Source organism: Humulus lupulus, chromosome 1, assembly GCF_963169125.1.
Source record: "Humulus lupulus chromosome 1, drHumLupu1.1, whole genome shotgun sequence".
In the NCBI taxonomy this organism is placed as follows: Eukaryota; Viridiplantae; Streptophyta; class Magnoliopsida; order Rosales; family Cannabaceae; genus Humulus; species Humulus lupulus.
Genome location: NC_084793.1, coordinates 30,723,315 through 30,795,403, shown reverse-complemented (window position 1 = coordinate 30,795,403; position 72,089 = coordinate 30,723,315). Strand labels below are relative to the sequence as shown.

Sequence of the window (72,089 nt, the reverse complement as noted above, 5' to 3'; positions counted from 1 at the left end):
CTCGAGTTGTCGGCTGTCATACTTCATCTCAGGTATGGAAAATTCTGGAAGAATACTTTGTTGTTCATACTAATGCCAAAGTTGATCAATTTCATACTCAACTCAAGAACTTCAAGAAAGGCTCCCTCAGTATTCATGATTATCATTTGAAGCTAAAAATGATTGTTGATAAGCTTGGATCTGTGGGTCATACAATAACACTAAAGGAACATGTTGCAGTTATCTTCAATGGTTTGCCTCTGGATTATGATGTGTTTATCATCTCTGTGAATTCACGATCCCAACTGTACACTGTAGTTGAGATTGAATCCCTTCTTCTTTCTCAAGAATCAAGACTGGAAAAGCATCATACAGAATTGGACTCCACCATACCAATGGCTAATTTGGCGCACTCTTCTAGTATGCGTGGAAAAAGTGGTCCCCAGACTTACATGCGCAACACCACCACCCATGTTGCTGTTAGACCTCCTTGAAATCCGTATGCCACTACATCAAAAGGAAGAGGTGCAAAACCGTATAATGCCAGTCCCAGAGGTCCTTCTCCTACTTGGTCCCCCACTACCAATTCCACTCAGACTGATGGTAGGCCCCAATGCCAACTTTGTCTATGCACTGGTCATGTTGCTTCAAAGTGTTACTAGCGCTTCAACCAAGAATTTCCAGGGTATGGAGCCACTGCTCTGGATACAAATCCCACTCCAATGCATGTAATGGTTGCTACAGCATCATCAGTAAATGATAATTCTTGGTACCCGGATACAAGAGCAACACACCATTGTACAAATGATAGTGGCAACCTATCCCATAAGCAAGAATATTGTGGCATTGATCAACTTCATGTTGGAGATGGCTCAGGACTCCCTAATTCTAATATTGGTAAGTCTTTATTTTACAATTCCTTGTCCCAAAATCTGTTTGTTCTCAATAATGTCCTCCATGTTCCATCTATTACCGAGAATCTCCTCAGTGTGTCTCATTTTACAAAAGATAATAATGTCTCATTTGAGTTTTTTCCTACTCACTGTCTTGTTAAGCATCAGGTCACTAAGGAGGTGTTGATGCGCGGTCATCTCATTAATGGTCTATATGCTCTACCCTCTAAAGATGTCAATCTCATCAAGTCTCCTACCTCTTCTTGTATGTCTTCCTCAACTCAATCATCAAGTTCAAAGTCTGTGAATATTGTAGTTTCAGATTCATCATGTAATTTTACTCCATGTAACAATAACACCAATGCTGGTTGTAATCCACCTTTCTTTCATTTGTGGCATAGCAGATCGAGCCACCCATCTGCCAAAGTTGTAAAAGATGTGTTGAAAACCTGTAATCTTCCTTTAGTGAATAAAAATGTCACTGATTTTTGTAATGCCTGTTGCCAAGGAAAAATACATAAAGTTCCTTTTCCATCATCTACTACTGAGTATTCATATCCCCTCCAATGAATTCACTCTGATTTGTGGGGTCCAGCCCCTTGTACCTCTTCAAATGGATACAAATATTACATTCATTTCATAGATGCCTATTCTAGACAAACTTGGGTATATCTTTTAAGAGCAAAATTTGAAGCCTTACCAACATTTCTTAATTTTAAAACTCAAGTGGAGAATGAGTTTAATTGCAAAATAAAGGCTTTACAATCTGATTGGGGGGGGGGGGGGTGAGTTTAGAGCCTTCTCTCAATTTCTTTTGTCTAATGGCATATCACGCAGGTTGTCATGTCCCGCAACCCATGAACAGAATGGTGTTGCCCAAAGGAAACACCGTCACATCATTGAGATTGTCTTAACCTTACTTTCTACTGCTTCTATGCCTTTTCAATACTGGGATGAGGCTGTTCGTACAGCAGTGTATCTAATTAATAGACTGCCTTCTGTAGTTCTCTCTAGCCAAACTCCATTTCAGGTTTTGTTTCAAAAACCTCCTGATTACAACATGCTTAAGGTCTTTGGGTGCTCCTGTTTTCCAAACTCAAGACCATACAATGCTCATAAACTAGATTTTCGTTCTATGGAATGTCTCTTTCTCGGCTACAGCTTAAAGCCCAAAAGTTATAAATGCCTTGCTCCAAGTGGCTGAATCTACATCTCAAGAGATGTTATTTTCAATGAGATAAGTTTTCCTTATGTCACTAAATTCTCTTCTATGTCTTCTTCTACTTTTTCCACCATTGGTCAGTCTTCCAACACTTCAAATCGTATTCCTACACTAGTTCAGTCAACCCTAAGTCTCACTTATGTTTCTCCACCTCAACAAGAGTCCATTCCATCTTCTTTGTCTCCTACTGTGTGTACTCACCAACAAGATTCTGTCTCTCTCAACACATCACCTATTATCTCTTCTCCAGGTCCATCTGCTTCTATTCTACTTGCATCTTCTTTTCCTGAGTTACCATCAGTACCACCACCAGCTCCTGTTAATACACACTCCATGACTACTCGGTCAAAAGTGGGCACATATAAACCCAAAGTCTTTATTGCTTTAAAGGAACCTTTACACTAACTGATGCTATGCAGGATGTTAACTGGAAAAATGCTATGTATGAAGAGATCACTGCTCTTTTAAGGAATAGTACGTGGACTTTGGTTGATCCTCCTCCTGACCGAAAGCCTATTGGCTGTAGATGGTTGTACAAAATTGTTGACGCCATTTTTCGTCAACTTAAATCGTAGAGAAATAAAATAATATAAACTACGATGCGAACGAATAGTAAAGAGGAACAAGAAGGTTTTTTCGTGGTTCAACAGTACCTAGTCCACGAGTCTGTGTTATTAAGACTTAGAGTTTTCTGGAAATTCTTCAAGGATGAATTACCCAAAGCTTTCTCTCAAGATCTCAGATTCTCGATCCCTTACAAATGGTCATTCCTTCTCTATTTATAGGGAAGGTTATAGAGTTCGTTCCCACATATTTCGGGAAGATATTCTGTATATCAATTTAAAATAATGACATTAAATTCTATATCTTCTATATACAAGGAAACGTCCCTTGAAGACCCGGGAATAAATAACAAACTAAATAATATCCCCTTAATGTTGGGATTTTACAACAATAAATACATTCACACATACTCAACGGGCTATCTTAGGTGACTCATTGAATCTTCGAGGTCAGTGATCGGCATCGTGACTGTCAAGACTTACGGACTTGTTACGAACTTGCCATCTTACTCCTAGACCTGCTCGGAGCAGATAAATACTATCGAGGCTATCACACTCGAGCTTGCACTTCTTAAGATCGGGCTGCTCAATCCGAAGGCACTCGATAATGGATCTATCCCAATGTCATGCCATTTCGAGCCTAGAAAGAATCCTGAGGTTACGTCTTCGAGATTTCCATTTTACTTTGGAGGTTTTACAACTGGACCATGCAATGTGTTTCATATATTTCGAGCTTATACTTGATGAATCTAGTTTTTCGAGGTCATAATCTCTGGTCTCGAAATTTGGGTGTAATAGTTTGCCCCATCAAAAGTATTAGTTCGAATCCCATGAGAAGAAAACTTTTGAACTACTCCCATTGGGAACCGTACCATCAAATACACTCGAGTGTAAACACGCGTCAGTTGGGTATTAGCCAATCAAAGTACTCGAGTGCCTTGAAACTCTGCCCACGTTCGTTCGCCTGCCAACTTTATGGTACTATCATTTCATTTGTCCCTAGTCGTCAGATCTGATACGGAATCTGGCCAATGGCCCAGATTAGTTTGACTTTTAACATTCCTGGGGGTCTATAAATATATCCCCATTCGTCTTCCCCATTTTTCTTTCACGTTCAAATTCTCAAAGAGAAAAGACCAGAAACTTCTTTGCCCAGTTCTTGCATGTTCTCCAAGCCGAGAAGACAAAGCAACGTTGGCCTCTTTGATTATGTGAGATCGTATTTGCAGCTGCTCATACAATCATCAATTTCTCTGTTTCCGCCGATCACATTGTGTAAGTTTTCTATTCATGGCTTCGTATGACAGTGTATATGCATTGTTTTTATGCGCGCTTATATTGTTGCACTGTTGGTCCACTCGTTAGTTTAACGTACTAGAATGTTTCTGCTGAAAAATATTAGATTTAAGTTCTAACATCATGGGTTCCAAACCCAGATCATGTGTAAAAGACCCAAATATGGTTCTTCTACTAAGTTTTTGAACTTCAGATGACATATCTTGTACACCAAGATATTGGGTACAAAATTAGGGCTTCATAAATTGCACGTTTTGTTGCGATATTTTTGCTATGCAAGTGCACACAGTCGCAATTTGTAATAAAATGGTAAAAACCAAGTATCTTCCTCAAGGACCGATTTATCAATTACCAATCAATCAATCTTTTTAATTCTATTTGATTAAACAATTTTCAGAGATTTTAAACTAAGAAAAATACTAACGAAGCACAATGAAAATTTGAACAAAATAATAGAGAAAATGAAATTAGGACAATTATGATCCTCTATTTTCCACCCTTTTATTTCCTAATGCAAGAATTATATCCCCCTTCTCCCTATTCAAGAACAAGTTGCAAAAACAATTCGTAATCTGGTTAAGATTTACAAAATTCAATCTCAATGACAACTTCCTATATTTCTATGGTAAGTTGAATCATGAAGAAGGCATTAAACACGCAACTCAGAAAAATAGGCAAACAATTTAGATACTTTCGTTCTAAATTAAATTTGCATCCAAACAATCAAAGCATATCAAATTTCACTTTTCAGATTTCAATTTGATTCATGAAATAGCAATTAGAGGTGATCAATCAATAATCGCACAAATAACACAGATTGTAAAGAATTGAAAGAAATGAAGAAGAACATCAATTTTGCATTAAACCATAAAAAGGGTTTCCAAAAGATTCACATAAAAGCCCTAAAAAAGAATTTAGCCCATGATATTCATTCTAGCAATAAGATAATTCAATTACAAACATAAAAATTTAAAGAAAAAGATAAAAAAAACTCAGGGATGAATCCTCCAAGATCGTTTCTCACACTACCAGCCGTCGTAACCTCTTCAGACCTCCTTCAGTCGCACACTATGTTTCTCCAAAAAAATCCCTACCAAATTCCAAGTGAAAGGACCAAATTGCCCATCAAAAAATGATCATATCTGTGAAAATCGCGTCTCTAGCGCTGTAGTGCTACTTCTGGAGCATTGTAGCGCTATTAACAGTGGCAAAATACTTCAAAATCTGGTACACTAGCACTGTAGCGCTCTTATTATGGCGCTGTAGCGCTAAAGTCAGAATCGACAAAACTCGGTTCGAACAACCTGCAGCGTCAGCTCATCGTATTTTGATCATAACTCCTTCGATATAACTCCGAATTGAATGATTCAAAAATATGGAAAGCTGAGAGAAATATCTACAACTTCTATTTCTAGACATGTTTCCAGAAAGTGAATAAATCATGGTCAAAATGCGGCTTGAAGTTTCAGACATGCGTTATAGAGCATAAATGACGTGTGTTGAGCATCTTCAGTGTAGTATTTTCCACACATAATGTCTTGAAACTCCACAATCAACACGAAATCCATCTTATTAATCATATTTAACATGTTTCTTCTCATTTCACTCCATATTATGCAATTGACCATTAAAACCTGAAACAAAAAGAAAACAAGCATAAATCTGCACTAAACAATCCTAAATAACTAAAAACACAACCTAAAACGATCTCTAAAACAAACCTAAAATGAACCTAACACGTTTCCCAAAAATACCATTTTTTTGACATATCTTGTCCTTTGGATCGAGTTTGCCTTGTAGCCTCGATCATTCGAGCTTAGGTCTTATAGTTTTTTCATTATTTCCTGTTCGCTTGGCTCTCACCCTTTTGATTTCTTGTTAGATGCCGCAGAACTCAGGAAAGTGGTGGGGGTCAAAGCTTGCGATTATTTATTCACTAGTAACTCCGAGCTCGGAGCCTCCTTTCATTCGGAACTAGTGCTTGATCCGGGAGCATGAACTGAGGTGTGAACAAGAGGACATTTGAGATCACTTTCGACGTCAGATAGACGAGGTCGAAGAAGAAAAAGGAAAAAACTAAGAGTCGCCCTCTATCCAGATCCAGACCCCGAGCCTAGACCGATCCCCCTCGACCCTACGCTTAGAGTGACAGTTGCTTTCAAGCCAGGTGATCTTCAATTCTCGCTAATGGGGGAACCTTCTGCCTCGCAGCCAACCTCCATACCTACACTGAGAAGGAAATTTTTTGAGGTTGACCACTATTGGAGCTCGATCTCATCATTAGGGTAGATCTCTGACATCCTGGCCCTTCACAACATTAGACTGTCGGGCTCACTGAGGTGTCGAGCTCCGGCCTCTCAGGAGCGAAGTTGCCGCGCCCCGGGAGATGGGAATCCTAACGGCAAGCTGAGGTATGCAGCTTGGAGCCAGGAGCACATGAAGGCGGGGGTTGTACTTCCTTTGAAGTCCTTTTTTAAAAGGCTTCTTGGATTTCATTGGGCTAGCTCCATTCTAGCTCAACACCAATTCTTATAGGGTTTTGTCCGCCCTGAGGTTGCTTTACCACGAGCTGAAGTGGGAAGGACCTTCGCCTGAAGAGATCTTATATCTCTTTTGTCTGAAAAGCAATCCCTCCCGGGCTCGGGGAGGAGACGGCTTCTAATATCTCTCAAGCCATCCCAAGGAGAATAAGATCTTCGAGGATCTCCCCAACCATCCTCCGGACTTCAAGAAGGCCTTCTTCTGGACAGATGGCCTAGCTCCATCCCGATACTATTTGTTCAAGCGAATTCGTAAGTATCTAAAAATTCTTTCTTTTTTGTGCTCGAGTTTTTGTTTAAGCTCGCGCTTAGTTATAATGTGTTTATTCTTCTAGCCAACTTCTACTGCCCTACTCCCACCAAGGAAATGAAAGAGCACAAGGAGGCTCTGCTCCAACTCCCCTATGGTAGGAGGTCCCTCTCCTATCTCCTGCATGAAGATAAACTCCGAGCCTATGAACTCTTGGAGAAGGATCAGTCCACATTTGACTGGTCCAATAAAAAGTATCCCCAGTGGGAACTTGTGCCTCTCCCAACCGGCAACCTCCCCCTAGGCGAAATACAAAGCCTCTATCTCCAGCTCGGCGTCATGGGAGCTCGCAATCGGGGAACGAGGCCAATGATGAAGCCTCCAGCTCGAGCTCGAGTGATAGAGGTATAGTCATCCTTAGCTCGGATTTGTGGTCTCCCTCACTACTAAAGCATAAACTCGATAGATTAATATTATGCAAGGACGATAGGGACCATTTCTATGTATGGACTTGGGTACATGAGAGGGTACATAGATTCGATAGTTGGCTCGGGAAGTATGACACCATATATAGTCTGAACGAAGTATGGGACGGAATAACCGTTCAATACGGGACGAATGACTATAGATACCTTTCGAGGTTGACTTCCACTTATAGGGAAGGTACTCCCCCTGCCTCTTCTGAAGATGGGGGAATTACGTGGTCGCCGAGCACGAGCTCGGGGGAGAGTTCCAGTTAGGTTTCTCTCCGCTTATCTTTTCATTCACAAAAGCCTGTCTGCATCATGCTAACTTATTTTGTTTTGGAATATCTCATAATGTGATGTGAATGTGCAAGTGATATGGATTCTGACCTCGACAACGTACTTGCTAGCGGCGGAACCCAAAGGAGTAAGCGCCCGAGGGGGTCGCGGAGGTTAGACTGACCTGCTAAGGTCCTTAAGAGGACTGAGAAGACACCTCCTCTCCCAGCTCCAGTTGCTCCGAGCCCATCTGTGAATCCAACTCCTTAGGTCGAGGCATCCTCTACGACCTTGCCTCCCGCTCCTCCTTCGATCCAGGTCGAATCCACGCTTGGCCCACCTCCGAAAAACCCTCAGCCTCCAAAACACACCAGCTTTCGATTTCTACTCATGTCGATGAGTATGTAATCGATAACGCAGCTGGACCCCACAGGGCTACGCTTGGCTCAGACGTTCTATCTCGGGTGGGCCAGAGTTTTGGCAGCTTTGACGCTCCTCATTGGCTGTTCTTAAATAATGCTCGAGACTGCAACACTCTTTATGAGAAGAGCATTGAGCTAATTGATGCGGTAATCTTTCTCATCTTGCTGTTAGCTATTTTTATACTTAGTTCATATTCTAATTTGATTTCTTTGTATGTCAGACCCTTGCTGTCTCGGCTCAACTAAACTATAAGTTGAATAATGAGGTCCACTCGAGCATGCCTTACGCTCAGGAGTCGAAGGATCTCCAACTCAAGCTCAGTGACAAGATTAGGGCCACAAAGGCAAAGATGGAGGCCGAAGCTAAATAGCTAAAGGCCAAGACAGTCGAGCTCGAGAAGCTGAATGCCCAGATCGCGGAGCTTGAGAAGGTGAATGCTCGGGTTGCGGAGCTTGAGAAGATCAATGCCAAGCTTGAGGAAGAGAAGGCCGCCACTTTTGAGATCATGGAGGGCGAAAAAGCTCATCTCCTTGCAGAGTTTAAGGAAAAGAAGGATCGGGCGGTCGACCTGGCCATGTATAGAATCTGGGCCAATAATGTCGACCTCGACACCAGCTTCTTAGGCTCTTTTGAGGCAGATCTCATGGCTAAATGGAAAGCTTGACTTGATGAGGAGGAGGCTGCTCGGGGTGAGGCAGAGAGAGCCAAGGAGGATGCTGAGAAGGACAAGGAAAATGCTGAGAAGGCCAAGGAAAATGCTCATTCTTCCTAGATCTTGCTTCAGGGCTGCGTCCCTCTGAATACCTTGTAATAGTTTTTGCTTTTTATGCCCCTGGGGCTAAGACAATGTTACAGCTAGTGAAAGAGCTGCCTTCTTATGAGCTATTTTCGAGCTCATACTAATGATATTTGTGATACCATTTTTTACTTTGCTTTATTATACTTGCTTTACCTTTCTTAGGTCGAAATATTTTACACTTTTTATATGAAAGTGTCTTATATGTCTGTTTATTCATACAAACATATGGCGTATTTAAGCTCGAGGTTCAATGCATTCATGCACAGTTTACTCGAAATATCCGCATCCGATCTCGTTATTTTGTCAAGGTCGGAGATTACTTTTACCATGCACCTGAAGGTACTTATATGGCGCGTAACACTAGTGGTTTAGTTATATCTTACCTTTTGTTTTTAGTTACTTTTCCTCGTCCTCGGGTAGCTCCCTGAGGTTTTGATGTCGAAACTATCATTTTGTAAGATACTTCAGCCTCAATCTCGACTTAACGCGAAGTGGGTTTACGCCAACTTACTGTCGATTAGTTTTAGCTTGTTTGTTCCAAACCTATTAAGGTCGTGTTTGGTTTGTAGTCCACACACTTATGTTTTTTATCTGGTATGCATATTTGGTTACATCCAAACACTTTTACCTTTTGATAATTTTGTTATTTCCAGACTTACTTAGCTCGCGTGTTTGGTTATATCCAAACACTTATATGTTTTTGATAGTTTGGTTATGTCCAAACTATCTTAGCTCACGCATTTGGTTATGTCCAAACACTTATATGTTTTTTGTATATGCTATTTCATTATTTCAAGCTGATGGTATATATACCACTAATGCCCCCTTAATATCCTATGAGTGTGACCATAGGTTATTTAATTAAGAGAGATTGCAAACAATACATCATATTAAAACGAAGTCAAACTTTATTTGAATAATTTGTTAACCGGAATATAGTAAAGTTTAACAGGCATGGTTACAGGTGACATCATTCCTACACTATTGATAGTAAGGTCGTAGATGTTCGCCATTCCATGCTCGTGGTACCAAACTCCCATTCAATCTTGCCAACTTGTATACGCTGGGTCGGATAACTGATTCTATTTGATAAGGTCCTTCCCAATTAGGCCCGAGCACGCCAGCCGCTAGATCCCGTGTCGCCAAGAATACACGCCTCAACACCAAATCCCCCACACCGAATTTTCTATCTTGGACCCTTTTATTGAAATACCGGGTAGCTCGCTGTTGGTATGCAGCATTTTTTAGCTGAGCTTCGTTCCTTTTTTCTTCAATCAAGTCCAGACTTACTTCGAGCTGGGATTGGTTCGAAGCTTGGTCATAAGCGAGGGCACGAATTGTGGGAATTTTGACCTCGATTGGAATCATAGCCTCGCAACCATATGCTAGAGAAAAAGGGGTATGTCCTGTTGAAGTACGGCCGTGGTTCGATATGCCCACAAAACTTGGGGCAACTCTTCAAGCCATTTCCCTTTAGCTTCTTCCAACTTTTTCTCCAGCAAACTCTTTAGGGTTTTATTCACAGCTTCAACCTAGCGATTCACCTGGGGATGGGCCATAGAGGAGAAGCTTTTTACTATCCCATTTTTTTCGCAAAAGTTGGTAAACAGGTCGCTGTCGAATTGAGTACTGTTATCGGACAAAATCTTCCTTGGCACCCCATATCGGCATATGATGTTCTTTACCACGAAGTCCAAGACTTTCTTTGAGGTGATTGTTGCCAGAGGTTCTGCTTTGGTCCACTTCGTGAAGTAATCTACGGCGACTACTGCGTATTTCACTCTACCTTTGCCAGTTGGCAATGAGCCTATGAGGTCGATTCCCCAGACCGCAAATGGCCACAGGGAGGTCATCATAGTTAGCTCGGAGGGTGGAGCTTGAGGGATTGTTGCGAACCATTGGAAATTGTTGCATCTCTTGACGTAATCGAATGAATATGCCTTGATGGTAGGCCAGAAGTACCCCTGGCGTATGATTTTCTTGGATAGGCTATGCCCCCCAGTGTGGTCCCCACATAATTCTTCATGAATTTCTTCTATGATCTTCTTAGCCTCGGGTGGAGTCACACATCGGAGTAGCGGCATGGAATATCCTCTTCTATATAGCCTTCCATTTATAATGGTGTACCTGGGGATCTGATACATTAGTATTCGAGCCTTGGTCTGTTCTTCTGGGAGAATGCCGGCCACAAGGTATTCAACTATCGGGGTCATCCAGGTTGGCTCAGAATTTATCATGCAAGCATCTTCCTGCTCAGGCTCGGTTATACTGGGTGTCGTTAGACGTTCAATCGGCATGACATTCAACTCGTCAACCTCGGTGGATGTAGCGAGCCTGGCTAGAGCATCTGCGTTTGAGTTTTGTTCTCGGGGGACCTGTTCTATCGCGTAGAATTTGAAATGTTCGCATGCTGCTTTTTCCTTTTCTAAATACGCAGCCATTCTCATCCCACGAGCCTGATACTCCCCTAAAATTTGATTAACCACCAACTAGGAGTTACTGTAGCAATGTATCGCTTTGGCCTTGAGTTCCTTGGCTATACGAAGTCCTGCCAGTAGAGCTTCGTATTCAGCTTCGTTATTCGACGTTTCGAAGTCAAATCTCAAAGCAGAGTGAAATCGACTTCCTGTTGGGGTGATCATAATTACACCAGCCCCCGATCCATTTTCATTGGAAGACCCGTCAACATAAAGTTTCCACAGCTTGCGGGCCGGGGTTATAACTTCATCATTAGTCACTCCAGTGCATTCCACTATGAAGTCTACTAGGGCCTGTCCTCTTATAGTCGTCCTCGGATGATAAGTGATCTCGAATTGTCTGAGTTCAACGACCCATTTTAGCAGCCGACCCGAGGCTTCTGGCTTGGATAAGACTTGTCTTAGTGGTTGATCGGTCAATACATGGATGTGGTGCACCTGGAAGAAAGGTCGGAGCTTTCGAGATGAGTGGATTAGGCTGAGAGCAACTTCTCCATCAAGGGGTATCTCGATTCTGCCCCCAGCAACCTTTTGCTGACATAGTACACATGCCTTTGCACTTTCTGTTCTTCTCGGACGAGTACGACGCTGATGGCGTGCTCGGTTGTAGCAAGGTACAGGTACAGAACTTCTCCCATGATGGGTTTTGACAAGATGGGGGGTTCCGCGACGTGCTTCTTGAGCTCCTAAAAAGCTAACTCGCATTCTTCTGTCCATTCAAACTTCTTGCCCCCCCCCCCCCCCCCCTCAAAAGGTTGAAAAATGGAAGACAACGGTCTGTAGATTTCGAGATAAACCTACTCAGTGCCGCCATCCTTCCAGTCAAACATTGGACATCCTTATGCTTTTGAGGTGAGGGCATATCAATCAAAGCCTAGATCTTGTCTGGATTTGCTTCTATTCCTTGGGCATTTACAATGAATCCTAGGAATTTTCCCGAAGATACTCCGAAAGAGCACTTCTGAGGGTTGAGCTTCATGTTATACCTCCGTAGCACCACGAAGCATTCTTCGAGGTCGTCCACATGGTTATTGTTATGTTGAGATTTAACTAACATATCTTCAACATAAACTTCCATGTTATTACCTATTTGTTCAAAGAACATCTTGTTTACGAGTCGCTAGTAAGTAGCTCCAGCATTCTTGAGTCCGAACGACATGACATTGTAGCAATACAACCCTTTCTTCATCACGAAACTCGTATGCTCTTGGTCAGGGGCATGCATGGCAATCTGGTTATATCCAGAATAGGCATCCATGAATGACATAAGCCCATGTCCTGCCGTGGCATCTACGAGCTGGTCGATCCGAGGTAAGGGGAAGCAGTCCTTAGGACAGGCCTTATTGAAGTCTGAGTAATCGATACAGGTATGCCATGTCCCGTTAGGCTTCGGAACTAGTACCAGGTTGGCTACCCAATCGGGGTAGAAAGCATCTCGGTATGAATCAGTTTGTTTTCAACTTATCGACTTCCTCTTTTAGGGCCTTCTTCCTATCGTCATTCAGTAGTCTTCGCTTTTGCTGCTTCGGGGGGAAGCTTTTGGCAATATTCAAAGCGTGGCTCACTACATTCGGACTTATCCCTACCATGTCCGAATGCGACCATGCGAAAACATCCTGATTCTTTTTCAAAAAGCAAATTAATTGCTATTTCATCTCTTCGGGAAGGTTTTTCCCTACCTTTACTGTCTTCGGGGGGTTTGCTTCCTCGAGTCTGACCTCTTCAACCTCTTCCAATGGTTCGAGGTCAGCTCTTTCCTCTATTCTTGGATCAATTTCTTCGTCTACTTCGAAGACTGTCCCATCCTTATTCTGAATTGCGGCGAACGTTTGTGCACTCGTCTGCTTCTTTCCTCTAATGGAAATGCTATAGCATTCCCTCCCAGCTAGCTGGTCTCCCTTCAGTGTCTTGATGCCACTAGAAGTCGAGAACTTGATGGCCAAATGCCTCACAGACGAAACTGCCCCCAGCCCTACTAGGGCGGGTCTCCCGAGCAGCACGTTGTAGGCTGATGGTAGGTCCACTACTACGAATTCCATCATCTTGGTTGTTGAGACTGGGAAGTCTCCCAAGGTCACAGGGTGCTCGATGGACCCCATACAGGCAATCCCCTCTCCTGAAAAGTCGTACAACGTCGTTGCACAGGACTTTAGGTCACGAAGCGCGAGTCCCATCTTTTCTAAGGTGGCTTTATAGAGGATGTTCACCGAGCTCCCGTTATCAATCAGGACTCGGTGAACCCTCTTTTTCGTGAGCTGAAGGGTGATGACTAGTGGGTCGTTGTGAGGAAATTGGACATGGGATGCGTCGTCCTCTGTAAAGGTTATAGGTTGAGATTCAACCTTTTGGTATTTCGAAGCTCTAGGTTCGGGTTCATAAGGGGAACCGTCGCTAGTTTTTATCTCATTTACGTATCGCTTTTGGGCATTCCTTCCCGATCCTGCGAGATGGGCCCTGCCTGAGATGGTTACAACGTCTTCTTCATCAATCGGAGGGGGTCTCTCATCTTCCCTTGCTTGGGAGTTACTATTTTGGGCAGGCGGTGGTGCAGCTGTCTTCTGGCTGGTAGAAGCCTGGTTATTATTCGGGTTCCTTACATACTGCCTGAAGTATCCTCTCGAGATCAGACATTCGATCTCGTCCTTCAGCTGCCTACATTCATCTGTTGTGTGTCCGGTATCTCTATGAAATCTGCAATATTTATTGGAGTCTCTTTTGGATTTTTGGTTTCTCATGGGGTCTGGATGTCTAAAAGGGACCTGGTTTTCATTAGCCAGGTAAATATTTTCCCGAGACTCATTGAGCTCGGTGTACACTTTGTACATGGAGAAATACCTTTCATTCGAGGCTACTCCCTTCATTTTTCATTCTTTTGGAAGGATTTTCTGCAGGGGGTTTCGAGGCTGATGGGTTCGCCGAGGTCGAGGCAGAGTTCAAGTTTGTCATTGTAGTTATGGGCTGAGAGGCCATATTCAGCGTTGACCTCGTCTCCTCTACATTGACAAACCTCTGAGCTCATCGATTAAATTCGGTTATGGACCTCACAGGTTTCCTCTGTATATCTTCCCAGAGGGGACTTCCTGGCATTACCCTGGCTTGGACAGCCATTAAATGGCCACTGTCGTCTACATCACGAGCTCGGGCGACTTCCAGATTGAACCTTGTAAGGTAACTTTTTAGTGTTTCATTCGGTTGTTGCTGGACATTGGTCAAGGCGGACGCCTCAGGCCTTATTCCGATCATGGCTCTAAACTACTTCTTGAAATCTCTAAGCAACTGATCCTAAGAAGTAATTGAATGCCTCTTATATTTTTCGAACCAATTTTTTGCTGGTCCCGTAAGCGAAGCTGGAAACAGCATGCATCTGAGCTCGTAGCCCACATTACTTGCTCTCATAATAGTGTTAAACGTACTTAAGTAACTGTACGGGTCAGACTTCCCCTCAAATGGTGGGGCATGAGGAATCTGAAACCCTTGAGGAAATGGAGTGCTGGAAATATGGGGGGCAAAGGGTTCGAGTTCCTCGTCAGACTCTTCGTCCCGATCCCGACCTCGTTCATTCTTTAAGAGCCTGAATGCTTTTTCCAGTTGATCAATCCTCTCCTAGATTGGATCCACGGGGGGTCTAACCTAAAATTGGTTATCATTGATCACAATTCTAGGTTCATGCCTTCGCATGGGATCCTTGCGTCCATTTAGGCGATCTCTCAGGTCTAGGTTTGAGGGGTTACCATTACCCCGATTTTGATTCAGGTGTTCCCGCAAGTCAGGGTGGTCCCTTTGATTCTCAGTATTTCTGCATCCTCAGTCATACATACTGACCGATCTTGTGTTTTCTGAGCCTTCAATGGCAAGGCTCGCCGCATAATTGTTTCGAGATGGGTTCCTTTCAGGTTGTCTCATCTCTATAGTGTGAGACTGAGACATTTGGCTTCTTGTAGGCCGGGCGCCTCTACGTTCTCTAGCAGTTTCCCCATTCCCATGTTTCCATCCAGCCTGCCTTTCCCTATCACTCTGAGTCGGTTGTGTGTTTCTCCGAGGCGATGAGGGATATCTTATCGGTGACGGTGGGTGCCGTATGAGTGATGGTGACTGCCATCCATTTCGGGGCCTGGAAGGTCCCAAGTTCGTCTGTGCTGGTTCGGGAGCAATCTACGCGTTACCAGGAGTCTGGGTTCGAGCCACTTGGGGGGGGGGGGGGCTTGGTTATTCCCAGTTTCGGCTGGTAACTCAACAGTTGAGTTGACAGGAGCTCTGGCCCGGGTGTTTCTCCGGGGCCTCGAGGGAGCAGGCTGCTTTACCGGCAGCGGAGGTTGCTCAGTTCTTCGCGTGGCAGCGTTTTTGCAAGGTCGCCCATGGGGCCTACATGGAGGAACATGAACATCTCGTGGAGGTGGGGACTGAGCCGCTTGCCCCTCAGTAGCCAATCTGGCCAGCTCCTCATTATGTTTCCTGGCCTCCGCCAACTACTTTCGCAATTGACAGTTTTCAAGCTCCATAATAGGGACATATCACTCAGGGTTATAGTACATGTCCTCGTTGTCCCTGGGGGCCGGTGGTGCAGGTGGTCCTCAAGAGTCAGAGGATCCACTCCTCTCATCTGGGTCTGGATTCATCATCGACTGTTTCCCAGGGCGCCGTGGATAGCTAACTTCATCTTTGGGAATATTAAGATCATTCACGGCCATAGTTGATTCAGGGAGGCTTCTTCGACTGACTAGACTCAGATTCGTATTGCTTAATGCTCTCAATGAAAGCACCAAACTGTTGACACCTTTTTTCATCAACTTAAATCATAGAGAAATTAAACAATATAAACTACGGTGCGGACGAATAGTAAAGAGGAACAAGAAGGTTTTTACGTGGTTCAACAGTTAAATCTGCCTAGTCCACGAGTCTATGTTATTAAGAATTAGAGTTTTCTGGAAATTCTTCAATGATGAATTACCCAGAGCTTTCTCTCAAGATCTCCGATTCTCGATCCCTTACAAATGGTCATTCCTTCTCTATTTATAGGGAAGGTTACAGAATCAGTTCCCACATATTTCGGAAAGATATTATGTATATCAATTTAAAATAATGACATTAAATGCTATATCTTATATATACAAGGAAACATCCCCTGAAGACCCGGGAATGAATAACAAACTAAATAATATCCCATTAATGTTAGGATTTTACAACAATAAATATGTTCACACATACTCAACGGGCTATCTTAAATGACTCATTGAATCTTCGAGGTCAGCGATCAGCATCATGACTGTCAAGACTTACGGACTTGTTATGAACTTGCCATCTTACTCCTAGACCTGCTTGAAGCAGATAAATACTATCGAGGCTATCACACTCGAGCTTGCACTTCTTAAGATTGAGCTGCTCAATCCGAAGACACTCAATAATGGATCTATCCCGATGTCATGCCATTTCAAGCCTAGAAAGAATCCAGAGGTTATGTCTTCGAGATTTCCATTTTACTTCCGAGGTTTTACAACTGGACCATGCAATGTGTTTCATATATTTCGAGCTTATACTTGATGAATCCAGTTTTTCGAGGCCATAATCTCTGGTCTCGAAATCTGGGTGTAACAAAAATAAAGGAGAAACCAGATGGTAGCATACTCAAATACAAGGCTAGACTTGTTGCTCAAGGTTTTAGTCAAAGATCTGGTTTGGATTACACAGAGACTTTTAGTCCTATTATTAAGTCATCTACAATTAGGGTCATCATCTCCATAGCTATCTCTAAAGGTTGGTTGCTTAAACATTTAGATGTTAATAATGCTTTCTTAAATGGCCTTCTTGAGGAAGAAGTTTATATGAGGCAACCACCTGGTTATCATGATTCGTCTCATCCTCAGAAAGTGTGTAAATTGAACAAGACCCTTTATGGTCTTAAGCAATCCCCCAGGGCTTGGTTTCAAAGACTTAAAGACACTCTAATTGGACTTGGCTTTGTTGGGGCACGATCTGACCACTCTCTGTTTGTTAGAATAAACTCATTTCATATTACTTTCATACTCATATATGTAGATGACATTTTATTAATAGGCAGTAGCAATTTGGCAATCCAAGAGTTAATAGTGCAGCTCAATAACTCTTTTTCCTTAAAGGACCTTGGTGATGCCACCTACTTCCTTGGAGTTGAACTGACTTATACGGATGCTGGGGTGCATTTATCACAGCGCAAGTATATCATTGATCTTCTGTGTCGTGCAAAACTACAGTTTGCAAACTCTTTTCCTACTCTAATGATAGGTGGTGAAAAATTGTCTGCCTATGGCAGTGACCCGGTGGAAGACCAAACTCTATATCGGAGTTTAGTTGGGGCATTGCAATATGCAACAATAACAAGGCCAAAAATCTCTTTTGTTGTGAATAAAGTGTCTCAATATATGCATAATCCTCTTTAGTCTCATTGGAAAACTGTGAAGAGGCTGCTGCGATACTTGAAGGGGACATTAGACTTTGGCTTACAAATTTAAAAGTCTGTTGAGTTCAATCTTGTTGGCTTCTGCGATGTGGACTGGGCATCTGATCCAGATGATAGACGCTCTACATTTGGTTATTGTGCCTATCTTGGACCTAACCTTGTTTCATGGTCTTCTAAAAAGCAACAAACAGTTTCAAGGTCGAGTACAGAAGTTGAATATCGAAGCTTGGCAAACCTCACAGCTGAGATCACTTGGCTTCAATCTCTGCTCTCTAAGTTAGCTGTGTCACTTCATCGGCCTCCCACATTATGGTGTGATAATCTCAGCATAGTCCTTATATCTGCCAACCCAATTCAACATGCTAGGACTAAACATGTTGAATTAGACTTGCACTTTGTTCGAGAAAAAGTGGTAAACAAGCTTCTGCAAGTTAAACATGTCCCTTCACTGGATCAAACAGCAGATATATTCACCAAGGCTCTCTCACCAGCTCGTTTTCTCTTCCTCAAAAGCAAACTTATAGTGGCTGCTTCACCCACTTTAGTTTGAGGGGGGATGTTAGGCTAGCTCTCTTAACTATTTTCAGTTGTAATTAGTTGTGAGTTTTGTTGGTTCTGTTGAGCCTGTTATATTTTTTTCTGTTGTTCGTTTCTTCTGCTTCTTGATATATAACTCTTTATCTCATTCTCTTCATTAATGAGAATCACTTCTTCATCATTCTTTTCATTTCAGAGTATATTCTTTCAGTTTTACTAATAGGTGTCAATTTTTTTTGGTGTACTTTAGCTTTTCGACACTTTCATCAGCCTAATATGTCACAAAGCCCAAGCCAAATTTGACCAACCCAATACTCAATACATCTAGCTTGCAATTCCATCTCCAACTCGACTGCCCAAGACACCCACCAGGGGTAAAATTCAATCAATTTTAATGAAAAAAATTTGATCATGTGCTTATGAGTAAACTGTAACTGATCGCCAAACCTACAAAAATCGACCTAAACCGACTGCATTTATGATCGATATTTTAATGAAAAAAATTTGATCATGTGCTTATGAGTAAACTGTAACTGATCGCCAATCCTACAAAAATCGACCTAAACCGACTGCATTTATGATCGATATTTTTTTTGACAATTTGAATGTAAGTTAATAATAAATATAAAATATTACTCGTAGAAACATAAATCACTAGCAATGTAGTGAAATCACTTCATTTCAAATTACTCAAGAAGAAGAAGGAAGACGTACCCCACTATGCTAATGCAATATTCGTGAAAGAAAATGACATATTATCTATATATGGTTGGTTTGGGTTTAACCATATTTAAAATTGAAACCGACCGCCACTTTTAACAAAATCGAATTGAAACCAACCGCCAAATTCGGTGATGAAGTGGCACCAACTATTCGATTTTTAAATGGTTGGTTTTGTGCTCGGCTTCGGTTTAGCGACTTTTACTTTCACCCCTACAATGCCTCAATCCTTTTGACACAATCTCTCTCTACCTCCACCTCCTCCTCAAGCCTCCACCTCATGAAATATTGTCCCTGCAGACTAACCCAACAGTACTTTTGATCGTCCATGTGCACCACCCACCCACAGCCGAGAAACAACCACCATTTTATTTGGTATTCTAACATATTCCTTTTACCAAGTAGTATTCATTCCTAATATTAATTTTAGAATGTTGATCAATATTTTAATTGAATACTGTGTATTTCTTTAATTTTTTTATTGAGTTTGTTCTATATATAAATGTTGAATTAGTGTAATTTTGGCAAGCGTAGGATATATATATATATATATATATAAATTCTTACTTTGGAAGAAATACATTTGAATTTGGAACCTGAATGAGAAAAAAATAATTGTGCAATGGATATATGTATATTGATATCATTGGATATTACACAATGATTGCGTTTATTTTTTTTATTTAAAATACTAATTTGAAAAAAAAAATTATCAACTAAATATAATTTTATGTATTTCATCAAATTTGCACGTAAAATAAAGAAAAGATTGAGCATCAACACATTGATAAATATTGATTGAATTTTATAAAATAAAGTTGACCCAATTTTTTTTTTATCGAAATAGTTGACCAAAAATTAATAGATATAACTTATAGCTTATATATATTTATATTGTGTGGATTAATCTAACATCTAATTTTTTTATTGGATTGGTCACATGTGGTTTTCATACTTTCTTGTCAATTTTAGTTTGTATTGTCATTTATCACTTTAATGTATTTGTTAGATCGTTTGAAACTATTGTTGTTTGTCTTTTTTTTTTGTCAATCTCCAAAAAAAAAAAAAATTTGAAAATCTCTCTCTAAATTAACCAGGTAAAGTTCCCTAGTTAATTTAAAAAAAGGACTTCCAACGAGCGTAGCTGTTATGCCTCGAGAGTTGGCAATCCCGACAATAAGTTGAAGCTCGCGGCCTGGAGCCACGAGCATATGAGGGCAGGGGCCTTACCTTAAAAAAAGGACTTCAAGGGCAGTAAGGCCCCTGCCCTCGTATACTCGTGGCTCCAGGCCGCGAGCTTCAACTTATTATTGAGATTGCCATCTCCCGAGGCGTAACAGCTACGCTCGTTGCTAGACACCTTAGCGAGCCTGACAATCCTAGGCCATGTCAAGCTAGGATGTTGGTTATCTGTCCCAGTGAGGAAACCGAGCTCCAATAGTGCTCAGCCTCAAAAACTTCTCTCCTCGAGGTGGGAATGGTGGTCGGCTGCGAGGTGGATGGACGATTTGTTGATTCTTCCATCAGTGAAAATTTGAGTTCACTCGGTTTAAAAGAGACTGTTACTTTAAGAGTAGGGCCGAGAGGAATTGGTCTGGGCTCGGGGTCCGAGTCTGGATAGATTGCGACCATAAGTTTTTTCCTCTTTCTCTCTTCGACCTCGTCGATCTAGCGTCAAAAATGAGCTCGAGTATCCTTTTGCTCACACCTTAATTCGTGCTCACGGATCAGCCGCTGGTTCCGAGTAAAGGGTGACTCTGGGCTCGGAATTGTCGTTGAATAAGGAATCGCAAGTATTGACCCCCATCGCTTTTCCAAATTCTGCGACATCTAGCAAGAAAGAAAAAGGATGAGGGCCAGACCTACAAGAAATTAAGGATAAAATTTAAGATGGTCTAAGCTCGAATACTCGAAACCATGGAATAAGCTCGATCAAAAGAACGAGATCAGGTTCGGAAGAAACCTGAGCTATCAAAAGAATTGAGCCCCGAGCGTGTATTTGACGCGAATGGGGGAAAGTGGATTTATTTTTAAAGATCCTGGATTTTCAGGGAAAAAGTTGGCAGTTACTCAAAAAAGTGAAATTTTTGGGAATCGTGTAATTTGAAAACCCTAATTCTATACCTCGTTTCTTGGTCTACACGATATGATATCCGAAATCTAAATAACCCAGTAAAAGAGCCATATTTACATCATTTATGCAAAATTTGGGTTTGGAAATCCATAACATCAGATGAGATAAAGTGTTCTAATAATAAAACTAGTAAATGTGCCAACAGTGCAATAACAACATAAACATGCATGGAAAAAACAGAATATATACACAAACATATGGGGTCAAGAATAGATACTTACAAAATGTAGTCGGCGGGAACAAAGAAATTGATGATCGAAGGAGAGGTTGCAAAAACGACCTCACGGAGTCGAACAAGCCAACGTTGTTCTGTTTTCTTGGTTTGGAGAACATGCAACAACTGGGCAAATCGGGTTCTAGTTTTTTTTCCTTCTCTTCTTTTTTCTGAAAACACGAAGACGTAAAAATAAAAGGAGGAAGACGACGGGCTTATTTATACGCCCCAAAGAATGTCAAACATTGAAATAATCTAGGTCGTTGGCCCCATTTGGTATCTGATCGAACGAACGGGTATAGGCCTGACAATGGCGGCGAAAAGGTGGCAGACAAGAAGACGTGGGCATGGTGCAAACACACTTAAGTACCTTGAGCATCCAGTACCTGGCTGACGCGTGTCCACACTCGAGTGAAATTGATGGTACAGTTTCCAAGAAGGGTAGTTCAAAAGTTTCCTTCTCATAGGATTCGAACTGATACTTTTGAGGGGGAAAAATGTTACACCCATATTTCGAGATGAGAAGTTATGATCCCGAAAACTGGGCTCGTCAGGTGTGAGCTCAAAATATATGCGGTCGTCATATGATCCTATAGTCGGACCTCTTGGAAGTAAACAACGACCTTGATGATGTGTAGCCTCGAGTGTGCTCTGAGCTCGCAAAGAATGGTCTGAAACATGTATATATTTCTCCTTGATTGCCGTCAGGCGAGATGCCTCGAGCTCGGGAAGTGTAAGCTCGAATGTGGCAACATTGTCAACATCTACTTGTTCCGAGCATAGGCAGAGCTAGGTGGTAAGCTCGCGACCTACTGATAGTCTCGGCGAGTTCAATATCAACTGCTAATCTCGAAGATTTAATGAATCCCGTATCCGAGTTAATCTGTTACGTGTGAATATGATTATTGATGTACAATCCCAATATTTAAGGGATATCATTTAATTTGTTATCCGATCCCATTTTTTATGGGACGTTTCTGTGTATGAAGGAAATAATGCATTAAATAACATTATATTAATTGATTTACAGAATATCTTCCCGAGATATGTGGGAATGAATTCTGCAACCATCTATATAAATAGAGAAGGAAGCACCATTTGTAAAGGACCGATTTCTGATTTCTAGAGAGAAATTTCTGGGCAACTCTTCTTTGAAAAGTTTCCAGAAAACTCCAAAGTCTTAATAACACAGACTCGTGGACTAGGCAGAGTTGACTGCTGAACCACGAAAAAATCCTCTTGTTTTCCTCTTTGTTCATCTGCACCAATATTTTATTGTTTAATTGCTCTAGTTTTTAAGTTGATGAAAAATGGCTTCAACAAACATATAACAAACAATTAACAAAATTTGCAACACCATAATTCAATAAAATAGTCACAACATATTCAGTAAAGGTCTTATTTTTTTTTCTTTCAACTTTACCATTCATTTCAGGTGAATATAGTGCAGTTTTTCCATGAACAAGGCCATATGAATTATAAAACTCAATAAACATGATTGAATCATATTCAGTTCCCCTATCATTACAGAATCTCTTAATTTTCTTATTGAATTGATTCTCAATTTCAGTCACAAATAATTTGAACATATCAAGCGCATCACTTTTGTTTTTCATAAGATAGACATAGGTAAAATTAGAACAATTATCAATAAATATAATAAAGTAGTGTTTACCATTGTTAATCAATAACCCATCAAGCTCAGATATACTAGAATGAATTAAATCTAACAACAGATTTATGTGGGATCTTAGTTATTTTTGCTTTGCTACAAAAATTACATTTTTCAAAATCTTTTTTTTAATTAAACCTAAGTTACTCATGTTCTTTAATAACATGACAAAGACTTGCATTAAAATGAGACAATATAAAAGCAAAAGTACACACTTTATTACATTCAACTTCATCTTAAACATGCCATCAGTAGCATAACTTATCCCAGCAAAAATACCATTCTTAGTGATGGTGTACAAATCAAACCCAATAGTTTGAGTAAGCCAAACCTTATTAAGCGAAAATCCAGAAACCAGATTATTTCTTATCTCTAGAGTATGCATTACATCTTTCAGCAATAACGTCTTTCCAAAGGTACACTTTAGTTCCACATTTCCAATCCCAATAACAGTAGTGGTGTACTCCCAACAACATTTTCTTATCTTCAACATCAATGTATGTTTTGAACATAGCAGCCATGGAGAGAAGTGCCAGTGTCTACCCACCACCCATTTGATCCACCAACAAGGTTGGTCTCAGAAATCATAGTCGTGAATGGCTCTTCAGTCAGGTTAGCATGTGGGGTAGAGCTTGACCTATTCCGACACTTGCGTGACATATGACCTAGTTTATTATATTTATAACAGATGCTCTATCAGATCATCTCTATGATCTCTACACAAACACTACATCGACAAATGAGATTTGGGAAGCTCTTGAGAAGAAGTACAAAACCGAAGAAGAATGTACCAAGAAATTCCTCATAACTCAATATATGGAATTTAAATTCTTTGATGGTAAACTCTTACTCCCCCATGTACATGAGCTTCTAGTGATTGTGAATAAGTTATCTACTCTTAAGATAACATGTCGAAACCCTTCAGCCTTGTTGGTGGACAACAAACCTATTTTTGTCAAGCCTTGGTTACATTTTGTGGTTCACATAAAATCATAGACTTATGATTTTTATGCATCAAGGTTCTTCATCAACAAAGGTCAATTTTACACTTGTTTATTGTGTGTTATGTACTTTGTAATCTTCTTCCATTGGAGTTTAGATTAACATTGTTTAATTACTTTGAGTTGTAATATACAAAACCAAGGTTGTAGCCTCTAATCCCCAACAATTGTAATATTTGCTTTTGCTAGTAAGGGTATTATAACAAATTGTATGACATTATGTGTTTAATTATATGAATTATGATATGCATGATTTATGATGTATGTTTATTTATGTGTTTTATCAAGCAATCCACACATTAGTTTCTTCAGGTATTAAGGGCCAAAGTGTAATAGAAGTTGTGTATTAAGGGCCAAAGTAGAATTATGGGTTTTATGATAGAATGTGTAATTATCAAAAGTTAAGACTATTAGTTTTAGTTGGAAATTACAATAAGGGTCTACAGTGATTATTAAGGATAAATTTGAGGTTGGGGACAGAAAGGTCATTTTGTTTTTACATGAATTAAGCTAGATTAAATAATCAGTTAATAAGAAAAATAGGTTTAGATGTCGTACAAATTTTAGACTCTGGATTTGGGCGATAGACTTAAGGGGAAACAGACCAAGAATAATCTCTCGTTCTTGATCTGATTTTTTGAAAGATTAAGGTTTGAAGGAGATCACCAATCTGGGCTATTGAAGGGCTAGGAATCTCATAGGCGACAAGGGTTTGAGATTTTGGTGGCTGGATCTTGATCTGTAAGTTTTCAACTGTTGTTTAAAGTTTTTGTCAATCTAAGTTTTTTTTTTAAATTCTAAGAGTGTTGTTATTGTTTTTGGGTTGATGAATGTCTAATATAGGTTTAGATATGTTAATATATGGATTCATGGGGTTAGAAACATGTTAGGATACTTGTTTTGGGGGGTTTGGGCTCGAGATTTTATGATTTGGCTCGAGTTTCAGGTTTAGAAATTGTAACTGCGATCTCTGAAAGTAGAGACCTAGCGCGACTGCACCCAGCCCTGGTGCGACTACACCCAGGCACTGCGCGCGACCACGCCAGTTGCCCAGAAATGTGACTTTTTGAGGACCTTTAGATATAAGTTTGTAAATTTTGGGGCCTTATGCATAAGGATTCTAAGACTTTCTTAAGGGTGATATGGGGATGAATTAATCATAGAAAGAATACTAGTGGGTAATTATGGTTTTGTTTGGTTGAGGTTTTTAAAACATTGATGTTATATGTTATGTATAGGCTCGCTGAGGATACTTGAAGAGATGCGTTAGGGTGTGTGGATCGTTGCTGCTTTTGGAGTTAAGAAGAGTGGACACCTGCACGCAGGGTGTACGCTTGACGTACTCTATGGTAGAAACTATTTTATGTGATATGTTTATGTTAATGCATGATTGTGCTAGTGAATGTTTATGTTTAATGAGCTTATATGAAATTATGATTATGCGTTGTGTATGTGTATGTGATAACTGTTTGGCATGCTTACATTTAAAATGCATGTCTACGTTACGAAAATGCATGCTTATGATATGTTGAAATTGCATGCTTACGTTATACAATACTTGTCCAACCCAACTTGGACTACGTATTTTCATGAGTTATGATTTATGTTACATTATTGTTACTGTTGGTGATTTAAATTCCCGGTTAAGGTTATGGGGTTGTGTCCTACATAGCTCTTCTTGTTGGGCTTTGGCTCATGGGTACTCTGTGCTGCAGGTAAAGGCTAAGATGTGGTTACCACGCAATAAGTTGGAGAGCTTTGGTGGAGGGCGTACATGTCACAGATTTAACGATCATAGGAGATCGGGCCTTCCTTTGAAATTTACTAAGTAATTTCAAGAATGATATTTTAGTTTTATGGATTGGATTTTTAAGTTGTTTATTTATTTATGAAAACTATGAAACTCCGAAGTTTCATTCTTTTAAACGTTTGAGTTGTGTTTACGAATGATTTTATAAATAAAAGAGTACTTATATTTTAAACCTTAATTACAGTAATTGTCAAATTAACGCTTCAAGAAATTAGGGCGTTATAGTTGGTATCAGAGAAATGGTTTTGTTTCCTGTAGACTATCCGGACATGTACTCTCACCGCTAAAGACAAGCTCGACTTATTGCACTGTAAGCTTTATTTAAGTTTGTTTTGGTTATGTGATTATTTGCCTAACGCGTTTTAGTGCCTTATCTGCATGTATAGAGTATATAACATGGTTTGTGTGCTTAGAGTCCCTAAAGGTCATTTGAATAAGACTCAAAGAAGGAAGCTAAAATCAAGGATAAGAAAGGTACAAATGATAAGGATGCAACATTTTGCAGAATGGAGTATTGAAAAGTTAGTGGACCATTGTGTGATGGTCAATAAGCGCATTCAAGACATGGTCTGGGAAGGAGGACTGTTAAGTTGCAAGAAGAAATACGAAGTATTCAGTGATACGATTTCCTCAAGAAGGATGCAGGAAGAACTTCAGGCGGTGTGGAATCACGTACAAGACAGAGCTCAGGAAGGTGCTAAGTACAAGTGTACACTTAAGGCCTTCGTAAGACATCAAGGGTTCGCAATGTCCAATGAACCATCTGATCAAGGAACTTCAGTAGAGCTATTAGATAAGCTCAAAAGTTCTTTTCATCTGCGTAGGATGTGGTTGTAGACGTTTCATCGCATACAGATCGGTTTTAGTTGATTTGTTCTTATTCTTGGTTTGTGGACTTTTGTGAATGATGGATGTATCAAGATATTTTTGGCTTTATGAATAAATTGAGATTAGTTGTTTGATGGATTTAAAAGTATGTTTTGGTTCCTAATTTGGAAGAGTTACACTAAGATACACTATTGGTTTCAGGAACGAATTGAAATTATGCTTCCTAGAAGATCAATACGAAGGAACATTGGGGTTTAATCGCAACCTTGACGGTCAACGTGTTGTAAGACCCAGTACGCGAGCGAACCATAATGGCAACCCTCCACCAGCTGATGGGGAAATAGGCGCGAGGAAGATCCTCATATTGCTTACCAAAGGTTGGAGGCGCAGTTTATGGCCATGCAAGAAGACACGAGGAAACAGGCTGAGGAGTTAAGAGAACTGAGACAGTTAATGTGACAGTCAGAATCCCGTGATCTGTAAGGGGAAAGACCAGGTAAAGCTGTGCAATCCCACACCGCCTGAGGAAGGTCAAGTGTGATGATTCTAAGACTGTGTAGGTATGGGACTACACAGTTGAAGATGGCTTAAATGGATTAATGGGTACTACCTATATCAACAAGATGCATCTTCTTTTCGGTAGCCCATCACTTGAGAACTCCAAAGTTAAGCGTGCTTGACCTGGAGTAATCTCAAGATGGGTGAACTCCTGGGAAGTTTTCCCAGGAAGCGTGCGAGTGAGGACAAATCACGCTGGAAAGACTCATGTTGGTTTGTAGGGCCAGTCGTCATTCCATGAAGCAGCCATAGTGACGTAGGGCATTACAAATGGTATCAGAGCCTTGACCCAGCCGGAAGTGTGGCCGACGGGGACGTCGGGCCCGTAAGGGGCTGATTGTGACAGTCAGAATCCCGTGATCCGTAAGGGGAAAGACCGGGTAAAGCTATGCAATCCCACACCGCCTGGGGAAGGTCAAGTGTGATGATTATAAGACTGTGTAGGTATGGGACTACACAATTGAAGAGGGCTTAAATGGATTGATGGGTACTACCTATATCAACAAGATGCATCTTATTTTCAGTAGCCCATCACTTGAGAACTCCAAAGTTAAGTGTGCTTGACCTGGAGTAATCTCAAGATGGGTGACCTCCTAGGAAGTTTTCCCAGGAATTGTGCGAGTGAGGACAAAGCACAATGGAAAGACTCGTGTTGGTTTGTAGGGTCAGTCGTTATTCCAGGAAGCAACCATAATGTCATGGGCATTACAATATGTGGATGAATTAATCATAGAAAGAATATTAGTGGGTATAATTATGGTTTTTTTTTTTGTTGAGGTTTTTTAAAACGTTGATGTTATATGTTGTTTATAGGCTCCCTGAGGATGCTTGAAGAGACGCGTTAGGGTGTGTGGATCGCTGCTGCTTTTGGAGGTAAGAAGAGTGGACACATGCACGCAGGGTGTACGCTTGACATACTCTATGGTAGAAACTGTTTTATGTGATATGTTTATGTTGATGCATGATTGTGCTAGTGAATGTTTATATTTAATGAGCTTATATGAAATTATGATTATGTGTTATGTATGTGTATGTGATAACTGTTTAGCATGCTTACGTTTAAAATGTATGTCTACGTTACGAAAATGCATGCTTATGATATGTTGAAATTGCATGCTTACATTATACGACACTTGTCCAACTCAACTTGGACTACGTCTTTTCATGAGTTATAATTTATGGTATATTATTGTTACTGTTATTGATTTAACTTTCCGGTTAAGGTTATGGGGTTGTGTCCTACACAACTCTTCTTGTTAGGCTTTGGCTCATGGGTACCCTATGCTGCAGGCAAAGACAAAGATGTGGTTACCACGCAATAAGTTGGAGAGCTTTGGCAGAGAGTGTACATGTCGAGGATTTAACGATCATAGAGGATCGGGCCTACATTGGAAATTTACTAAGTATTTTCAAGAATGATATTTTAGTTTTATGGATTGGATTTTCAAGTTGTTTATTTTATTTATATATGAAAACTACGAAATTGCGGAGTTTCATTCTTTTAAACGTTTGAGTTGTGTTTACGAATGATTTTATGAATAAAATAGTACTTTTATTTTAAACATTAATTACGGTATTTGTCAAATTAGCGTTTCAAGAAATTGGGGCGTTACAACAAGTATAAAATAATCGATTCCTTTCTTTTTGTTCAAACCCTTTAGCTACTCATCTAGCTTTGAAGGTTTGTATGTGCCATCAATGTGATATTTTCTTCGAAATACCCAATTGCACCCAATTTATTTTGAACCTTGTAAATGGTCTACCAATTCCCATGTGTGGTTTAATATAATTGAATCCATCTCATCATTTATTGCCTCCTTCCAAAAAGTGGAGTCTTTCGAAGACATTGCTTCTTGGTAAGTTTTTGGGATCATCCTTAACTTTAAGAACCATATGAAGTTTCCATGTGACTTCTTCAAGTTTTCCATAGAGTATCTCTACATGAGAACATTTTTAATTGATCCCATCTCTTTAAGCCTTTGGCTTCTCCGAGGCAATATAGGTTGCTCATCAGCCTTTGGATCTTTCTCCTCACGAGATTCTCCAAAACATGTGGGTTCTTGAGAGTTGCTATCACAATATAACATGTTCTCAAAGAACTTCACTTCTCTTGATTCAATTATCACATTAGGCTTCAAGTCTAATTACTTATAGGCTTTGTTGTTTGAGGCATAGCCAACAAATGCATACTTAATGGCCTTTGGGCCCAACTTAGTCCTTTTAGGCACCGTGATCTTGCAATAAGCAATACACCCCCACACTTTAAGATAGCTTAGGTTAGGATTTTTTCCTCTCCATAACTCATATGGAGACACAATGTTCTTTTTCATAGGAATTCGATTCAATTTATGACACGTAATAATCAAAGCTTCACCCCACAAATTATAACACAATTTAGCATATAAAAGCATAGAGCTAATCATCTCAAGATATGTCTTATTCTTGCTTTCGATATTTCATTTTGTTGTGGAGTGTATGGTGCAATGCATTCATGTATAATGTCATGTTGTTCCCAAAATATATTGAAATCATTTGAAAACTATTCATCACCTCTATCACTTCTAAGTGTCTTTATTTTCCTTTCCAATTAATTTGATCTACTTCAACTTTATAGATTTGAAATGCATTAAATGTCTCATTATTACTATTAAGCAAATACACATAGGCATGTAAATGGGGCGGGTATGCCCCGTTCTGCCTCGCTAACATTCCGCCCCGATAAGTTCTTTGGAGCGGGTCGGGTCGACCCGCCCCGGCTGAATCAGGGCGGGTGTGCCCCGACCTGTTTAACTTTTTTATTTAAAGAAAATTTGATTTAGAATTAAATTAGATTAAAAGTAAGAAATAAAATTCAAATAGTATATACAATATACATTATGTGACCCCATTTCAATAAAAAAATTTCCAAATATATATTATCTCATTTTGTAATATCACAATATACCTGAATATTTGTAAGATCACATTATACTAAGGTAAAATGGTATCATTTATACATATAAAGATACCTCACTATTATAGAACCAACACTAAGACATCATATAAATAATAATGTTATGAAAAATATATAATAGTTGCATATATAATCTCAAAATAATCTTTTTTTTAATATTAGGTTTGAGTAGACAAATTTTTTTTTTTTTGGAGCGGGGCAGCCCCACCCCACCCCAAATTCCGCCCAGTTTTTACTAGGGCAAAGACGTCTCACTGCCCCATTTTTCCATGCCTAAATATACATATGTATACATAGAGCAACCATCTATAAAAGTTATGAAGTATCTATTTCCTCATCTTATCAACATGTCATTTAATTCACATAAATCACTATGTATTAAATCTAAGAAGTTTGAACATCATCAACACTTGGAAAATATTTCTTTACCATTTTAGAATTGACACATAATTCAAATTTATTAGGGTTGTGCAAAAGTTTTTGCGAACCACCCAAACCAAATCGAAAAAATCTACAAAAAATGCAATCCGAATAACCCGACAAAAATTCAAACTGCCAAATTATTATATTGGGTGGTTTGAAAATTATACCAACCTGCCCAATATAACCCGAATAAATTAATTAAGATTTTTTTATTTATAAATACATATATTATGTGTTACACCCAGATTTCGAGATAAGAAATTATCACCTCGAAGGCTGGACTCGTCGAGTGTGAGCTTGAGATATATAAAAACACATGTTCATGGTCCAGCTGTAAAACCCCCGAAGCAAGATGGCAATCTCGAAGATGTAACCTCGAGATTCTTTCTAAGCTCGAAAGAGCATAGCATCGGGATACATCCGTTAGCGAATGCCTTCAGATCGAGTAGTCAGAGCTTAAAGAGCACAAGCTCGAAATGTGACAGCCTCGATGGTATCTATCTGCTCCGAGCAGGTCTTGGAATAAGACGGCCAGTTCGTAACCTGTCCGTAAACCTTGACTGACGCGATGCTGGTTGCTGACCTTGGAGATTTGATGAGTCATCTGATGTAACGCGTTTTGTACGTTTAAAGATATTTATTGTTGTAACATCCCAACATTAAATGGATATTAACAAGTCTGTTATCTGTTTCCTGGTTTTCAGGGGACGTTTCCTTGTATATAGGAGTTACAACATTTAATATCATTATTTTAATTAATATGCAGAAGTATCTTCCCGAAATATGTGGGAATGAACTCTGAAAACTCTCTATAAATAGAGAGGTCATGAACACTTGTAGAGGACGGATCTTTTGATATCTTAAGAGAGAACTCTGGGGAATTCATCTCTGAAGGATTTCCAGAAAACTCCAAGTTCTAATAAAATAGACTCGTGGACTAGGCAGATTAAACTGTTGAACCATGTAAAACCCTTGTTGTTCCACCATACTATTCATCTGCACCATAGCTCATATTGTTTAATTGCTCTATATTTTAAGTTGACGAAAAACGGCGTCAACATTATGTGTAATATTAAATATTGTTTTTTTTTTAATTTTCAACAATGAATTTAGAATAATTTTTTAAAGTTTCAATTTATAATAATATGTCTAAGTTTGGAAGATGTATAATGTACTTTTAGTTTGTTGTATCTAATTATTTGAATAATTAACAAATATTTAAGAATGGTTTAGGCGGGTTAACTCGACCAAACTGTCTAAAATATTGGACGGATTAAACTTTTTTCTTTTCTTAATTGGACGTGTTAGAGTTGGATTTTCGCAACCTGATTTTTAGATTGGGTTGATTAAAATATGTTATAGCCTGACCAAACTGACCGATGAACACCCCTAATATTTATCATGCTCATTCACATCCCAATTAATTAATCTACATTTAACAACTATTTTAATTGTGTTATAACCTATATGAGCAAGTCTATTATGCCACAAAATAATAGAATTAGAGTTAATCACATTGCAAGAATTAGATGTCATATTATCATTGTCATTATCAAGAGTACAAAGTTTGATCATCCCATCATATGAATAACCATTTCCTACAAAAGTACCCAATTTAGTAAAATTGAGTTTGCCGGATTCAAACTACATTTTGATACCAGATTTACTCAATAAATCTCCACTTACCATGTTTCTATTCATATCGAGAACATAGAAAACATTAGTTAGGATCACTTTCTTTCCGTTAGATAAATACAAATCAATACAGCCCCTTCCAAGTTCCTTGGATCTCTTTTCATTTCCCATTTGGACTTCAAGGTTGCAATGATCTCAACATCAACTGCATTGACATATTTACCTTCTCTTAAGGTTGTATCAGTCTCATCACTACATGCATAAACTATGTCAATTTCCTTTAGAGTTATCATACATTCCTCATTGAATGTATTATCCTCAATTAGGGTTATAATGCATTCCTCATTAAATGCATTAACTTTAATTAAGGTCACAGGGATCTCATCATCAATTAAAGTAATCTAATTAAAGTTATTTAAGAGTGCAATGATATCAACACCAATTGCCTTAACCTTAATCTTATTATGGTTAATTTTACAATTACCATATTTCACATGATGATCAATAATTTCACAAACAAAACAAGTATAACAATACCCATTGAATTGTTTATTAACATTCGTCATTGTACTTTTAATATAAACAAAAAACTCAAAGTCACAAAAATATGGCAGCAAACACATTTCATTTAAATTCTTGAAATCTACACATTTAGAAATAAGGAATTTGATGGTACCATTTGCCTTAAGTTTGTAATCCCATAGAATAGTCTCATCTTTTGTTGATGGAGGCTTTCCATAATCACATTCATGCATCACATATCCAAATAGAATTTTCTTTGATCTCCCATGGTTATTTGTTCAACACAAACCAAATCTTGAAACAAGAATTTGATGGTTGTAGAAGATGAACAAATTTCCATCATTGTTGATCATGCAAAGCACAAAAAGAAAGTAATTAGAAATAAAGATTTTGATTGTTGGGAATTTATGACTTTACACTTTCTAAATCAACAATGAACAATAGAAATAAATTCAATAAATACAAACCCTAGAGACTAATCAAGAATCACATTCATAGTATGAAGGCAAATATTGAAAATTCAAAGATTAAAGAAAATCTAGAAAATGATGTAAAGTGGAGAGTGAAATTACACCTCCTAGATAAATGGAATTCTCATATGAAATATTATAGAACTATGAAATGTTTGAATACAAATATAATGGGAAACCCTAAAATGAAATCAAAGTAGTCTACCTCAGATAGTTAGAGTTTAGAGAAATACAACCTTTGTTTTACACAATTGAATCTTCAAACTTGAGGAACATCAAAAGGTTTATACATGAGGAATATCGCTGTCCAAAATCTACATTCCAAGCCTTCCAATTGTTTCTTGAAGCTTCACCAAGATAGAATGAGATTTGAGATTGAACAAGCCCTTGAAACTCACCAAGTCACACAATTCTTGATGAGTTTATTGGAGAATACTTATGATCTTTGAGAGCTAGAGGGAGAGAGGTTAGAGAGAGAGAGAGAGTTGTAAAGTGTGATCAAGACTTTGAAACTCTAATAACCCTTATTTATATTGTAGACACCATTCTTAGACTCAACCAATATGATTAAAGCTTTTAAAAAATTCATTTGGAGCAAAAAACACAACTTTCAGCATTTTGAAAAATGCTGCGAAAAAATGTTGTAGCATTTGTTTTTTCACCAGTTACGAAATCCCTAGGCTTAAGATCCTAGGCGACGCAACTCTACATGGGTTGTGTCAACTTCTCAAAAGTGACCTTAAACACCTCAAAATATTCCCAAATTTTTTGGACATGCTTAGATACCTCATAGTATCACTTTAGACCCATAAAAGATAATTATAGATCTATACAACAAAATATCATACTTTCACTTCAACTTAAGTGAAAAAACTATTAAGTGTTTTGCATCACATTGTGAAACAACTTAACCATTATATTTAACCAATTTCAACATAAATTGTCTAGAGTCATTCTTTATGGGAGGTTGCTGCTTTCCATTTTGGTTCCTTAGAGGATTCCAATTCTGATTGTTGCTGTGGCTAGGATTCAACTTGGAGATCTGATTCTTAAAGTTTTTGACAGTTGGCATAAGAACAACAGTAGTGGACTTCTTGGTGTTGTTGTTGTTTGAGACGATGAGCACCCCATCTTTCTGGTCTTACTTTCATGGCTCCTCCTCAATGCAAAGACATGTAATCAAACTTTCTAAGGAAAGTTCTTTAGTCTTATGCCTGAGAACATTTTTAATGTCCCTCCAACTACGAGTAATTTGTCAATTATAACAACAACTTGAAATTGTTCATAAAGAGTTACACCTTCAGAAATAATTTCATGAGAAATCTTCTGTAGCTCATAGGACTGCATCTCAACAGGTTTGTCATTTGAAATTTCAGGCAGTGACTCACATCATACTTCTTAGTTCCAGCCTCCTCAGTGTCGTACTTCTTCTGTAATGCTTATCAAAATTATAATAGTCATACATATCATCAAATAGACCATTCAAAATAAAATTCTTACAAAAGTAATCATTCTCGACCCAAGACTCCAAATCCTTAGTGTGTTTTTTTTTTCTTTCTCAGTAAAAAACTTAGATACGACATGTGTTAACAATGGACAATATATTAGCAACTTTTTCATGTAAACAAAAATAACATCTTTTGTTTCCATTGTTTAAAATGGAGACCCTCAAAATAAAAATGACTTATTATTATCAAACGCACCAGAACCAGGAAACTTATCGGTAGACATGACAAATAATGAACTTCTTAAAATTGTTGAAGCAGAAATAAATAAATTAGAACGAAATTACCAAATAAATTTTCAGGGAGAAGTTACAGATTTCATTGCTTTCTTTAAGACATATCGCAGCTCTATCCAAATTATGGAAGACAACCCATTGATCTACAAACATCCCTTAGATTGCTAAAAAAAAACTCAGAGATAGAAAAATGTTTTTATTTTATTTTTCTTTCTGAAAAGAGATGTATGTCGTTCTCTCATATTGCTCAGTCTCTCGTGGAATTAATCAACAGGAAAAAGAGAATGAAAAAAAAGAGCATTTTTTAAAAAAACGTGGGAGAAGTTGTTGCCCTGAGCAATAGGAAAAAAAGAAAGAAAAGGAAGATTCAATTCTTCTTATAATTGTTGTCATATGTGGTTTTCATATTTAATTGTCGTTTGTAGTTTTTACTGTCGTTTATTACTTTAATGTCGTATTTGTTAGATCGTTTGAAACTGTTGTCGTTTGTCGTTTGTCATTTTTTCTGTCGTTCTCCAGAAAAAATATATTTGAAATATCTTTCTCTAAATTAACCAGATAAACCTTTTCCACTGTGACTGTCCGAACCCGAAGAAGCCATGGGAGCAGTCACCCTGCTCTTTTCTCCACCACTATTTTCTCTCAGACCCCTCACCGCAACAACAACAACTGCTACCTCTAACTTCTTCTATTCTCCGCCGCATTTTAAGTTCAAGCTCAAACTCAACCCCTTATCTCCGTCGCCAAACAACAATTCTTTCGTCATTCGCGCAGACGATGGTGACGCCGACGGTGGAGACCCCGATGACTACGACATGGACGACGATGAGCTCGAGGAGGTCGACAACAAGAAAGACTTCGACATTGAGTACGACACATTAGCCGGGGCCACCGCAGCATCAGCCACAATCGTCGTTGGCGCGGACGAGGACATTTCCATGGTGCAGAGCAAGAGCTTCGTCTCGACTCAAGGTTGGGACTCGGAAATGGTGGTGGATTACAGGATTAACGAGGATGAGTTCCACAAGATTAGCCTTTTCCATTGTGATTTCTTCATTCGAAAACCCCCAGATCCAGATAACGATGTCTATGATTTCAGAGAGGTCCCTCCATTTCTTTTTATTTTCTCTTATGCCCTTCTAAAAAAATTCTCTCTTTTTTGTCAAAAATGTTTTCTTTTATAATCTGTTAACATGGGTTATATTTTATATTAGATGTATGTTACTCCTCCGGACACAGATGTTTATGCAGTTCCCAGGGTTCTCGCTCCAATGCCTCAGAAGGTAGTACTTTTTAAGATTACACATTTAGTTGTGCTTCTATGAGCTTGTTCTGTTATAACCTTCATCATTGAATCTGATAGTGTTTGACATATCCCTTAAACATGCTTTCAATTACTTTATATTTGAAAACTGCAGTATATTCGGTGTGCTAAGAGTGATTATGGATGCTACAATGTCACAGAACCACCAATTGATGCACCTAGAGATCCATTATATAAAAGTGATAGAGAGATCCTCAAGGTCTGGTTAATTTTTGTCTTAAACTTCATGTATGTAATTCAGTTCATACAAAACTATATTTAGTTCTAATTGGGACAAAAGTTTTGCTTTCATATTAAAATCTTTCTTTCTGGATTGTTTTGCTGATTCATTATTGTGGCCTCACATTGAAGATCTTAGTTTCAATTCTGTTGAAGTACACATTACATGCATATATTTATTCGTTGGAGATGTTAACAGCATAGTTAGTTGCAAAAAAATTCTTAGGTAGAATCTGATAACACAGGCATGCTTATATTTTGTCTTGAACTTCATGTCATATAATTCAATTCAGAAAAAAGTAAAATTAGTTCCAAATGGGATAAAAGTTTTCATTTCAAATTATAATATTTCTTTCTGTTTATGGATTGTTCTGTTGATTCATTATTGTGTCCTCACGTTGAAGATCTTAGATTTAATCATGTTGAACTATACATTACACACATATTTATGGTTTGTACATGTTAATAGCATAGCTAGTTGCAGCAGTTTTCTTATGTAGTAACTGATAATACTTGAAAATTTATTGTTCAATCGTCTCACCTTTCTTCTTGATTAATAATATATTTTTTTAACCAACAGCTTAACTAGGGGTGCATTTCGTATGCAGGTTTATTTGACAAAGCACTACAGAAACCGAAGGTTAGGTGATCCAGAATTTGTGCTGGATTTTGAGGAGATCTATGTTATAGATTCCAAAACAAAATCAATTACCAGAGCAAAAGTTTTGGTGAGAAAATTTTGTATTTTACCTTTTAGTTCATACATTTGAGTGTCTGATATGCATGTGACGCCACAATATAAATATAATTCTGGCCTCAACGTTTTACCTTTCCTCGCTGCTATCTTGACGGGGAAGAATTTGATTTGGTTCGTATTTTTTTTTCTTTTTCTGTACTTTCCAAGTTTGTGCTTAGTTTATTAGTGGACGGTTTTCATGTGTTTGATAGGTCACAATCCCGGAAGGAAGGAACAGAGATAGAAAAAATGACCTTCTTGTTATACGTGATAATGGGAATTCCTTCAAAATAGTTCCTTCGGTAACCAACTCTGATCTCCAAATATATACTTGCAGAGATTTATTTTGTCAAGCTTTGTCCGATTCAATATGGTTTCTTTCTTATTTACTCACTTCCAGAATGAAAGAGATGACCCTACCACAGTGATAGAGAGGGAAGAGTGGACAAAAACTAGACAAGACATGGAAAGACATCTTAGGAAGCTAAGGGACTTCAATGTTTCAAATTGGTTTTAACATTCTGGCTGGCCGTGTTAGATCCAAGACTCGCTTACCTGTCTCAAGCTACTTCTGATCATCGTCCTGCTGAGATCAAGTTAATGTTGTTACTACTGAGGAGATGAGCCTGCAAGACATGGCGGATTTTTTAGACGAAATCATCTCAACATAATCGACAAGTGACTACAAGTCAGCCGTCGGATACCTATGTCGGATTTATAAATGTCTTATGGATGACATGTTTGAGGTTAAGAAAGCCTATAAGCTTCAAGCTTCTTGTAGAGTAGAGTAGACTGAGGGTAGGTAGATTGCTATGTTGGATTTATGACAAGGCTAATGAAATTTTGAATATTTTTTAAAGGGTCTTGTTCTTGTGTACTGTTTCTAGTATTAGTATTATTGATGATGATGTTTTCTTCCTAGTAGAGCATTTATATAGATGTTTAATAAAACAGAAATGGTACTAATAAGTTGATTAATAGTACTTTATTTATACAAATAATTTTTCTGGAACATTTCTTTCTTTCTTTATATGACATTTGTAACCTTTCTTAATTGATACATAGGTTATCTACTACTAAAGCTATTTGGAATTCGTTTCAGCTTTAGAATTCGATTATTGATATCTGATATTGATCTCAATAATCGAGCTGTGCTCAATTATGATTCTTAATTCAAAAGTTGATTTGAAACCATAGCTAGCTAGGAGCTAGTGGTTGTCTTGTGAAGAAGCTTTTTGGAGATTAGGTGATGAGGGAATGGATCATGCCATTGGCGGAGCTATAGATATTGTGGAGACAAACTCTAGTGGAAAATCTATAAAATAAGATGTATATTTTTAATGATCATATGTACTTGTAATAACATCAAAGTCGCATCAAAAAAAGTTATTTTACAACAATAATGCACAAACAAAATTGATAAGACAATTATAAGCAAGAACATCACTTACTATCACAATACTAGCTCTACATCTTCATAATCTAACTTAATTTCTCTACATTTTAATACTGAAAAATACCACAATTTAGAAGGATGATCCATCATTAAAAACTTTATATCATATAAATTAAGTTAAAGCTGGTTATGTAGAATGATCAAGACCAATATACACATGTAGTATTTTTGGGTTAAGTATATTTTAATCATCTAATATTAACTCGATATTTTTATTATAATTATAATTTTTCACTTGTGACCAATAATTACTTGCAGGGATTTTAACATATAGTTTTGCCTCAAGATCATGATATTTAGTGTATAAAGTATTATACCTAACTAGGGTCAATTTGATTTATCTAACTCAGAGAAACATTCCAGCGAAAAAAAGTAGGCTTAATAATATATTTAATACATTATTGTACATCAAAGTTTTTACATTTCAGACACCTTCAGTACACTTCTTTACATATAAACCCAAAATGGTAGGGCTAGCTAGCTAAATGCATGATGATCGATGGGTTTAAGGGATAATTAACCAAAACAAAAGGCTTAATTAACATATATCCATGCAATATTTAATTGGATTTACAGCTCAGGAGGGATAGATAGTGAAGGAGAGTGAGGTGGGTAGGAAAAGAAAATGATAATTGATAAGATAGCAACTTCAACTTCAACATAAAGAAATATTAGAGAAGTTGGAGTTGGGTCTTACAAGGTCAAGAAAACTAGGTCTTATAGGATAAGTCATACTTTACTAATAAAGTACAATCATGATCATTCATTAAGATTGTACATTACGATTCTAGCCATTTATCATAGTTGTACACTTTGAATGAATGGTCACGATGGTACCCTATAAATAATCTTATCCTATTTATATCATAATTATTTTTATTACTATAATAATAGTTAAAAAAAAAAGCTCAGATGGGATAGGGCCAATTTAAGGTTGAGTAGAAGCCTTTATTATTACTGGTAGCTCCAAAGCTTTTGAATAAGGTATTATTTATGATGCTCCATAAATATAGATTCCTTTTTATGTGGAAGGTAGCCATGGCTGCATCCCTTCCTTTGTATGAATCTGCAAAAGAGAGACATGTGATAAATTGTTAGATTTGGACCATATAAAGTATTTATATGCAGGAAAGATCATGATCAATTATATAAATTAGTTCTTTTGTTTTACTTATAATTTAGTACTTCAAAAATTGAAATTATCTTGTTAATTAGATTAGAAGAGTTATAGTTGAATTTAAATGAATTGGAAAATAAGAAACACTTTAGTCATCATACCTTGGGAGAAGCTTTACAATTTTCTCTCTACATGGAAGAGAGAGAGAGAGAACAAGCGAATGAGATTTGGGATTCACAAAAATTACTCCTATTTAAAGAGAAAATTGGGCCGCCCAAATTCATTATATAAAGCCCATGAGCTCATGTATGTATGTATCAGCAGAATTTACAGAAAAATGTGACTTTTAATTATTTACTTTTTTACATAAATATGAATTGTTTTTAGTTAAATGTATTGAATTTTTTATATTGACAAAAGTATAATGTATATTTTGTTAAGATGTATTTATATTTGTTAAGAAATAAATACCTGTATTTCAAAATATGTAAAAAAAATTGTTTAACTTTTTTAAATAAGAAAATTATCCCACATATATATTTTTAAAATTCCCATATTTTTATTATTAGCCTAAGGTGTGTCATAAAATAGCAATTGAGTGTACACTCATATTATGTCACTAAATATAAGTTAGTATTTTACTTATATGTACAAAGTTTAATCTATTTGAATATTAAAGTATAGATTAAATCTTGTTTAAAGGGTTTGGTCTTATGTTTTGTTTCTGCATATACGTTCCGGTACTATTTTTAACAATTAAAATATTTACACGACAAATTCGAATATAAATATATGTATTTAAAATCATACTATTTTCTTAAAACATCACTAAGGTCAAAATGTAAAAAAAAAAAAAAATAGTCCATGGATTACTAAAGTATAGAAAAGATTTGGTGGAAGCAATTATAAAATAATAGATTACCAAATCTGCTTTCACTGAGAAATGGGACCCTATTTTGTAACAAAGACCATAAATGTTAATAATGGTGTCGATCAAGGCTTGACGATATGTTGAGATGGCCGAGTTGGTCTAAGGCGCCAGATTAAGGTTCTGGTCCGAAAGGGCGTGGGTTCAAATCCCACTCTCAACAATTATTATTATTTTTTTTAAATTAATATTTCAAAGTCATAGCTAGTATTTTAGGTGGAGGAATGATACGTGCACTAGAATTATTCATCAAAATATTAGGCTAACAAACTAATTAAATTTATTTTAAGCGGGACCTGTTATTTAAAAAAATAATGTCACGTCAGTTGATATAATGTTTTAGTAAATAATTTTGGTGTACATATCATTATTATTTTAAGAGACATTTTTTTTAAATTGAGTGCCCAACACCACAAAAAATGATGTATTGCTATTAGTATAATCCAATATGGAGTTCAACATATTTTAATTTAATAAGTAATACAGACTTTCACTAACTACTCGTGAGGTCCCCCACCTTATGTAGTATTTGACACTTTGGAGTAATCACAAAAGTATTGTTTTCTTTAAAAATTTGAAGAAAGAAGAATTAAAAGTTTTCTAATAAATGAGCTAAACAAAGACTCTATTTTAGCTCGGGTAATTCCTTTGCTAGATGTAGCGAAATTTAAAAGCTATTGTAAATTTTTTTAATCGATTTTTTCTTTCTGTCTAAATTAAATATTTTTTTAGGTATTTTTTATTTTTTATATTATTTAAATTAATTAAAATATTTAGAGATATTCTATTTAAATAATGTAAAGAAAAAATAGAGAAGTTGATATATGGTATAATATAAAACTTTGATATAAGATAAATAAAGTGGTGGTGATGTATTTTGAAATATAAAATAAAAAAGTTGTTGGGAGTGCTCTTACTTGATAGGGTGCATAATGATATTAAATTATAACTTAATATTAAATTGCATCAATCACCATACACTACATTAAATGGTGTTGAAGACTAATAATATTCCAATAGGGTCTCATATCAATATTCATTCATTATTTGTCTATACTAGCTAGTTCGTACTAGTGTAATGATGTTGTTAAAAACTAAAAAAGATTAAAAAGTAACTCATGTATGTGGCAAGCATGACACAAATGTGGCACACATGGAGATGATGCTTTATCTCAATAATTAAGAATGAGAAAAAGTTGCAAATTAAAGGGACTAAACTATACATAATCATAAGGAATTAAAGAAAGAGCAAATATATGTGCACTCAAACATTACAGATAGTGAGGGGGGAGAAAGTTTTCCAATTCAGAGGGAGATGGACTCAGAAACTTTCTCTCGAACACATGAGGCATTAATCTAGGCAGTGCTAGAGCTTTTTTTACATGGCCCAACAAGCAAGATTTTACACATTTAGCTCGGGAACGTATTGATAGGGTAATTGGGGGTTCTCAATGGATCAAATATTTCCCTAAAGCTGGAGTTAAAACTCTCCCGATTAAGGACTCCGACCATGCCCCTCTTATATTGGATTTATACTTGAACAAGGATATAATATTTACACCTTTCAGGTTTCTTGATGTCTGGATCCAACACCCTGATTGTCGTAGAGTAATTAAATCAACGTGGCAAAGATCTTTTTTTGGATTGAGGAGTCTTCAACTGGTTCTCAAATTGGACAATACCAAAAGAACTCTTAAAAGATGTAATAGGGAAGTCTTTGGATTCTGCAGGGATAAAGTGAAAAATTATGGAAAAGTTTATAGCAGATATTTAAATGAGGCCTATGACCCCAACTAATTTGGAGCTTAAGGCCTCTGTCATTCTAGAAATGGAGGAGATCAACTGTAGGCAAGGGAAATTTTGCGGAAAAAATCACTAGAGTTATGGCTCAAATATGGGGATCATAATTCTAAATTCTTCCACATCTCTACTCTAGTAAGGCGCCACCGTAATCGTATTTGGTCGATCTCGGATGATTGAGAGTCTTGGATTATCGGTAGGGATGAGGTGGGTGAGTACTTTTGATCAAATTTTGAGAAAGTGTACACCTCTTCCAAGGCAGACATTCCACTTGATTTATTAGACCTGCTCCAGGTGGTGGTTTCAGATTCAATTAATGAATTTATTGTGAAATGCCCTAAGTATGAGGAAGTTCGTCAGATGGTGTGGTCAATGCCACAACTTAAATCGCCAGGTCTAGATGGAATGTTAGCTAAGTTTTATAAGCAATACTGGGATATAGTGGGGTTGGATTTGGTAGGTTCGGTTAAGGCATTCTTCACCAAGTGGAGCTTTGCAAAGCCTATCAACATAACTTTTTTGGTTCTTATACCTAAAAACAGTTTTGCTAAAAGTTATAATGATTACCGCCCTATCAGTCTCTATAATGTTAGCTACAATATCATCTCCAAAATTTTAGCCAATTGTTTGAGAGGCTCACTGGAGGAATTCATCTCTCCTTACCAAGTAGCTTTTGTGCAAGGCAGATGGATCTCAGATAATGCTTTAGTGGTGCATGAGATTATCCATACAACGAAAAGGAAAACATGTTTAACAGGTCATGTGGGTGTCAAACTAGATATGTCCAAAGCATACGGCAGATTGGAATGGGCATTTATTGATAGGGTCTTACAAGCCTTGGGTTTCAGTGAACAAGTTAGGGCCCTCATTGGTTAGTGTATCTCCTCTGTTTCCTATGCGATCCTATTAAATGGAGGTCCCCTCTGTGATTTCAAACCATCAAGAGGGCTTCTTCAGGGGGACCCTCTTTCTCCCTATTTGTTTATCCTTTCCAGCGAGGTGTTGTCAACGACAATACTCAGGGAAGAGGCCTGTAACGCCCTGCTTATTCCAAGATCGTTACTGTGGAATTTAAATAATGTTTAACTCGCTAAACGAGTCATTAGGTTATAAACGTTCATCTATGTGTTATTAATAGGCCAGGGTGAAAATATCAATAAAAAGGAATGGATATTATAATGCCCCGAATTCTCCGTTGTGTTTAACGGCATGAATAGTAGGCTGGGAGGGCCATACTTGCTTAATTATGTTATTAATTGATAAAATGCATGTATATGTTGATTATATTATGATATGATGTGAAATGCATGCACGTGAGTCCATATTTCTATCCACAGGGGTGTGATGGTAATTTGGCCCGTTAAGGGTAAATTGATTATTTGTTCGCATGTTGGTGATATAATTTGAGACCACATTATGATGTGGGTTTGTTCGAGCCATTTGGCATGAGACGATTAAGGAATGTTAAATATCAGTTTGGTCATAACAGGCTTAAGCTCAGGGCTCGGGGCGAGTCTCGGGGTGTTTTAATGATTAGAGTGTTACCGGGCATTAAAGGGTAACGAGAGGTGAATTATTGGTGTTTGAGGATATTGAGATTAGTGGGAATTGGGAAGCATTAATTATGATTAACGGGATTAGTGGAAAGTGCCAAAATTACCCTTGAGTTGGTTTTAGAAGCTTTTAAAGACCTAGGGGTACTTTGGTCATTTGGCTGGGATATATGAGAAGTTTGGAAGGCTGTAGAATAAACAGAACAGAAAAACAGAGTGAGAGCTTCTCCTTCCCGTACGTTCTTATCCCTCATTTCTCTTCTTTGGAATTTTGAGCTCAAGGTGTGGAATTAAGCTAGGAGATCAAGAGGCTAAGGTTGTGGATTTAGTTCAGCCACTGGAGAGGGTTCAATACCAAGTTTGAGGTAAGCTTTGTCCATTATCTTTCTGGTTTTGCCCTGTTTTAATGTTAGTTTTCAGCTTGTGTTTTATGGAGGATTGTTGGAATTGATGGAGGTTTTAGATGGGGTTTGTCTTGGGTTTTGCTAGGGGTGTGATATAGAACAAGTTTAGGGATTGTATTGGAGGTTTGAGTGGTGTTTAAACTGGGTTTGATGGGTTGGTTCCAAGAGAAATCGTAGGGGAAGAAAAACAGGGGTTTTGGCTGAACTGGGGGTTGCGCCGCGGCATGGCCAGGGAGAGCCGCGGCCCTTGGGAAAGGCTGAGTTTGGGCGCCTCTGTTTGAGGGGCGGGCCGCGACATGGCCAAGGAGGGCCGCGGCCCTTAGTGGCTTTTTGGCCAGAATTGGCTTTTTGGCTTGGGGATTCAAACCTAAGGCCTCGGGGTTGAACCTACTACCCAGTTGAGTAGTGTTTGAGGTCCCGGAGGTTAGGTTTTGGTTTGGGAACCTTTTATTGTTCATTTTATTGATGGAATCCCATAATTGGTTATGACCAGGTGACTGCTAAAGGACCAAAAGGTTGATCGTTCTCAGGGTCATTCTTTTATTCGTTCTAGCTCGAACCAGAGGTAAGAAAACTGCACCCCAAGTGTGACATGCATGGATATTCATGAGGCATGTTGGTTGTGTAATATGGACATGGATTGAACATGGAATGCTTAGCATATGTTGCTCACTTGTGCATAGCGCTGACTTATTAGTCATGTTTGGCAAAGGTGCTAGTATCAACTGTGAAGCTGTGACTTATAAGTCAGGTTCGACAGTGGTACTGGGCACTGGTCACGTTGCATTGACTCATCGATCAGAATTGGCAAAGGTGTTAGTATCAGCTGTGAAGCTGTGACTTATTAGTCAAGTTCGGCAGTGATACTGGACACTGGTCACATAGCGCTGACTTATTAGCCAGAACGGTCTTAGCGTGGTTCATGCAAGCCAACGGAGATTAGATCTAATCGACCATTAGCATTAATGCCAGACCGACCTCGAGGGTCGATGAATGAAATAAGCACTTGGAGGCTAGTGGCTTACCTAGCAGCCACTCTCCCTCTTGAATCATGTGATGATCACTCATTTGTTTGAAAGCTTTATGCTTGGTGTGATTATAATGATAATCATTTGATAATGTTATTGAAAAGTGTTATGTTTTCTTGCTGGGCCTTGGCTCATGGGTGCTACGTGGTGCAGGTAAAGGGAAATGAAAGCTCACCTATCCTTGAGTGGAGAGCTGATGTGGTGTTGTGTACATATGTGGCCGCTTGACCACCACGGCCAAGGTGTTCTCAGAGGAACTAGGGGGTCTACCCTATTTTTGCTGCTTAGGTCGGCGGGATTGTAACTTTAAAACAATAGTGACCATTTTGTACTGAGAACAGCTTGTAAATGTTTTGATTAGCTCTGCAGAGCAGTTTGTAATGAAAATCTCCATTTCCTTTTTATTGGTTTTATACCTTAACCTGTTAATTACACTTAGAGCACGTTTTTGACCAAAGGACTCGGGTAGCGAGTCAAATTTCCGGTCCACCGTTCACCGTAACTGTTCTGGGGTAGCCAGGGCGTTACATATATATTTTATTTAAAACATTAAACTGTACATGGGCCCATAAAAGTGTTTACAAAGTTATTTACAATCTAAAATGGTCATTACAGTGTAAAAATTACAAACAGCCGACCTAAGTGGCAAAAATAGGGTTAACCCCTAGTTCCTCTGACAAATACCTTGGCCGTGGTGGTCAAGCGGCCGCATATGTACACATCACCACCTAAGTTCTCCACTCAAAGTTGGGTGAGCTTTTCTTTCCCTTTACCTGCACCACATAGCACCCGTGAGCCAAGGCTCAGCAAGAAAACTTATTACTGCATGTATACAATATCAATAAATGATCTTGTAATCATTCTGGGGCTTGTAGCCCTAATCAGATAGGTGACTAATGAGTCATACCCTGGATAGGTGACTAATGAGTCACACTCTAGATAGGTGACTAATGAGTCACACTCTGGATATGTGACTAATGAGGATATGTGACTCATTAGTCACTCTCTGAATAGGTGACCAATGAGTCACACTCTGGGGCTCTGCACCCTAAGCCACGTGATTTTTCAGTCACTTGAGCCTTTTGGCCTTGGCTCTAAGTAACTAGCCTTTAGACTAGACAAGCGCTTTAGTTTTTTTCGACCTTTAGGTCGATCAAGCATTTCATGCTCATATTGATTAGATCTAACCATTTCGGCCTGTGTTAAACACATTAATGTCATTCTTGACTCATAAGCCAATACCATACGACAAGTGCTCAGAACTACCGCTGATCTTGACTGATAAGTCACAACTTCACGACCAATACTAAACACCAATGTCGTTCCCTGACTAATAAGTCAGTGCCATTCACAAGTAAGCAAAGCTGCTATGCATTTACAATGCAATCAATGTCCATATATAGAGCACTCAACATGCCTCATCAATAACCATACATGTCACATACTGGGTGCAGTTTTCTTACCTCTAGTTCGAGCGTGAAATAATAAAAGAACGACCCTTAAGAACGATCAGTCCTTAAGTCCCTTAGCAATCACCTACTCATAACCAAATATGAAATCACATTAATAAAAGGTTCATGATCTAAAACCCCGCTCCCGGGACCTCGAATCGTACTAAAAGAGTTAGTAGATTCAATCCCGAGCCTTAAGAAATGAAAACCCGCGCTTAAAACCCTTGAAAACCCCTCCTGGCACAAAAGGGAGGGGCAGGCTGTGACTTGCCCCCTAGGGCCGCGGCGCGCCACCAAGACAGAAACCCCTCTGTTTGGGATGCCAGGGGTGGGCCGCGACTTGACCTAGTGGGTCGCGGCGTGCCTACTAGACAGAGCCCAGGGGAGGCTCTGGAATGGGTCCAGGTCGCGACTTGACCCTGCGAACCCAGCTCCCATGCCTTTCTCTCAATTCAAAACTAGCCAAAACCTCAACAAATCAATCCAGAACATAACCACCAGTTAAATAACAAAACCTAAGCCTTAAACCACTCAAAACATCAACCCATACCCAATTCCATGATCAAAACCTCAAGCTTTAAACTAACCTTAAAACAAAGTAGAAACTTGAAACTTCAGCTAAAAATCTTACCTTAAACACATAATTGAATCTCCTTCAGCTACTGATCACAAACCTAAACCCTCAAGCCTTGATTCCCAAGCTTTAATCTTCAAGCTTCCTTAAAAAATCTCAACCCAAGAGAGAGAAAGAGATGATCGAGAGATAGAGAGAGATAACTCTGTTTTGCTGCCTAAAACTCTACAGCCTTCTAACTTTTAAACATATCCCATGGTCAAAAGACCAAAATGCCCCTAGGGTCAATTAATTCCTTTACAGCCACCCAAGGGCAAAACAGTCATTTCTCGTTTATCCCGTTAATTATAATTAATGTCCTCCAATTCCCATTATTCCCAATATTCTCAAATAATAACTAAATCATATCCCATTAGGGTCACTACGAGTTGGACTCGTCGTGAAACTCACTTATTCTTAGAGAAATGATGTGTGCTAGCCTTCCCTTCCAACCATCGGCGTATCCGCTTCCAGAGCTTATGCTTTATCCAATCCAGTCCCCCCCCCCCCCCCCCCCCCCCAAAAAAAAAAAACAAACTGTACGTGAGAGTTTCCCTTCATACGGCTCGAATCAGCATCAAATTACCCCCAGACTTACCCCCGAGCTTGGAAATTATTCTTGTTATGACCAAGCCGCTAATCTTGCAACCTAAGATCGTCTCATGCCGAATAGCTCAAACATATCCACATAACAATGTGGTTTCACCCATAAATCACCAACATGCACATAAATATATATATTCCCTCAACAAGCCAAAATTACAAAAATGCCCTTCTAATAAGAAGTGGGCCCACATGCATGCAATTATCATCATATAATAACACAACTCACATAATCATGCATATAATCACATAGTTATATAATAAATAAATTATGGCCCTCCTGGCCCCCTAATCCAGGCATTAAACCACATTAGGGAATTTGGGACATTATAAGGCCCATGGCAATATATCTAGGCTCAAGGTCTCCCTTAATGGTCCCTCTATATCCCATCTCCTTTATACAGATAATGATTTCCTGTTTTGCAAGGCAAAAAGGTCGAAAGTGGAGATCCTCCTAAAATGTATATCATAGTACTATTCTTGGTCAGGCCAAATGCTTAACACTACCAAGTCCTCTTTGGTTTTCTTTGGCAATACAAGGCAGGTTGACAAAGATATGATCATGTCTATCATGGGATTTAAACTGATGTAGGGAAATGATAAATTCCTAGGTAACCCTTTATTTTTGTCCAAAAACAAGGGCCAGTCCTTCAAATTTATTACAGAATGGGTTAAGAAAAGTGTAACGTCCCAAATTCCCTAATATGGCTTAGTGCTTGGATTAGGGGGTCAGGAGGGCAATAATTGATTTAATGTGTTATTATGTGATTATATGCATGATTATGTGCGTTGTATTATGTTGACGGTGGGAACTCGTCAACTAAGTTAGATCCAGAACTTTTGGAGTTGTAAAAGAAGTGAACTTTAAACTCACTAAACTTTATGCAAATTTCCTTTCCATTTCAAGAACATCAAATGTAAATGATGGATTCAATAAGGAAAAATGGAGAGTTCATTGAATGTCTCTTTTCATTAGCAATAACTGGTTACAAAATTCTCCCCCCCCCCCCCCCCCCTTCTCAGGTGCAGGGATGCCACATTTATAGTAGAGCACTATTGGCTCACTGTACATGGTGGTCCCTGAGGACATGATTCTGCATAGGCAGTCTACAGATGGTAGTGGTGCCAGGAGCGTGGTGGTCGGCTCCAGTACACGTTAGCAGTCTGCAAAAGTACTCCTGTCTTGGTACCATGTTGTACTCCACTACTTGTTTGGCGTGGACATCGTATCCGTAGTCTAACTCCTCTTGGTTTGTAGGTGCATTCCGTACCTGTACGAGCTCCTTGAGTCATACATAGGCTTTCACCCCCACAAGGGACCTTATTCTTCAAGTATTGAAATCCCTATACGTTATCATGGATGACATGGTCCCAATATGCCTGGGAGGCAATGACCTCACGTGATGGCCCTATGAAAAGGATACGTTAGAGACCTCTCATGCCTTAGGCGTGATATCCTTGGCGCTAGGTATGACATTGTAGGTGAGGCATGCACCTTGCGAGTCCTTCGGCGTGAGATGTGACGCCACATGCGAGGGCTTACCTCGCGACACCCTTGGCGCGAGACACGATGCTCCGCAGGCAAGGCATATGCCTTGCAAGACCTGCATGGAATGAGACGAGGAACACGAGGTGTCCTTGTGAGACACATAGTGCGAGGCAAGGCTTTGTAGGTGAGATTGTGCCTCGGGAGACCTGCAAGGTGAGAGATTGGGCATACGACGTGGCCTCATGAGACGCTTGGCGCAAGACGAGGCTGTGCCTCACGAGACCTGCATGGTGCAAGATGGGGTGTGTGATGTGGCCTCGCAAGACGCTCGACACGAGGTGAGGCTCTGTATGCAAGGCATATCCTAGCACACGCGCGAGGCCGTGGCTCGAGCTGATGTGGGCATGAGGCCTTTAGCGCGAAGCGCATCCTGATGCACGCGCGAGGCCCTTGGCGCGAGACAAAGGCCTGATGTGTGCACGAGGCATTGAGGTGAGGCCCTTGGTGTGAGATGAAGGCCTAATGCGCGCGCGAGGTGTTAAGGCGAGGCAGGGGCCTGTGGCTCGAGACCATGCCTCGCTTGGTGCTATCGCGGGGCTCTTAGCGCAAGGCGCAAGGTCGGGCTTCGTCGTTTCCATCCCAAGCCTATGGTTTGAAGGGCATAAGGTGGGAGCCTCATGCAACTAGAATTTTGGCATCCGCATATTATTATATGGTTGTATTTGCATGCATGTGAGGTCGTTACTTATAATAAGGGCATTTTTGTAATTTTGGCCTGTTGATGGCATATTTGTATATTTATGTGAATGTATGTGATATATGGGTGAGACCACATTATCACGTGGATATATTTTAGTTACTCAGCATGAGACGATCCTAGGAAGCAAGTTAGCGGTTTAGTCATAATGGGGTTAAAAACTGAGCTCAGGGTGAGCCTAGGGGTAATTTGGTACTGAGTACATTACCGAGATTGAGGGGGTAATGGGAAATGATTTGGTAATTATTTTGAGGATATTGGGAGTAACATGAATTTCATGAAGTTCATTATGATTAACGGGATAGGCAGCTAATGACAAAACTGCCCTTAAGGGGCTTTGAGATAGAAGATTGGCCCTAGGGGTATATTGGTCATTCTCCCTTAAAGGTTAGATAGACTTAGCCAAAGGAAGGATGTAGAATGAATCAAAGTAATAGGGCACACTCTCTCTCTCTCTCGGACACACTCTTTCTCTCATTTTCTCTTTGATTTTCTTGAGGAAGGCTTGGAGTTTAAGAGAATTGAAGCTAAGTTTGAGCTAGGTTCTTGATTGGGTTAAGCTAAGGGATAATTCAGTGATTGAGGTAATGATTATAAGCTTGAATTTTGAAGTTAATTCTTTGTATTTTATGATGTTCTTAAGCATGACAACTTTGTTATGGGATTGGGTTTTTGGTAGTGTTTTGAGTGTTTTAAAGCTTGGGTTTTAATGTTGGTTTGGTGATAATGTTGTAATGAGTATTAGTTTTGATTTTTGGATTGTTTAGAGGTGTTTTGTGGTGAGTTTTGAGTTTAGGAAAATAGGGGTGTTGGGTTCGCAAGGTCAAGTCGCGGCTGTGTTCTTGGGCGCCGCGACCTGTGCGAACCCCAGGGCCTAGGAGGGGGTCTATCCTGATAGCTCGCCACGACCCTCAAGGGCAAGTCGCAGCCCGCGCCTGGCACCCAGACAGGAGGCTTTCTTTCTGGGAGGTTCGACATGGCCCTTGGGGGCAGGTCACAACCCGCCTAGTTCTGTTAAGCCAACATAGGTTTTAAGGTCGAGGTTTCAATCCTTAAGGCTCAGGATCGAATCTACTACCCAATTTTGTAGAATTAGAGGTCCCGGGGCCTAGGACTTGGTCTGGGAACCTTTAATTACTCATTATTGATGGGATTTCATATTTGGTTATGATTAGGTTACCGCTAAGGGCTCAAGGTTAGGATCGTGCTCAAGGGTCGTTCTTAATTTATTTTACGCTCAAGCTGGAGGTAAGAAAATTGCACCCATTATGTGACATACATGACTATTGATGAAGCATGTTGAGTGCTATATATATGGAAATATGTTGCATTATGAATGCTTCGTTGCATTATTTACTTGAGAAAGACATTGACTTATCAGTCAAGGACAACAATAGCCCTGAGTACTGGTCGTAAAGCACTGACTTATCAGTCAAGAATAACAATAGTGTTGAGCATTGGTCATAAAGCATTGCCTTATAAGTCAAGAGCAGAAATAGTGCGTCAAGTGCTGGTTGATATGATTAGATCTAATCAAGAGAGCGTTACACGCTCGTTCGACCCAATGGTTATAGAAAACTAAAGCGCTTGACTAGTTCTATGGCTAGTTACTCAGAGCCAGGGCGAAAAGCCCAGGGTGACTTTATGGTCACATGGCTAGGGAAAAGGACCCTAGAATGACCTCATGGTCATCTATTCAGGGCAAAGGACTCCTGGGTGGCTCCATGGTCATCTATTCAGGGCAAAGAAACCCAAGTTGACTCCATGGTCATCTGATTAGGGCTGTGGGCCCCAGAATGATTCCATAATCATTTTTTGGTACTTATATGTTGGTTTTTATCGATCAAATCATAGATTATACGCAGCGGAACAACAATCAAATTGTTAATTTAATCCCACAAGATTTCTAGATCTACTTCTTCACATGCATATATATATATATATATTGAATCAAAGACATGAATAGAAAACTACCTCAGGTCCTTCCTTGCTGCTATCTTTTTGTATGGAAAAATCCTTGAGATCTCATACCAAGATCTTCCAAAATGTTCTTAGCACACAAAGAACGAGTGTGGGCTCGCTATACAAAATAATAGGCAAAATCTATTTATCAGATGTTCTCAACACATGAGATCTGATAAAATTTGGACCTAGGTTTTGTGAAGAACAATGAATTTTATTTGTATCACTGTTCTCTTTCTCTGAGAGAGATTTCAAGATATTTTTCTATCCCTGAAAAGTTATGTTCTGTAAAACTGATATCCTATATTTAATATATCCAATATATTAAAATAAAATCTTAGTTATTTTAAACAATTTGAAAATAACTAATCAGTTATCAGATTTCTGTTTAAATAATAATATTTTAATAAAATTACAATATCTCATTATTTATTTAATATTTAAATAACTAAAATTGTGGAACCTAGAAATTGATCACAGTCTCTTATGCGTGTAGCATAGTGACTGTGCATTGTGCTACACGTGTACCACATGCTAGTGATGGCATGCGATTTTTCCCAATTTTTATTATTATTTAAATACCAAAAATCCCAAAAATAAATTAATTCAAAATTAATTATTGTTACACCCAGATTTCAAACCTTAAGAATTGTGATCTAGAAGGCCGGATTCGTTAGGAATGGGCTCGTAATGTCTGGAACACGTGTCCGCAACCTAGGCACCAGACCTACAAGCAGCGGGCAGCCTCGAAGATGGTAGCCTCGAAACCATTACAAGCTCGAAAGACAGACATCAAAACACGTCTGTTCTCAGATGGCCCCGGATCAGGGGCTCCGAGCCTGACATAAGTATGAGCTCAAAGTCGCATGATCTCCGGGAAATGTCATAGCTCGAAAGTCAGTAAGAGACTTGGGTGGGAACAGCACTGACAATGTAGATTGATAACTCTGAATATCCTAGTGAGTCATTTTGGAGATACGCGGTCTACATTGATTGTTGTAAATCCCCTATAATAAAGGGATATTTATTATTCAGTTATACACCCCGTGATCTTTAGGGGACGTTTCCTTGTATATAGGATTACAGGCTTTTAATGCCATTAAATTTATTTGCATATACAGAATAACTTCCCGAAATATGTGGGATAGTATTATGAAACCTCCTCTATAAATAGAGAGGCCATACACTATGAAAAAGGACTGAATTTTTGTAATCTTGAGAGAAAACTCTGGAGAATTCATTCTTGGAAAATTTCCAGAGATCATCTTAAGTTTTAATAACAAAGGCTCGTGGACTAGGCAGAGTTAACTGCTGAACCACATAAAAAATCCCATTTGTTTTATCGTATTTTCCTGGCCATAATCATTTATTGTTTTCGTGCTCTTATTTCACTGTTGACGAAAAACGGCGTCAACAGTTTGGTGCTTTCATTGAGAGCATTAAGCATTCAGTTCCTGAACAAGTTATGGCCGCTAATGATCAGAACGTTCCAAAAGAAAATTATCCGAGACGCCCTGGGAAACAGCCGATGGTAAACCCAGATGTTGAAGAGAGAAGCGAATCCTCCGAATCTCGGGGACCACCCGCACCACCAAGGGATGAGGATATGTATTACAATCCTGAGCGGTACGTTCCCATTGTGGAACCTGAAAACCGGCGCGAAAAAGACCCATCTCGAAATAATCATGCGATGAGTTTTACTAGTGATGACTCTGGAGATACCAGATCGGTCAGCATGCATGATCAAGGTCGAAAGAATACTGGGAGCCGCAGGAATCACTCCAACCTACGGGAACACTTGAATCAGAGTTGGGGTAATGTTAACCCGGTGAACTCGGACCTGAGGGATCGCTTAAATAGGCGTAAAGACCCCTTGCGGAGGAGTGAACCTGGAATTGTGATCGACGAAAACCAATTCCAGACGAGACCCCTCGCGGACCCAGTCCAGGAAAGAATTGATCAGTTAGAAAAGGCCTTCAGGTTTTTGAAAAATGAGCAAGGTCAGGATCGATATGAAGATTCTGATGAGGAGCTTGAACCGTTTGCTCCCCATATTTCCAACACTCCATTTCCCCAAGGATTTCGGATCCCTCACATCCCAACGTTTGAGGGAAAGTCCGACCCGTACAGCCATTTGAGTACATTCAATACCATAATGAGAGCAAGTAACGTGGGTTACGAGCTCAGATGCATGTTATTTCCAGCATCATTGACAGGACCAGCCAAAAGCTGGTTCGAAAAGTATAGAAGACACTCAATAACTTCTTGGGATCAGCTGTCTAAAGACTTCAAGAAGCAGTTCAAAGACATGATGGGGGTTAGACCCGAGGTGTCAACCTTGACTAACGTTCGGCAGCAGCCAGGTGAGACATTGAAAAGTTACCTTACAAGGTTTAACTTGGAAGTTGTCCGAGCTCGGAATGTGGATGACAGCAGTCACCTAATGGCTGTCCAAGCTGGAGTTATGCCAGGAAGTGCTCTCTGGGACGACATGCAGAGAAAACCGGTGAGGTCCCTAACCGAGTTTAACAAACGGGCATAGAGGTGTGTCAATGTAGAGGAAGCGAGGTCGACACTTAATGTGACTTCCCAACCCGTAACTACAACAATAAACGTGAACTCTGCCTCAACCTCGGCGGACCCACCAGCTTTAAAGCCTGTTGTGGAAAACCCTTCCAAGAGAAAAAAGAACGAAGGGAGTAACCCCGAGGCCAAAGGAGGAGAGAAAAAGAAGGGGGAGAGATATTTCTCCGTGTACAGAGTGTACACCGAGCTCAATGAGTATCGGGAGAACATATACCTGGCTAATGAAAACTAGGTCCCCTTCAGGCGTCCAGACCCAACGAGAAATCAGAAGTCCAAGAGGGACTCCAACAAATATTGCCAGTTTCACAGAGACACCGGGCATACTACTGATGAATGTCGACAGCTGAAGGACGAGATTGAAGGGTTGATCTCGAGAGGTTATTTCAGGCAATATGTCAAGAACCAGAGTACTAATCAAGCGACCGTGAGCCAGAGAGCAGCTGCACCGCAGCCCACACAAAACAATAATTCCCGAGTTAGGGAAAAAGACATGCCCCCACCGATAGATGGAGAAGACTGATAACCATCTCGGGAGGGCCTCATCCCGCGGGCATGGGCAGAAATGCCCAAAAGAGATACGTTAACGAGCTAATGTATCTCTATGAACCCGAACCTAGAGCTCCAAAAAGTCAAAAGATTGAATTCCAACCAATAACCTTCACTGAGGAAGATGCGTCCCATGTTCAGTTTCCTCACCATGATCCACTGGTCATCACTCTCCAGCTAGCAAATAAAAAGGTCCACTGAGTTCTCATAGACAATGGGAGCTCAGTTAACATTCTCTATAAAGCGACCCTTGAAAAGATGGGACTCTCCCTTCACGACCTAAAAGCATGTGCGACTACGCTATAAGACTTTTCAGGAGAAGGAACCGCCTGCATGGGGTCCATCGAACTCCCCGTGACCTTGGGAGACTACCCAGTCTCAACAACCAAGATGATGGAGTTCGTGGTAGTAGACCTGCCTTCGGCCTACAACGTGCTGCTCGGGAGACCCGCCCTAGTTAGGCTAGGGGCAGTCTCATCCGTAAGGCATCTGGCCATTAAGTTCCTGACCCCTAGTGGTGTCGGGACGCTGAAGGGAGATCAGTTAGCTGGAAGGGAATGCTACAACATTTCCTTAAGAGGAAAGAAAAAAACGAGCACACAAGCACTCGTCATTGTTCAAAGTAAAGATGGGACGGTCTTGGAGATTGATGAAGAAATCGATCCAAGGGTTGAGGAGAAAGCTGACCTCGAACCCTTAGAAGAGCTCGAAGAGATTCAGCTCGAAGAGTCCGATCCCTCGAAAAAGATAAAGGTTGGAAAACACCTCCAGGAAGAAGCCAAATAGCAACTAATTTGCTTTTTGAAGAGAAACCAGGACGTCTTCGCATGGTCACATTCGGACATGGTAGGAATAAGTCCGAACATAGCAAGCCACGCGCTAAATATTGGCAAAAGCTTCCCTCCGAAGCAACAAAAGCGAAGACAGCTGAATGACGGCATAAAGAAGGCACTGAAGGAGGAGGTCGACAAGTTAAAAGCAAACCGATTCATTAGGGATGCTTTTTACCCTGACTGGGTAGCCAATCCAGTGTTGGTCCCAAAACTTAATGGGACGTGGCGAACTTGTATTGACTATTCGGACCTCAACAAAGCTGGCATGAAGGACTGTTTTCCTTTACCGAGGATTGACCAGCTCGTGGATGCCACGGCGGGGCATGGACTGATGTCGTTCATGGATGCCTATTCTGGATATAACCAGATTCCCATGCATGCCCCCGACCAGGAACATACGAGCTTCATAACGGACAAGGGGCTATACTGCTATAATGTCATGCCATTCGGGCTCAAAAATGCTGAGGCCACATACCAGCGGCTCGTTAATATGATGTTTTTAGAACAAATAGGGAACAACATGGAAGTTTATGTTGACAACATGCTTGTCAAGTCTCAACTTAACAATAACCATGTTGATGACCTCAAAGAGTGCTTTGGCGTGCTCCGGAAGTATAACATGAAACTAAATCCTCAGAAGTGCACCTTCGGGGTATCTTCAGGAAAATTCCTGGGCTTTATCGTGAACGCTCATGGAATAGAAGCCAACCCCGAAAAGATCCAGGCCGTGATCGACATGCCCTCACCTCAAAGACACAAGGATGTCCAAAGTTTGACCGGTAGGATGGCGGCACTAAGTAGGTTTATATCGAAATCTACAGACTGTTGTCTTCTGTTTTTCAACCTTTTGAGGGGAGGAAAGAAATTTGAATGGACAGAGGAATGCGACCTGGCCTTCCAGGAGCTTAAAAAGCACCTCGCAGAACCTCCCGTCTTATCAAAACCCATTACGGGAGAAGTACTGTACTTGTATCTTTCCACCACCAAACATGCGATAAGTGCAGTGCTCGTGCGAGAAGAAGAAAAAATACAGAGAACCGTCTATTACATCAGCAAAAGGTTACTGGGGGCAGATTCAAGATACCCCTTGATGGAGAAGCTGGCTCTCAACTTAATTCATTCATCTCGTAAACTTTGACCCTACTTTCAGGCGCACCCCATCCATGTGTTGACTGATCAACCACTTAGGCAAGTCCTGTCTAAACCGGAGGCTTCAGGTTGACTTATTAAATGAGCGGTTGAACTCGGACAGTTCGAGATCACTTACCACCCGAGGACGACCATTAAAGCCCAGGCATTGGCAGATTTTATAGTGGAATGTACTGGCATGACCAACGATGAAGTTATAACCCCAGCCCATGAGCTGTGGAAACTTTACGTCGATGGTTCATCTAATGAAAATGGATCGGGGGCAGGAGTCATTTTAATTACCCCCGCAGGGAGCAGATTTCATTCTGTCTTAAGATTCGACTTCAAGGCGTCGAATAACGAGGCTGAATACGAAGCTTTACTGGCGGGACTTCGTATAGCCAAGGAGCTCAAAGCTAAAGCAATACATTGCTACAGCGACTCCCAGCTTGTGGTTAATCAAATCTTGGGAGAATACCAAGCTCATGGCACAAAAATGGCAGCTTACTTAGAGAAGGAAAAATCTGCATTGGAACACTTCGAGTTTTATGCGATCGAACAGGTTCCCCGAGAGAAAAACTCAAATGCAGATGCCTTTGCTCGGCTCGCTACTTCCACTGAGAATGACGAGCTAAACGTTGTGCCCATAGAACACCTCTCAACACCTAGCATTAACGAGTCGGAGGAGGAAGACATGTGTATGATTGAGTTCGAATCTACCTGGATGCCCCCGATAGTCGAATATCTCGAGACCGGAGTCCTTCCAAAAGATCGGAACCAGGCACGAAAGTTAATGTATTAAATTCCCTGCTACACCATTTTGGATGGAAAGCTGTATAGAAGGGGATATTCCATGCCATTACTTCGGTGTGTGACTCCACCAGAAGCCAAGAAGATCATTGAATAAATTCATGAAGGGTTCTGCAGAGACCATACTGGGGGGCATAGCCTGTCCAAGAAAATCATACGCCAAGGATATTTCTGGCCTACTGTTAAATTTGATTCTTTCGAGTACGTAAAGAAATGCGATAAATGCCAGAGATTCGCCACGATTCCTCGAGCTCCACCATTCGAGTTGACCATGATGGCTTCCCCATGGCCATTCGCGGTATGGGGAATCGACCTCATAGGCTCTCTCCCAACTGGCAAGGGCGGTGTGAAATATGCTATAGTCGCCATGGATTACTTCACAAAGTGGATGGAGGCTGAACCATTCGCAACAATAACTTCCAAAAAGGTCCTTGACTTTGTAGTAAGAAACCTCGTGTGCCGATATGGGGTGTCGAGGAAAATTGTATCCGACAACGGAACCCAGTTCGATAGCGACTTGTTCACCAACTTTTGCAAGAAAAATGGAATAATAAAGAGTTTTTCATCAGTAGCTCATCCTTAGGCGAATGGCCAGGTCGAAGCTGTAAACAAAACTCTCAAGAGTTCGCTAAAGAAAAAGTTGGAGGAAGTGAAGGGACGATGGCCCGAAGAGTTGCCCCAAGTCCTATGGGGATATAGGACTATAGCTCGAACATCAACGGGACATACCCCATTCTCTCTAGCATACGGTTGTGAGGCTATGTTGCCTATCGAGGTTGAAATCCCTACAATTCGAGCTCACATTTATGACCAAAGCTCAAACCACACTCAGATCGAAGAAACCTTAGACTTGATTAAAGAAAAAAGAAACGAAGCTCAGTTGAGGAATGCTGCCTACCAGCAACGAGCTACTAGGTACTTCAACAAGAGGGTTCGAGATCGAAAGTTCGGTGTGGGAGATCTGGTGCTACGGCGTGTATTTTTGGCAACAGGAGATCCAACAGATGGCGTGCTCGAGCCAAATTAGGAAGGACCATACCAGATAGAATCAGTCATCCGGCCTAGTGTTTATAAGCTAGCAAGATTGGACGGGAGCCTGGTACCGCGAGCATGGAATGGCGAACACCTAAGACCTTATAGTATAGGAAGGATGTTGCCTGTAACCATGTTTGTTTATCTGTACTGATTTGTCTACTTTTGGATTTCATCAAATAAAGATTTATTTCGTTCAATATGTTATGTTTTTCCTTATTTTTGCAACCTCTCTTAATTTAATAACCTATGGTCACACTCATAGGATATTAAGGGGGCATCATTGGTATATATACCATCAGCTTGAAAAATAAAATAACATACACAAAATACATGCAAGTGTTTGGAGATAACCAAATGCGCCTGTTGGGATGGTTTGGATATAACCAAGTTGTCAAAAACGTACAAGTGTTTGGAGATAACCAAATGCGCCTGTTGGGATAGTTTGGATATAACCAAGCTGTCAAAAATGTACAAGTGTTTGGATGTAACCAAATGCGCGAGCTAGGATAATTTTGATATAACCAAATTATTAAAAACATATAAGTGTATGGATTACAAACCAATCACAACCTTAAAAGGTTTGGAACAAACCAGCTAGAACTAATCGACGATAAGTTGGAACTTAAACCTACTTCGAGATAAGTCGAGATCGAGGCTGGAGTATCTTATAAAAATAGTTTCGAACTCATAACCTTGGAGAAATAACCGAGGACGAGAAAAAGTAACTAAGCAATAAGATATAACTAAACTGTTTGCATTACACACCATATAAGTACTTTCAGGTTCATGGTAAAAGTAATATTCGACCTTGATAATTAACGAGATCGGAAGCGGATGATTCGAGCTAACGGTGCATGAATGCATTGAGTCTCGAGCCTAAATCCAAACTATGTTTGTACGAATAAATAAACATATACGATTCTTTAATATAAAATGTGCAAAATATTTCAAAACCAAGAAATGTAAAGCATAAGTATTAAAATAAAAAGAAATTGTATCAGCCCTACGGGCATAAATTAAAGTAATTACAAAAATAAAGGGACGCAGCCCCGAGGTGAGGTTTAGGAAGGAGCAGTTCCCTTGGCCTTCTCAGCATTAGCGGCACTAGACCCCTCAGGACGAATAGCATGACTATCCTTCTGAGCAGCCTCTTTCGCCTCGAGTCGGGCATTCCACCGCTCTACATACTTCGCCTCAAGAGGACCCAAGAAGTTGGTGTCGAGGTCGGCATTGTCAACCCAGATTTTATACATGGCTTGGTCGAATGCTTTTTCCTTCTTCTCTTTGAACTCGTCAAGGAGGCGGGCCTTCTCGCTTTCCATTATCTCGAAAGTGGCAGCTTTCTCCTCCTCGAGTTTGGCATTAGCCTTCTCCAGCTTCGCAAGACGAGCCTTCACCGTTTCAAGCTCGACCTTCGAGTCTTTGAGTTCATCAGCCGTCTTAAGCTGGAGATCCCTCGACATTTGGGCCAGAGACATGCTCGTGTGCACCTCGTTAGTCAGCTTATAATTAAGTTGTGCCGAAACGATGAGGGCTTGAAACACAAAGGATGAATTAGAGCACAAGCCAAGCATAAGTAGTTAAAGGAGAGTTGCTAAAATTTCTGCGACAGTAAGTTCAATTCTCTTATCATAAAGAGTATTACAGTCTGGGGCCTTATGCACAAGATCCCAGTGGTCAGCACCGAATCCTGAAAAACTCTGACCCACTCGAGAAAGGACGTCTGAGCTAAGTACAGCTCCTTGGGTCCCGACAGTACCATCAAGCACGAACTCTTCAACATGAGGTCGGGCCGACGGCATGAGTACCTTGGAAATAGAGGGTTTCTTCGGAGGTCGGCCGATTGTTAGTTGAGTCGCGGCTGGAGGAAGCGTGGCAGGCGCGGTCGAAACAGATGCATCGACCTGGACAGTCGGCTCCTCAGCTGTGCTCGCAGCAGTTTGAGCCGTTGGGGTCTTCTCAGTGCGCTTGGGGACTTTGGATGGCCGATCAGATTTCCGCGAGCCTCTCAGGCATTTACTCTTTTGAGCCTCTCATTGTTGAAAAGCACGGCATCAAGGTCGGGATCCATAGCACCTGCACAGTTCCAATCGAAGTTAAACATAGTGCTAACAAACTTGGAAGATAAAAAAAAAAAACCAAGTAGAGAAAGACCTAACTGGAACTCTCCCTCGAGCTTGAGTTCAGAGACCATGAAATTCCCCCATCTTCAGAGGAAGCGGGGGGAGTACCTTCCCTATATGTGGATGTCAACCTCAAAAGGTCCCTATAGTCATTGGTCCCGTATTGGACGGCTATTCCATCCCACACCTCGTTCAAACTGTACATAGTGTCATACTTCCCGAGCCAACTATCAAACCTATGAACCCGGTCATCTACCCAAGTCCATATATAGAAATGGTCCCTATCATCCTTGCATAATACTAACCTATCGGGTTTGAGTTTTAACAGGGTGGGGGACCACATTTTCGAGCTTAGGATGACTGTACCTTGATCATCCGAGCCTGAGCTCGAGGCTTCGTCATTGGCCTCGTTCCCCGACTGCGGGCTCCGTCGGCGAACCGGAGGTGGGGGCCTCACCTCCCTCCTTGGAGGAAGGATGCCAGTTGGCAAAGGCAGGAGCTCCCAAAGGTCGTACTTTTTGTTGAACCAGTCCGAGGTGGACTGGCCATCTCCCAAAAGGCCGCAAGCTCGGAGCTTACTCTCATGCAAAAGATATGAGAGAGACCTCCTGCCATAAGGGAGTTGGAGCAGAGCCTCTCTATGCTCCTTCATCATGTCATCGGGAGTAGGACGGTGATAGTTGGCTGGAAAATAAAACACATTTCAACTAAGTACGAGCCTACAGAAAAAAGTCCGAGAACATAAATAAAGAAGGTTGGGGTACTTACGAATCCGTCTGAATGAGTAGTATCGAGACGGGGACAGGCCATCTGTCCAGAAGAAGGCCTTCTTAAAGTCAGGAGGATGGTTGGGAAGATCCTCGAACACCTTTTTCTCCTTGGGGTAGCTCGAAAGATAGTAGAAGCCGTCCCCTCCCCGAGCTCAGGAGGGATTGCTTTTCAAACAAAAGAGATACAAGATCTCTTCCGGCGTGGGTCCTTCCCACTTCAACTCATGGTACAACAACTTCAGGGCAGACAAAACCCTGTAAGAATTAGTGTTAAGTTGGAATGGAGCCAACCCAACAAAGTTTGTGAAGTCCTTGAAGAAAGACTTCAAAGGCAGTAATGCTCCTGCCTTCATATGCTCCTGGCTCTAAGCCTCGTACCTCAGCTTGTTATCAGGATTTCCATCTCTTGGGGCACGGCAGCTTCGCTCGTTGGAAGTAGGGGCCTGACACCTTAAGGAGCTTGACAGCCTGAGATCGTGGAAGGCCAGGATATTAGTTATCTGGCCTAGCAAGGTAACCGAGCTCCAGTAGTGCTCGGCCTCGAAGAAATCCCTCCTCAGTTGCGAGGTAGAAGGCTCCCCCATCAACGAGAATTGGAGCTCTCCCGGACTGTACGCGATGGTCACGTTTAACTTAGGGTCGAGGGGGATCGGCCTGGGCCCTGAATCGGATTCTGGATAAAGAGCCTCTCGAAGAGTTCTCCTCTTCTTTTCTATGACCTCGACGATTTGGCGGCGATAATGAGCTCGGGTTTCCTCCTGTTCACGCGCGAGATCATATTCACGAATCAGACGTTGGTTCCGAGCAAACAACGACTCTAGGCTCGAGGTTTTTGGCGAATATGGAATTGCCAGCAACGACCCCCACCATTTTTCCAGATTCTATGACATCTAGCGAGAAAGAAAAAATGGTGAGGGCCATGCATGCAAGGATTCAAGAATTGCGAGCTTGACAAGACAAACTCGGAGAGTACTTGGGTACGAAATAAGCTCGATACTAAAAACCCGATTGAGAGTCGGAACGTGTATTCTACGAGAAAAAGGAGGGGACTGGATAAAATTTTTGAAAATCCCGAAATATCAGGGAAAAAGGGTGACGGTTATTCAGAAATGGTAATCTTGGGTATCGTGCGTTCTTTAAAACCAAGATTTTGTACCCGATATCTTGGTGTGCAAGATATGTCTTTTAAATTTTGAAAACCCAGAAAAAAAAGAGACCTTGTTCTACATCAAAACTGGATTTGGGACCAGTGACTTAAACCTAGCATGGAGACTTAAACGTGAAAGCCTATCGGTAAGAGCTTCCTAGCGTGTCAAACTAAGAAAACAAACCAGTGCATTCCCAGAAATAAAAGAACAACACAGACAGAAACTGGCATAAAGGAAAACAAAAAGATCATCAGATACTTACACAATGATGGCGATTGCAGAGAAATCATTGATTGAAGGAGAGGCTGCAGGTATAACCTTACAGTCTTGAACAAACTGGAGATCCTTTGTTTCTTCGGCTGGGAGAACATGCGAAAGCTAAAAACTCTCTAAGATTGCTTCTGATTTCATCCCTTTTCTTTTGTTTCTAATGTGTATAAAATAAGAGGAAGAAGAAGACCTTGTTTATATAGATGGAAAAAGTGGTAAAAAGGATTAATCTGAGCCATTGGCCAGAATCCTTATAAAATCCGACGGTCAGGGATTAATGACATGATGGCACCGAAAAGGTGGCAGGTGAACGATCGTGGGCAGATTTCCAAGGTACTCGAGTACCTTGAATGAGCAATACCCAACTGACACGTGTCCATCCTCAAGTGTGTGACGGTGCGGTTCCCCGAAGAAAGTAGTTCAAAAGTTTCCTTCTCATAGGATTCGAACAAATACTTTTGAGGGGGCAAAATGTTACACCCAGATTTCGAGCCTTAAGAATTGTGATCTCGAAAGTTGGATTCGTTAGGAATGGGCTCGTAATGTTTGGAACACGTGTCCGCAACCTAGGCACCGGACCTACAAGCAGCGGGCAGCCTCGAAGATGGTAGCCTCGAAACCATTACAAGCTCGAAAGACAAACATTAAAACACGTCTGTTCTCGGATGGCCTCGGATCAAGGGCTCCAAGCCTGACATAAGTATGAGCTCAGAGTCGCATGATCTTCGAGAAATGTCATAGCTCGAAAGTCAGTAAGAGATCTGGGTGGGAACAGCACCAACAATGTAGATTGATAACTTTGAATATCCTAGTGAGTCATTTTGGAGAGACGCAGTCTACATTGATTGTTGTAAATCCCCTATAATAAAGGGATATTTATTATTCAGTTATACGCCCCCTGATCTTCAGGGGACGTTTCCTTGTATATAGGATTACATGGTTTTAATGCCATTAAATTTATTTGCATATACAGAATAACTTCCCGAAATATGTGGGATAGTATTCTGAAACCTCCTCTATAATAGAGAGGCCATGCACCATGAAAAAGGACCGAATTTTTTTAATCTTGAGAGAAAACTCTGGAGAATTCATTCTTGAAGAATTTCCAGAGATCATCTTAAGTTTTAATAACAAAGACTCGTGGACTAGGCAGAGTTAACTGCTGAACCATGTAAAAAATCCCATTTGTTTTATCGTATTTTCATGGCCATAATCATTTATTGTTTTCGTGCTCTTATTTCACTGTTGACGAAAAACGGTGTCAACAATTATATTTTTGTTAAATCAAATAATTAATTAATTACACATAATTAAACAATAATTATGTTTGATACATAGAAAAATATTTTTCTTATCACATAAGTCCTTTTTGCCCATTTTTGTATTTACCTTTGTTAGTGATTGTTTGAGCCATTTCGGGGACCATGGACCTATAACATTAAGCTCCAATAAATACAATAAATAATTAAACTCTTTAATTATAATAGTTAATTTATTAATTCTGATATTATTCCACTATAAATTCAGAATTGCAATCTTTATGTGATAGATATACTTTTACAGAAATCTTTTCTTAAGTTGTCCATTGATATAACCATCTTACAATAGTTTAACCCTCTAATTAATTAGTTCATAAATTAGAATGGAATAATTACTATTTTACCTTTCTAATTTACTTCTTATTCCTTAAGTACCATTAATTCACTAGTGAATAATTAATCTATAATCTAATTATAGATTTGAGCTCAAAATCATTCAGTTCCAGAATTAACCCTTAAGGGAACTAATATATGATCCGTTAGGAAAGATTAGATTCCGTATTGTTGATACATGTTCCCAGCAATCCATGATATTAAATCTCCAAAACAAAAGTCATTAGCCTCATTATTTTAAGAGACCTTAACGAATGAATCAAAATATTTAATAAACATGAACAGGAGTTCATGAACACTCAAGATTTAGGTTGATCTATAAATGATCATCAGTTATGATATGAATTACAAGTCTTTATTGTTAAATGGTTTTTGGATAAAGACTTTAATTCATATCGGTTCGTGTCATATATAATCATATTATATAAAGCACCTTTACCGAGATGTCTTTCCACATCAATAATCCGAATCTAGATTATTTGTATCATTATGATACTCAGTAAACCGTACTTATAACTCCAATTAAAGAATTCCATAACTTTTATTTGTTGTTGTTGGCTATTTTTATTCATTCATGTGATCTTAATTCTCTAGTACTAATACAAGATCACATCCTCAGTAATGAATATGGAATTTTTCTGATATTTACAAAATTATTCAAACAATAATTTAACAATCTAAATATAATAATAATTATAAACCATTGTATTTATTTATTCACGGAAAAAACATAGGTCTTTTACATGCTTTTAGGACACACTCCTAAAAATCTCCCACTTGTACTTAAAGCAAGTGAGGCATTTATCTCAATCCCATATTACGTACATGACCCTCGAATTTCTTTGCAGGAAGCGTCTTCGTGAACGGGTCTGCCAAGATGTGTTCTGATACGACTTCAGAATGGACACATCTTCTCTATGTACGATTTCTCTGACTAACTGGTATTTGCGCTCTATATGCTTTCCCTTCCTGTGGCTTCTTGGTTCTTTAGAATTAGCCACTACTCCACTGTTGTCATAGTAAAGAACAAGTGGTTTCTCCACTTCTGGAACAACTTTCAGATCGGAGTAGAACTTTTTTGAGCCACTCAGCCTCCTTAGCTGCTTCACAAGCCGCTATATACTCGGCTTCTATGGTGGAGTCTGCAATGCTGGTTTGCTTAATGCTTCTCCCGACTAATGCTCTTTCTCCAACAATAAACACTGATCCAGAAGTCGATTTCTGACTATCTCTGTCTGATTGAAAATCAGAATCAGTGTAACCAATGGGGTTCAGGTCTCCACCTGAATATACAAGCATATAATCTCTAGTATTTCTAAGATACTTGAGCATATTCTTCACTACAATCCAATGACTCAATCCAGGATTGGATTGATAACGGCTGACTATCCCTAGTGCATAACAAATGTCAGGTCTTGTACACACATGGCGTACATCAGACTGCCTACTGCTGAGTCATAGGGATATTGTCTCACGTCTTCCTCTTCCTGAGATGTTTTGGGACAATACACTTTGGAAAAGAATACTCCAGAACGGGTTGGCATATCGCCCTTTTTGAAGTTTTGCTTATTAAAGCATTCTAGCACCTTATCAGTATAAGTTGCTTGAGACAATGCCTAAGTTTTGTTATGTCCATCTCTAAGAATCTTAATGCCCAGAACATACTTGGCTTCTCCCAAATCTTACATTTGGAATTGTTCAGCTAACCAGTTCTTTACATTTGATAATGTCTCTACATCATTCCCAAATGAGTAGGGTATCATCAACATAAAGAACGAGGAATACTACTATACCATCTTTGATTTGTTTATAGACACAAGGTTTATCAACATTTTGTTCAACAACCAAATGTTTTACTTGTGTCATCAAATCTAAGATTCCAAGATCTAGAAGCTTGTTTGAGTCCATGAATGGACCTAAGAAGCTCGCAAACATTTTGCTCTTGACCTTTTAATTCGAACCCTTCTGGTTGAGACATGTAAATGGTTTTGTCAAGGTAGCCATTCAGAAAAGCTGTTTTTGACATCCATTTACCAGATCTCGTAATCCATGCACACAGCTATGGACAAGAGTATACGAATGGATTTTAGCATGGCTAATGGAGAAAAGGTTTCTTCACAGTCTACCCATTCTTACAGGAGAAGAGGTTTCTTCATAGTCAACCCCTTCTTTCTGTGTGTAACCTTTGGTTACAGGCCTTGCTTTGAAAGTCTCTACTTTCCCATCCACTCCTCTTTTCTTCTTGAATATCCACTTGCAACCAATGGATTTGATATTCTCAGGTGGATCTTCAAGAACCCAGACAGAATTGGAATTCTTTGATTCCATTTCTTGGTTCATGGCTTCTTGCCATTTTTCCTTGTCAGAATCATTCATTGCATATTTAAATGTCAATGGATCATCTTTGTTTGTGTCAGACACAAGCATTTGAACTTCGTGTTCATAGCGTGTGGGTTACTTACTAACCCTCCCACTATGATGAGGTTCTCTACTATTCCGACTAGAACTAGTAGTTTCCTGTTGCCATTTTTCATTGGTTATTGCTAGTGACTTTGCAACTTCTTTCGAGACCATCTCCTCCAGTACAACCTTACTGCGAGTTTTGTGGTTATTAACATAGTCATATTCAAGAAAAATGCATTTGTCAATACACATGTTTTATTTTCTTTTGGACTATACAAAATTCCACCTCTAGTCTCTTTGGAATATCCTACAAACATGCACACTTTAGAGCGTGTTTCCAACTTCTTGGTCTTTCCTTTAAGCACGTGTGCAGGACACCCCCAAATTCAAAAATGGTGTAAACTAGGTTTACAATCATTCCATAATTCTATGGGTGTCTTTTGGATAGACTTAGATGGAACATCATTCAATGTGTATAGAACACATTGAATCGCATAGTCCCAGAATGACAGTGGTAATGATGAGAAACTCATCATTGATTTAACCATATCTAATAATGTTCTGTTCCGTCTTTCTGAAGCACCATTTCACTGTGGTGTTTTAGGTGTAGTGAGTTGGGATTGAATGCCATGCTCATGTAAATGGTCCTCGAATTCAAAATCCGAGTACTCTCCTCCTCGATCAGATCGAAGTGCTTTTAGTGATTTACCTAATTGTTTTTCAGCCTCTGCTTGAAATTCTTTGAACTTTCTAAAAGTTTAAGATTTTCTTTGCATTAAGTGTAGGTAACCATATCTTGAATAATCGTCAATGAAGTGACGAAATATTCATAACCTCCTTTTGCTTGTACATTAAGTGGACCGCAAACATCCGTATGTACTAGCTGAAGTAGTTCTGTGGCTCTTGAACCTTTAGCAGAGAAAGGTCTCTTGGTCATTTTGCCTTCTAGATAGGATTCACAAATAGGGAGAGATCCAATAGATAGTTCTCTTAAAGGACTATCCTTTACAAGCCTATTTATTCTTTCTAGATCAATATGGCCCAATCTCAAGTGCTACAGATATGTTTCACTATCGCAATCAACTTAATAGATTTAGGATTAGCTGTTTTTAAATAATTCAGAATTATAAAAATTTGTCATTCATTACAAGTATGTAAACTTTGTTTATCCCAAAGCATTTGCATAATAAGTAAATAGATAATTTCTTTATATAATAACTACTTTATTAATAAAGAAATAAATGTTATGCAAAAATAGAAATAAGTTTCCAAACATTAATAATCAAAATTACTAACAATAAACTAAATTTCTAGACTATAGTTTTCTTTGTTTAAAGAAATCTAAAATTTCTAAAACAAAATAAAGAAATTTAAATTGTTCAACTAACAATAAAAATTACTAAATAAAACTACTCTCCAACTTCTCCATCTCTTTACTTGCTATTCAAATCCTCATCAGTCTCTTCCTCCTTTTTAGGGTTCTGATTCCGCGAAAGGAAAAACAAAAAGAAAAATAGTTTAGTGGCATATATTTTTGAATCTACTATCCAAAAATTTGAATATGATATTCATAGTATTTGAATCTATTATTAAAATTTGAAAAATATATGTAAATCTTATTTACCTTTTTTGTTTGATATAAACGATGACACTCAGCAAAAACTTCCTCTGTCATTGCTCGCCACATCTCATGTGCTGAGTTATAGTGTATATATTTTTCTTTTGTTTTGTTAGGCATGGTTGAAAGCATGCAATAACGTGCCAACCGATCAGATTTCATCCAATTTGCATATTTTTCTTCTGCTTCATAGCTAGTAGCCAGAGGTGGTTCTATTGGAGGTTTTTCACAGACAGTTGACATCATCTTCTTATGAGAAAAAATAGTCAACATGACTCGAAACCAGTATTGCATATTTTCAGGTTTAAAAACCAAGGATTTGAGAAAGGCATCGGTGTGTAATTCACCAATAGACATTTTTCTGGCAATAAATACAAATAAATATTATTATATTTAGAAAAATAAATATCAAAGTTTCGGAAATTAAATGTGATGCATGAGCACAATTAAAACACATAAAATAAAGATTAATTTCCACGATAACATTTTCTAAAAATTAAAGTGCTGCCTTAGGGTCGGTCAAATTAATTTTAGAGAATTTATAAGACATTCTTATCTTTATTGTTTAAAACTTAAAATAACTCTTTATTTTCTCTTTTAAACATTAAAGTACCGCTTAGTTTGATCAAGTTATGATTATCCACTGCAAAAGCTTAATCATAACTTTGTGAGTGTAACCCATTATTTCGGAGTTCATGACTTAACTTAGGACATGCCGCCTTAGGGTCGGTCAAGCCTAAAATGCATCATTAGTTCCTGTCTATGTAAGAAATACAACCTTGCTATTGATATGTCTAGACACCTTCCTTAGGGGGACGAAAACAAAGCCGTCCCGAGGCGCTATTCATGTCTCACAGTGTTATATTAAGGATGGAAACCATGGGTTATGTTTGAGATATCAACCCTCTCCCACTCACTATTTTGAAATAAGTGTTTTTAACCTAAGGGGGTGTTTGGTATGAGGTTTGGGTTTGGGGGAGTAAAGTTAGACGGGGTTTAGATTAAGGGAATGTGAAGCTCAAGTGTTTAAAGGGGTTAAGATTACCCTCAAATCAAGCTAAAAAATGGGACCCACTTGAAAACACAAACCCCCAAGCCATTAAAAATAAATTTACCAAACATGGGTTAGATTTGACATTCCCATTCCCACAAAACCAAATCCTCGTACCAAACACCCCCTAATTAATTCCAAATTAATTATTGTTGACCGCATTTTTGGCCAACGGCGTGAGAACGTCAAATACGACAAAAACCTTCAAGAGAAATAAACGACAGAGACGATTTTGAAAAGAAAGTAAATAACACACGTAATTTTTATAGTGGTTCAGCCCCAATATGTTGGTAATAGCCTAATCCACTTAGAGTTGTGATTATAGACCTGTACCCAAGATCAGATGAACCTGAGTCAACTGAGTTTCTTCAGTACAGATTAAAGAATACAATAACTCTCTCAATTACAAGCACTTTCTCTCTCTAGAAAATAAGAGTTCAAAAAAGAAGAGCCCCCTTCTAATCCCATAAGCCATATATTTATAGGCTTAAGATCATACATCTGCTATCCCCTAGAATCGGGATATTTTATTATATTTATTACATTTAAATTACAAAAATATTCAAAATGTAACAGAGCACCAAATCTGTGGGAAGAATGAGAGATTCCCGCGTATGCCAAGACCGATTCTTGTTGAAGCCGTTTCTGGGAACCTTGACGTAGTCTGTTCTATCTGGTTGATGAATATCACCTTCTGGTCGGCCATTCCTCTACTGGGCAGTTATGCTCTTGATTGGGCAGTCATGCACTCCTCTGGTCTAACATGGCACATCTCTGGTCTAACATGGCACATCTCTGGTCTAACATGACACATCTCTGGTCTAACATGGCGCATGACATTTCTCTGGTCTAACATGGCACATCTCTGGTCTAACATGGCACATCTCTGGTCTATCATGACACTTCTCAAGCCATTCAAAATTCTTCAATGACCTACTCGGCTACTCGTAAGCCAGATCACTTTATCACAACTCTGAGGAGCCAATATATTTATTGACTTATTAATGTGTCTTTTACGGACCATGTACTACCACTTGTCACCTCTATTGCCACGTCATCGATCTCCAATTTTTGGGGATAACAATTATAACATCTTTAAACCTTATGAACATAATTAAAAGTGGAAAGAAAGCGAGTTTCTAGGTCCATACCCAATTTTAAATTACCAATCATGTTAATCTAAACTTTACTAAAAACACTTTTAAAATAAAGTTATTTTAAAGAAATTAAGTCATAAAGACTTAAAAATTGGTGTGATATTTTACCAAGTTTTCAAAAATGAAACTAAGTAATTTACATGCAATTGATTTCGCAAAACAATTCATATAAACACATAGGAAAATCCTAATAATCATGTTTCTACTAATGAGATGCATGATTATGACTGTGTAGGTTTTTAAGTATGGCATACAATGCATGAACATGTTATCAATCACATCAATCACATGAAAATAGTTATTTAAATAAATAAATAAACAATAAATGTTGAACCGGGTGCTTTTGGGTATTTCTAATTTTACAACCACTTTATAAAATTAAAAAAATAAAAATAAAACCGCCTTGATCTCCATCGGGCTTCTTTACTTTACTGTCGGTAGGAAATGTGTCGTTGTTGGTCCAGAATAATAATAAGAAAACAAATTTCTAATTATTTTGATTAATTAAAACAAACTTTTAAATAATCCTTATTTTTATTTTTAATTAAAACAACTTTTAGTTAAAATTAGAAACTGACATAATTAAATAAAATATGTTATATTTAAAATTAAATTTTGAAATTAGATTTAAAAAAAAAATGTTTTGTTAGGATAACAAAATTATCACATTATTTAAATATCAA

General features: G+C 39.3%; 1 protein-coding gene, 1 long non-coding RNA gene and 1 other non-coding gene across 3 annotated transcripts; 2 read left to right on the top strand and 1 right to left on the bottom strand.

Annotated features, from left to right (window-relative positions):
- Positions 1-35,391: 35,391 nt before the first annotated feature.
- LOC133790399 (PLASTID TRANSCRIPTIONALLY ACTIVE protein 6, chloroplastic) lies at positions 35,392-37,974 on the top strand. Its single transcript, XM_062228029.1, has 6 exons — positions 35,392-35,939; positions 36,051-36,119; positions 36,255-36,359; positions 36,988-37,107; positions 37,328-37,417; positions 37,516-37,974. Exons 1-6 carry the CDS (start codon positions 35,436-35,438, stop codon positions 37,630-37,632), a joined length of 1,005 nt encoding a protein of 334 aa, XP_062084013.1. The 5' UTR covers positions 35,392-35,435; the 3' UTR covers positions 37,633-37,974.
- A 961-nt stretch (positions 37,975-38,935) lies between these two features.
- Positions 38,936-39,964, bottom strand: LOC133790394 (uncharacterized). The gene is made up of 2 exons (XR_009874005.1): positions 39,850-39,964; positions 38,936-39,637 (listed from the first exon to the last, which is right to left on the bottom strand). It is a non-coding gene; the product is annotated as an uncharacterized LOC133790394 (long non-coding RNA).
- Positions 39,965-40,698: 734 nt separating this feature from the next.
- Positions 40,699-40,779, top strand: TRNAL-AAG (transfer RNA leucine (anticodon AAG)). The gene has a single exon. It is a non-coding gene; the product is annotated as a tRNA-Leu (tRNA).
- Positions 40,780-72,089: the final 31,310 nt, after the last annotated feature.

Bases quoted from the DNA above. Each gene is read 5' to 3' on its own strand.
- LOC133790399 (XM_062228029.1), top strand. From the start codon at position 35,436: ATGGGAGCAGTCACCCTGCTCTTTTCTCCACCACTATTTTCTCTCAGA. The intron at 35,940-36,050 runs GTCCCTCCATTT...ATTTTATATTAG, and splicing joins ATGTCTATGATTTCAGAGAG to ATGTATGTTACTCCTCCGGA. The intron at 37,108-37,327 runs GTGAGAAAATTT...TGTGTTTGATAG, and splicing joins TTACCAGAGCAAAAGTTTTG to GTCACAATCCCGGAAGGAAG.